The sequence below is a fragment of the Hypanus sabinus genome, chromosome 25 (genome assembly GCF_030144855.1).
Source record: "Hypanus sabinus isolate sHypSab1 chromosome 25, sHypSab1.hap1, whole genome shotgun sequence".
In the NCBI taxonomy this organism is placed as follows: Eukaryota; Metazoa; Chordata; class Chondrichthyes; order Myliobatiformes; family Dasyatidae; genus Hypanus; species Hypanus sabinus.
In genome coordinates, this window is record NC_082730.1 from 41728849 (window position 1) to 41800937 (window position 72089).

Genomic DNA, 72089 nt, shown 5'->3' on the forward strand with positions numbered 1-72089 from the left:
CTATTGAAATTTATCGAAAGTGTGGCAATTTCTGAACCTTTGCTTCCCACCTGATTTAATCCAAACCTTTTGCTATTCTGCAGTTGCAATGTATGAAGTTTCAATGATAAAGCAACATTAATTTCTCTTGCTTTTAGCACCTTATAATTTATACTGCAAACAAAGCCAAACAGTGCAATTTAAGAGTAGTTCTGAAATAATAAGTTCAGTAACTTTATTGATTAATGTGTAAATTTTTGTTTCCTTTTTCCTTTCTGCTGAACCAGTGAAAGCAACAACTGTGGCCAGTAGTGCTGTGAGTAAAGCTTCTGTACATTTTCTGCCTCCTATAAAGAATATTAAGTTATACTTTCTGATGCATGAGATGTGGGTTTGTAATTTCTGGAAATTCTGATCAGTGACTGGGATTTTTTTTATGTGTAAATGCTTCACTGCTGCATTTCTGTGATAAAACTGGTTTGTATAAACAACCATAAAGGATATTTCTCACCAGCCATTGCTGATCTTATTAGCTGTTAGCTTATGGAACTGAGCTGCCTACAGGAATGGAGCAGACTATAATCATGTATATTTATCATATTAGACGATTAGATCATTTCAAGTTCCAAAGCAAATAAAGTTTGCATCCAATAAATGATTCATACATATCTGTCCTATATTCTTTTCATTTTGTACCTTGTAAGATATGTCGTTTGCTTAGCTATTAATGTGCCTGCCATTTCATTTTCTACGAGCAGTCAGATTTCAATCGCATAAAAACATCAAGTCATAAAGCTTAAGGTACATTGCCACATTCTTTCACTTTGCTGTGTTGCATGTTTGATGTGCTAAAACATGAAGGAGCCCAGACATGGGAGACCCGGATAACACTTCTGGCATTCTGTTCACAAACACGCTGTCCAAGGGCCACGGGGGCAGAAGCGAGCCTGAAAAGTGCTTGTGAGGCTTCCTTCAGTTTTGTTTAAAGGAGGTGTGCCCTAGCAGATCCTGGCCTGATGTTGGGAACCAACCTCTGTCATTCCCATTTAGGTAACACTGCTAATCAGTTACTCCTTTGCTTCTCCTCACCGGCCAAATGTTGAATCCTTGCCCAATCTTTCCCCCGTTAACCAATATGCTGTTTGCTGCCCCGTTATGCAGTTTTACCAACCTCCTCATGACTCCCATCCCTGCCACCACTTACCCTGGTATTTAACCTTTGCCCAGACCCATTTTCTTAGGTGTGAACTGACCTGAACTTTTGGCCAGTCTACCAACCCTTCCTTCCAGCCTATGTTCTGACTCCTCCATCAGCTTCTCTTCATTCCCCACACACCTCTCCTTGTGCTTCAGGCCCCATCCTGCCTCTGTCTTTCTGAGTTCACTGCCTCATCAAATATTTGATCCAACCATGCTCACAATCCCAGATTAAGAGCAGCTCTATTAATCCCTGGTATCCTACTCTTTGGCTATTTCTAAAACCTTATCTTCCAACCTCAGATCCCCTACCTTGACCAGCTCCATACTTTCCCAATTTCCCATGTGAACCACGGACCAGGAGTGTTCTGAATTGTCCAACAGTGACCTCTCACAAAAGTTATTAGTTCACTAACAATTTAATACGACCAGATAGAAGTCACTAACCATGCTGGTAAGTTTTTAAAAAATTTGTATGGAGAACATAGATTATATCCACAGATTAAGAAATCTACTGGGAATCACAGACATGGTAATAGAATTTTTGTCAGTATATCACCTGCAGAATCACCTACAAGAGCATTCATCTTATAAAGTACAACACTTGTGTGTAGCGATAACAATGGAAATGAAATTCGGATGCTCAAAGGTATGACATTGAAACGACAAGAGGGCACTACAAAAATAGCTTCAACTGAATGTGCTGTGTTTCAAAACCAACTAAAACAAGTCAAAACTTTCTGGAAATGTCATCACAAGATGCTAACAAGAGCATTACATATAATAAGTATATCACTCATGACATAATTGCATATTCAAATTTATATATATAGCTTCAGGATTTCTCATCCTGAGCAAATGCAGTGATCTGTTTTCTGTGAATCTCTCTTCCATTTGATTAATAAGTGCTTGCTGCACATTCATCAAATACCTCTTATTCTCTAAAAAATCAAATTCTGCTCTTTTCTCCCTTTACATCATTGACTTTTTGATGAACAGATTTTTTTAAACCATATAACCATATAACAATTATAGCACGGACACAGGCCATCTTGGCCATTCTAGTCCATGCCAAACGCTTACTCTCACCTAGTCCCACTGACCTGCACTCAGCCCATAACCCTCCATTCCTTTCCTGTCCATCTACCTATCCAATTTTTTTTTTTAAATGACAATATCGAACCTACCTCTACAAATTCTACTGGAAGCTCATTCCACACAGCTACCACTCTGAGTAAAAAGTTCCCCTTTGTGTTACCCCTAAACTTATGCCCCCTAACTCTCAACTCATGTCCTCTTGTTTGAATCTGCCCTACTCTCAATAGAAAAAAGCCTATCCACGTCAACTCTATCTATCCCCCTCATAATTTTAAATACCTCTATCAAGTCCCCCCCTCAATCTTTTACGCTCCAAAGAATAAAGACCTAAATTGTTCAACCTTTCTCTGTAACCTAGGTGCTGAAACCCAGGTAACATTCTAGTAAATCTTCTCTGTACTCTCTCTATTTTGTTGACATCTTTAATGTCGCTAATAAGCAAGTGATGCAAACAACCCTTGACTGCTTCATTGAACTGTTCCCACAACCTATGGACTCACTTTCAAGGACTCTTCATCTCACATTCCTGATACTAATTGCTTATTTACTATTATTATTATTTTCTTTATTTTTGTATTTGCACAGATTGTTGTCTTTGCACACTGATTGTCCGCCCTGTCGGTGTAGTCTTTTATTGATTCTATTATAGTTATTGGATTTATTGAGTATGCCTGCAAAATATGAATCTCAGGATTGTATACGGTGGCATATGTGTACTTTGATGATAGATTTCCTTGGAACTATCAACAAAACACAAAGGATGAAAGCCACTATATCTCTAACTAGAATGAAAAAGAAATACAGAAAAAAATGAAACCAGAAAAAAAGCAAGACTGATCAGAGATAGTTCAAAAATATTATTTTTATTTGCAAATTGTTGGTGTCTTTTTTTATCTGTTAAAATATGGAAGGTAACTTTCCCTGGGATGTTATTATTGAGAAGATTGTGTCACCACAGGCTCTCTGTTGTTTTATTAGTATGTGCCACTTACTGTTTTGACTGGGTATGCACATGGGACGCAAGTGAACTTTTACTCGATGGATTTAAACCATGCTATGCTATTACTTCAACTTATATTGAAGATGATTTCACAACTCGTAAAGCTACTTCATAACTGAAATGAAATTGCAGATTGGGAGCAGCACGGTTGCATTATTTGCTTGAACCCCTTTGTAACATCACAAAGTAACCTGACCTCGTGCTGCAGTTGCAAAATTCAATGCTCTAACTGCTGGATATGAGGGCATATGTCTAGTGACTGTAACTATGAAAACACCAAAAATAACAGGCACAAGGCTCCATTATCATGCAGCATATCCTGCCCAATTGGATACATGAGATGGGCAGGGGGATAAAGGAACGAATAAACAATGGAGGAGCCCCCATCATATGAAAAAACAAATTGGCATGGCCTATTGAGTTCCATGACCCAAACTAAGAGATGCTCTAATCTGAAGGAGAAACAGTAGAGGAACAGCCAGCAGCCAGCTTGCTGCTTTCGATCTTCCGTGTACTCCCACAACAGACTCGTTGATACCTTTCCAACGACTTTGATAGATTGACCACTGAATAGTTAAGACATGCAAGTTAGAAAACAATCCATGATTCAGTTTAGTCGAAGTTGTCTCAGTAAGACAAGGAACTCAATGATTTATTCCCAATGGTGATCCCGTGAAGCAATCCATACTTGGATGCAATGAGACCTAGGCTGACAGTTGGCAAGTAATATTCCCAACGTCAAAGTATCAGGCAATGACTGTTTTCAACAAGCTGGAGTCCAAACACTCATTTTAATATTCAAAAGAATTGTCATCTTGTACAATTTATCCTGGGCCATCCAGCTCAAAACAGATCAGAAGCTGAGTATTTGGCAGCGAGCGACTCAGCTCCTGATGCTCAAAGCCTTTCCACAGCAGAAGTCAGGAGTGTGATGAAGTATTCTTCACTGGACAAGTGCAATTTTAACAACATTGAGGAAGCTTAACAGTGCAGTTTATTTGATTGGAACCCTGTCCAGGACCTTAAGAATTCATTCCCTCCACTATTGGCATGCATTAACTGCAGATTGGGCTACCTGTCAGGTGCACTGCCATCACTCACCTTGACCATCCTGACGTTACCTCCCAAACCTAGTATTTCTCTCACCAAGGGCCTCAGCTACATGAGAACATTACCATCTGCAATATTTCCTCCAAGTTACATCCAATCCTGAATAAGATATGTATTGTCATTCTCTCATTATTCCAGAGTCTCAGTCCTTTTCCCAATAAACTGAGTATCTGCACTAGAAACGCCGCCATGGTTCAGAAAAGCCAGGGGAATTAGAGAAGGGTTATAAACTCAGGTCTTTTTCAGAATGCACACTTCCTGAAACATAAATTAGTAACAAACTCCTGAAGTATTTCACATAACAGATTATCATTTGGGAGCAAGAATAAATTGGTAAATGTGTCAGTTTTGAATAATTAAGCAATAATTATTACCAGCTCTATTTTTTCTTGTTTTATATTATGCACTTTGCTTTCTTTGTGAAGAACTTTGGGAGGCTGGAATTTAGTACGCTGGTAAATATTTGATGAATTGAAGCTTTGTCTGAATGGATTATGGTAAATTTCATTACACTTTCACAGCAGCTCCTTACAGGTTTCCGCAAAATGCCGGGCTGAAGAATTTTTAAAAACCAGGTTTCCTGTTGCACAGCAACTTTTGGATGTTAATGCAAGTGCTGCTTGGCATTCTTTTTCTGATTGAGAAATGAGGGAGATCATAAATGTTGATGTTTGATTAAAATGTTTTGTAAAATGCGAACATCATATAGGGCTTTATTACGGCATCTTAAGTGGCATAACAAGTAATTACTACACAGTAGCTGAAGCAATTGGACAATTGATTTCTGACCAGAAAGCTTTATGCTAAGGTCCTGCAGCTTGGTGATATTCAACTGTATTCTTAATTAGTTGGGGTTTAATCAGTGTGTACCTGGATCACTAGAGGGAGTATTTTATCATTATTTGTTCCACCATGAGGTTGAAGAGAATCAGATGCAATTCATCTATCTTCCTTGTATTGTTTATGCTCATGAGCAGTTGTTTACAATTCCGAGAATGGTTCACGGAGAAGTCCATAACATAAGAGACAGAAGTAGGACTGGGTTAAATGATCCAAAACAATCATGCCTGATCTGAAGTTCATTGTCCTATTTTGCATCCAGCTTGCATCTCTTAGTTTCCAAAACATTCTTTTGTCCCAGCCTTGATTATATTCAATGACTGAGCATCTGTAGTTTTCTGGGAATGAGAAGTCAAAGAACTTGAACACGCTGAAGTAAGAATTTGCTCCTTCTTCATATTCAGCCTTTTATTATGATGGTAACAAGTAACGCGGTAACACGGTAACAAGTCTCTAAGCATCTATCCTGCCAAGCTTATTCAGAATTTAATATGTTCTCAGATTGTTGTTCATTCTAGCAAACTCCAGTGGATGGAGATCAATCTTATGGGATGACCCTTCAATTCCAAGAAACATTCACTACTGTTGCATCCTTTCTAAAGGACAGAGAACACATCTACACTGAATATTGTATAAGACCTATACAGTTGTGAAATATTCTTACATGCAGTGCTTTGCAATAAAGACCAGTGCACCATTTACCTTGTTATAGCTTCCTAGAACTACATATTAACTTCATGTGTTATGTTCAGCAAAGCTCCCAGGCCACTCTACACGCCAACACTTTCTGTTTCTGACCTTTTCAAAATATCGGTTAAAAAAATTGTTCTGCATAGAAAGATGTGCATAAAAGTGGTCAACATGGGCTTTTCGTTAGTGATATTCCCACACACATTGTGTGGGAGATGTTCCACTAGTCAGAGTTGTGAATCGCAGGCCTATGGATTCAGCCCTCCATAGAAACATAGAAAACCTACAGCACAATACAGGCCCTTCAGCCCACAAAGCTGTGCCGAGCATGTCCTTACCTTAGAAATTACCTAGGGTTACCCATAGCCCTCTCAGCTCCGTGTACTTGTCCAGGAGTCTCTTAAAAGACCCAATCGTATCCACCTCCACCACCGTCGCTGGCAGCCCATTCCATGCACTCACCACTCTGCATAGAAAACTTACCCCTGACATCTCCTCTGTACCTACTTCCAAGCACCTTAAAATTATGCCCTCTCGTGCTAGCTGCTTCAGCCCTGGGGAAAAAAAAACCTCTGACTATCCACACGATCAATCCCTCTCATCATCTTATACACCTCTCATTCTCTGTCACTCCAAGGTTGAGTTCACTCAACCTATTTTCATAATGCAAGCTCCCCAGTCTAGGCAACGTCCTTGTAAATCTCCTCTGCACACTAATTCCTTGTGTGATACTGAAAAGCACCAACACAGGGAAGTTTTTCCCTTTGCCTGCATCGCAGACTGTGTTATCAAAAAAGGTAAAAGTGCTTTCAGGTTGGAGTGTGGTCTGATCAGGCCTAGAGAGTGACTTCCATGGACTGAAGTGGGGTATGTCAGGAGTTTGGGAGCTTGGTAGCTTTGTATGTATTGGGTCTTGGTAGATCACTTGTCAGGGATGTGAGCTGCACAGCAGATTGATAGTGGAAAACAGATGGTCAGGATTTCAATTATGAGAGAAATGGAAAACAGAGGGACAAGTCATCCATCCTGCTCCTGACTGTCTATTTTCTAGCTCCTTATATCCACAACACGAACACTGCCAATATTCCAAGAGAGTTGTGTAGTGTTGGCACCTAATCAGCACTGCATTGACAATGAAGTAGCTATTCATTGTGAGTATTAATGGCACCTGTCTTAAGGCACTTCTCTGAAGCAAAGACAGCAACAGAAGCAGAAGACAATAATAAAGGTGGACAGGTTAAACCTCAGAACAGGGCTAATAAGAAGAGACATCTTTTCAGAAAATGTATGACCTGTTGTTACGATACTAATATTAATGCCTTCAGGTGAGAGTTGCCATGAGAAATAGAAGATATAATGAGAATTTTCTCGAACATGCTCAAAGGCATTACATAGAATTGCTTTTGTCCTCTTAAGGACCAAAACGGTCTTTCCAATTTACATTTCCCTAGAGGGAGGTAATGGTGAAGATTGAATCTGGGCCTAGAGACCCAAATTACTGTGAAAAGGGTCCTGAAGGTCATCAATCATCTCCGCATCTTCTGTCAGCCTGCTGACTTCACTGTTCTGTTGACTTATTAGCATATTATTTCTGTGGCTATATACAAATAAAGCATATTATCTGTACTATTGGCATTATTATAGTTGGTTCTGTGTCCTTGGTTTTATCCTATTTTTTCTTGACTGCATTTGGCCCTCCCCACCCACCCACTATCGCCCCATCACCTTGCCTCTTCTGAAATAACTGGCATCTAGAATCTAAAATTGATCGATGTTTATTAATCAAAGCTGTCAAGATATACAGAGAAAATCATTTACAGTAGATTCTAATCACAAACGAGAAAATCTGCAGATGCTGGAAATCCAAGCAACAAACATAAAATGCTGGAGGAACTCAGCAGGCCAGGCAGCATCTATGGAGATGAGTACAGTCGACCTTCTGGGCCAAGACCCTTCAGGACTTGAGAAAATAAGATGAGGAGTAGAGTTAAATATTGAGGGTAGGGGAAGGAGAAACACAACATAATAGGTGAAACCAGGAGGGGGAGAGGTGAAGTAAAATGCTGGGAAGTTGATTGGTGAAAGAGATACAGGGCTGGAGAAGGGGAATCTAATAGAAGAGAACAGAAGGCCATGGAAGAAATAAAAGAGGAAGGAGCACCAGAAGAAGGCAATGGGCAGGCAGTGAGATAAGGTGAGTGAGGGTCAAGGGGAAGGGGAATGGTGAAGTCAGATAGCCATTATTTCAAGAAATTGATGTTCACTCCTCAGCAGGTTGGAGACTACCCAAACAGAATATGAAGTGTTGTAAAGAATATAAAGTGTTGTTACTCCAACCTGAGTGTGGCCTCATCGCAACAGCAGAAGAGGCCATGGATGGACATATCGGAATGGGAAGTGGAACTAAATTGGGTGGCCACTGGGAGGACCCACTTAACAGTAGACTCTGGTTAATTGGGACAACATCAGGACCAGTACATTTTGCCCCAATTAGCCAAAGTTCATGAAAGTAATTATAAAGCTAAAAAAAAATGCAAACTACTGTTTAACTGAGTGAGAAATTATTAATTTAAATGAAATGCAGAACAAATTAGAACACTACCAATATAGGTACTACCACAGTTCTACAAAACTGTGTATTAGTTCCTAATAGTCATGGGAACGACAGCACCAGCAAATCATGGCTGTGAATGAAACTTCTAGTATACCTCTTTCAAATTACTCTCACTGCAGTATCCAGCATGTAATTTCCCTCTAAGCATTGTACTTTTAAATCAGCTGAAAGATCCACAGATTACACAATCGTCTGAAGGTCTCGGCAAACCAGCCAGGTACGGCACATTTAAGCAGACAAAGGTTCATGTCATGGTTGGAAGCGCGGTTGTGGGGTGGGGGAGTCATGATGGCATTCCAGCTCTGGGCTGAAAAATGGAAGGATCAACCCCACTCAGCGTCTTTCTAGCAAATGTCCCTGGAGAACAAAATAGAGGACCTGAGGGCAAGATTGCTGTACTGGAGGGAAATGAGGCAAGGTTCCCACACCCCCATCTTAACTGCATTTTACAGGAGCACCATAGAAAGCAAGCTGACAAGCTGCATCTTCATCTGGTATAGGAACAGTCGAACATCAGACCAGATGTCCCTACAAAGGACTGCGAGAACAGCTGAGAGGATCATAGGAGTCTCCTGACCATCCATCAAGGACGTTTACCAGAAGCGCTGCAGACGCGGGGCCCTTAGTATTATTAAGGATCCCACCCATCCATCCTGAATCCTCTTTGACTTTCTACCTTCAGGCAGACTACGATGCACGAAAACAAAAACGATCAGGGTAAGAAACAGTTTCTTCACCCAGGCCATTAGGCTTCTGAACTCCCAGCCACATTGTATTTGAAGTGTCACTGGTTAGTCTGATCTGTACCTTCCAATATTTAAAATTAATGCACTTCAGTTTGTCATTTATGTATGAGTCACCTGTAGATTTTATCCTTAAGTTATCATGTGTTATGTTTACAACTGTGCTTTACAGCCTGGTTAGAAGAAATGTTGTGTTGTTTCTATATACATTAAGTACATTGCATACATGTTTGTTGCTAAATGACAATAAACTTCAGTTGACTTGACTTACGTTCCATGTCTGAATGAGACTTAGCTTTCTCCCGGCATGCCAGATAGAGCGATCAGACCAGAAGGCTTCATGATTTACCATATGGACCAAACTGCTGATTCAGAAAAAAGCAGAAGCTGGAGGTGTATGGTTCATGATAAACTCTCATTGGTACTCCATGCAAGAAGCAGCCCATCCTTACATATTTTAAATCATAGTCAGGGACTTCAATCAGACTTGATTGATAAAATCATTGGCGAAATTCCATCAGCATATAGCCTGTGGTACCAAAGGACCCAACACAATAGACCACTGTTATACTAAGATAAGGATTACCTACCATGCCTTGTCCAGACCGCACTCCAGTAGATCAGATTACGTGGCCATCCTTCTCCTACCTCCGCACAGGCAGAGGCTGAAGAGCGAAGCTCCAGACATTAGAACAACAAAGAGGTGGTCACGGGAGGCAGAGGTGCAGCTACTGAATTGCTTCAAGTCGGTGGACTGGACTGTGTTCAAGGATTTATTTGTGGATCTGAATGAATTCACCATGGTTGTTATGGACTTCACTAAAACAGCTATGGATGAGTGTGTCCCCAGAAAATCATTCAGAGTCTTCCTCAACCAGAAGCTCTTGATGATCAACTATCTACCGAGGACCAGATCAGAGGCATTCAAATCTGATGATCAAGCAAGTTACAGAAGGTCCAGGTACAATGTCTCACAAGCAAAATGGCAATTCTGGACTAAATCTGAATCAACGACAGATGCTCAACAGTTGTGGCAGGGCTTAAGTACTATCACCTCTTATAAAGTGAAATCAAGTGACATACTTCCAGATGAGCTCAATACCTTCTGTGTTTGCTTTGACCATCAAAACATGTAAGAACCATCATGAACTCCCAAAAACCCTGATGATCCTATAATTTAAATCTCTGCAGCCTTCAGGAGAGTGAACCATGAAAAGCATCCTGCCCAGATGAGATTCCCAGAAAAGTATTAAAGACCTGTGCTGATCATCTGGCTGGTGTATTCACTGAGATCTTTAACCTCTTGCTTCGGCAGTCTGAGATACCCATCATCTTCAAGCAGTCTTCAATTATACCATTGCTTATGAAGATTGTGGTAACCTGCCTCAATCACCGTCGTCCCAACGTACTTACATCCACGGTGATGAAGTGTTCTGAAAGGTTGGTGATGAAACATTGTAACTTCTGCATGAGATCGTTAAGAGCACCAACTTTCTTGGTTTTCACCTGATGGAGAATCTCAGCTGGTCCCTCAACATCAGCTCCATAGCCAAGAAAGCCCAACAACATCTCTCCTTTCTGCAAAGGCTGAGAAAAGTCCATCTCCCATCCCCCCCCCCATTCCTCACCACATTCTACAGAGGATGTATCGAGAACTTCTGAGCAGCTGTATCACCGCAAGACCCTGCAGCGGATAGTGAGGTCAGCTAAGAAGATCATCAGGGTCTCTCTTCCCACCATTACACATATTTACACCACACGCTGCACCCGCAAAGCTAACAGCATTGCGAAGCACCCCACGCACCCCTCATACAAACTCTTTTCCCTCCTACCATCTGGCAAAAGGTACCAAAGCATTCAGGTTCTCACGATCAGACTGTGAAACAGTTTCTTCCCCCAAGCCATCAGACTCCTCAATGCCCAGAGTCTAGACTGACATTCAAATCATTTATTATTATATTGAAATTTGTCCTCTACTGTGCCTATTGTCTAATTTATTATTTATTTATTTATTTATTAGTTAATTATTGTACTGTCCTGCACTGTTTTGTGCACTTTATGTAGTCCTATGTAGGTCTGTAGTCCAGTGTAATTTTTGTGTTGTTTTACGTAGTCTAGTATCTCACATAGTCTAATGTAGTTTTGTGTTGTTTCATGTAGCACCATGGTCCTTGAGGAACGTTGGTTCATTTTTCTGTGTACTGTACCAGCAGTTTATGGTCAAAATGACAATAATAAACAACTCGACTCGATTCGAGAAGTGACTTGGATTGGCTCCAATTTGCCTAGTAGAGCAACAGTTACACAGCAGATGTCATCTCATTGGCTCTTCACTCACCCTTGGAGCATCTTCATCAGGATGCTCTTAATCGACTACAGCTCAGCATTTAATACCATCATCCCCTCAACACTAATCAATAAGTTCCAAGACCTTGGCGCCAAAACCTCCTTGTGCAATTCATTTTCCTCACCAGTCAGATCGGATTGGTAACACCATCTCCTCCACAGTCTCCACCACAGGGCTGTGTGTTTAGTCCCCTGCTCTACTCACTTTACATCTACGATTGTGAGGTTAAGCACAACTCCAATGCCATATTTAAATCTGCTGAAATCACCACTGTCGTAGACCAAATCAAAGTTGGTGAAGAATCAGCATATAGGAGCAGGACTGAAAATTTGGCTGAGTGGTGCCATAACAACAACCTCTTACTCAATGTCAGGAAGACCAAGGAGCTCATTATTGACTTCAGGAGGAGAAAACCTGAGGTCCATAATCCAGTTCTCATCAAAGGATCAGAGGTGGAGAGGAACTTCAAACTCCTTGGTGTTATTATTCCGGACAACCTGTCCTGGGCCCAACAAGTAAGTGCAATTATGAAGGAAGCACCACACGCCTCTACTTGCTTAGGAATTTGCATAGATTCGACATATCATCTGAAATTTTGGCGAACTTCTATAGACGTGTGGTGGAGAGTATATTGACTGGCTGCACCAGAACCTGGTTTGGAAACACCCAATGCCCTTGAATGGAAAATCCAATAAAAAACAATGGATATGGACCAGTCAATCTCGGTTAAAGCTCTCCCCAACACTGAACACATCTACGTGGAGCATTATCTCAAGGAAGCAGCATCCATCATCAGGAACCTCCACCACCCAGGATATGCTCTCTTCTCGCTGATGCCATCAGGAAGAAGGTATGGCAACCTCAGGACTCACACCATCAGGTTCAAGAACAGTTATTATCCCTCAACTATCAGGCTCTTGAATCAAAGGGGATAACTACACTCAGCTTCACTTGCCCCATCATTGAAATGTTCCCACTATCTATGGACTCACGTTCAATGACACTACATCTCATGTTCTCAATATTTATTACTTATTTATTACTATTATTATTATTTCTTTTAATATTTACACAGTTTGATGTCTTTTACACACTGGTTGAACGCTCAAGTTGGTGCAGTCTTTCATTGATCCTGTTGTGGTTATTATTCTATAGATTCATTGATTACGCTCACAAGAAAATGAATTTCGGTGTTGAATGTGATAACATATTGTATAGTACTTTGATAAAAATTTCCTTTGAACTTTTAACTTTGGATAGAGGAATTCAGAATTAGAATGAGAATCAGAATCAGGTTTATTATCACCGGCATGTGATGTGAAATTTGTTAACTTAGCAGCAGCAGTTCAAAGCAATACATAATATAGAAGAAGAGGAAATAATAATAATAATAATAGTAATAAATAAGTAGATCAATTACAGTATACACATATTGACTAGATTAAACATCAGCTGCATTCTTTTAATTGACTATAAATGAACAAAATCAGTGCAGACAGCTGGTGCAGAATACAAATATGGGCTGCCTTCATGCAATGCTCTTGTGATTGCTTCCTCCAAATCTTCACTTTCATTATAACTTCCAAGATGATTGTTGATATCTTCAAATTCTTTGTAGTTGCTAACTTGTTGAACTGGTGAAGTCATTTAATTTTCACTCCCAGCTGTTTCTGGCATCTCCAAGCCTGAACGCTTGAAACCACAGTGAGCAGTTTTGAATTGTCTTCCTGCTCATTTCTCACTAACTTCCAGTGACAAAAATCATTGCTTTTTGAACACAAGCACACGCAACTGACGCTACTTAAAAAGTGTTCACTCTAAGCATGAAGTAGTGTCTAACGGCTACACAAGTACACACATCGCCTGCACCAATTAGTTGGCATAGAGTCCCAAATAAATGAAGGGAATCCCGGCTATTTTCTCAACTAGATTTTGTTCTTTAAGAGTTGTGGCAAATAAACAGCTGCCCTAATTAATCAATGACCTAATTAACTGGAATCCACTGAATATGGAATAAGCTTATATAAGACATGTTATCTCATTTGCTAGTGGAAGGAGCCAGAGAGATTTAAAGGTGCACCCATGTTATTTGTTGCATATATCTGTTGATTAGAGTTTACTTGTCATTAAGTAAAAACATTTAACAACTCCAATTTTATTCCTTTTGATTAACTTCATATCACAAATATAAATAAAGGCAGGCAGGACCAAAAGAGTGTATGGAAACTTTGTTTTCCATACAGTACATGAGGTAAGCAAATAAGGAAATAACAATGTTTGTATACAACCATTTTTTATTGTTTTCAATTTTAGTTAAAAATATGATAAAAGAACCACAATTAGCACTAAAATCTAAGGTCCTTGGAAGCACTGATAGCAGTGGGGTGATTAGTAAGGAGCAGAGCAATGTATTTCTCATTGACTAACATACTGACTGGATTCCACCGAATGGTCAATGGATGGAGACAGAGTGCAAGGCTCCATGGCATAATGAAGAATTGCCGTAACACTGTTCATGGCAGACAGTTTCTCTATTTTGCCACCACTTTCCCACCTGAATCGCAGGCAAATACTGGGAGTTATTGGTATTACCAGTGTCCCTCTATTAATGAGGATTGTTGATGAAAGCAACAAATCGTGGCGGAGTTCCAGTATCCAGCACCACAGAAAGTTTCACTGGGTGAAAATTTCTCTGAACCTGCGACGTCACTTAAAAGAGCCCCATCACTGGAATCCTCACCCAGAGTTTCGGTCACGTGTCTATGTTAGTATCACCAAGGAAATCTTCTCAAGCTCTGGGAGGTCTCTCTCAGCATGCAAGGCCTGTAATATCCATGGGCCAATATACACAGTCAAAAATGGTGAAATTGTCCATTTAGTCATGGGCTGATTCCACTGGATACTACTCTACATATCTAGGATTCTACATCTGCTAATGCAGAGCTTCCAGAGGAAAACCAGCAGAATTTGTGCAATTTCTGGTAATCTTTCCTTTAAGACTGATTTTATTTTCCTTAAGTGGATTTGCAATTGAGGTGTTATGGCTTGAACTTATAATAGGCTTCTATAAAGGTGTGGGAGACTAAAATTAATGGATATTAGTTATCATTACTTTACCAAGTATCATATTTTGCAGAAAAAGATGGCATGTACCTCAGCTATCGAGCATTTCAAAAATATATTTATTTGCATTACTTGCCTGTCTTAAACTGCCTAGAATAGAATCTATTTTCCATTAACATTATCTTTCAATTTTCCACATTATCTCGACAATGAATAATTGCAGGTGTCAGACTGACACATAGATCAGTCATACAAAGAATTAATTGTGTTCTATTACAATTTCTGACATCTTAAGCACCAGTGCCCAAATACCTTCTTGCATCCTACCAAATTTTCCCATGAAACATTACTTTAACATTCTGGGATTAGGTTTATAACAGCCACTGAATATAAATAGAAGAAAAATAAAAGAGATGCTGGAAGTCAATTCAGAATATAAATTTAAATTTTGTTGTCTTAATTAAAATGAAGTCAACAATTACTAAAAGATTGATTTTAAAATAATTGCTTTTCAGCACAATGAGGATGCTTGTTTTCAGCATTTAATGGTTTGTTCAAAACTGTACCCTTTGTTGCATATGCAGTCTCTGTTCCTGATACAGTAAACATATTAATTATTTTTCTTGAAACCAAGCTGAGCATTCACCCCATGTTCATTCTAGTATTGGCCTGCTACTTTCAACCATTGCCCATCTAGGCTCATTTGCCGCAGCTCATCTTACCACGTGGTTTAACTGATTGGATATTGGATCGGTTTTGAAAAGGCAGCTGTTAAGGCTGAGTCCTCTTTGAATGACACTCAAGCGAGTCTTACCCCTTTGGCTATGAACTGCTTTGAAACATAAGGAACGTGCCATTCCTCACAATGCAGACAGTCACAATGCTCATATCTGCAAGTGAATATCTTGTAGATTTTGTCAACTGCTGGCAGATGCTGTATTTGACTTCCATGTATTTGTCCAGGAATTTTTGTGACTTTTGACATCATACTCCGTTGCATTGGACAATTGTATTTTTCATGGAATTTTATTGCATTTCCAGCTGGTACAGCATCACACCTAATAGAACCTATGCATCACAGCTGCAGTATTTGGGTTCGCTCATAGAACCATAGAAGATTACAGCACAGAAACAGGCCTTTTGGTCCTTCTTGGCTGTACTGAGCCATTTTTCATGTGTGTGGATTTGGCATGTTCACCTTGTGACCACTAGGTTTCCTCTATGTTCTCCAGTTTCCTCTGATATCCCAACAAAGAGCATGCTGTAGGTCAACTAACTCTGTAAATTCTGCCTCATGTGTATGATGAGTGGTAGGGCTGTGGGGAGCTGATCATTAGGAGAATAAAATGAGCTCATTGTTAAAAAGGTGGTAGGTAGTCCACATGAATTTGATGTGTTTTAGGGGCTGTTTCTGCGCTGTGTTGTATGTGTTTTTGATTCTATCATACTAAATATTCAAATATTGGGCCAACTATTCAAATGCTCTCTTACCTTCACTTTGATTTTTACATAATTTGATCTTATCTAAAGCTGATGTATTTGTCCTAAATTCCACTGTGTCCCATTCACCCCATCACTCCCATGGGTTCTTGCTCAAGTTATTCACCTCTCCATTATGCTCTCCTTTTAAGGTACTGCTTCAAAGCAATATTAGTACTGTAACCCTGTCCTACTGTCTCCTTGAATTGTTCAACTTGATAATATTCCAATAAAATTCCTTGGAAAGTCTTACTGTGCAAGAGAAAAAAATTTAAATTCAGACGGGCATTGTTGCATTCATTATTTTATTTCTGAATTTTATCTTAACTTGAATATCTTTCCTTTTCATTAAGCCACAAACCAGTTATGCGAAAATGACATTTGTTTCCCTTGTGTGATTGGCAATTCTGCATTCTAGTGTGTATACCTACTTTTAATTCCATTTTATTTCTTCTTGTATTAGGAATTCAACACCAACTCCTCTATGCATGATTGAGCAACGAGTTAAACTGCAATGTTACTTTTCCCATTAGTTCTAACTGTTTTGCCCTATTTTAAGCAACCAATATAGTTGGATGCTCCTCACAATATAATAGATGCTCCCACTCAGAATATGGTGCAAAGGCTTAATCCTGTAAGATGCTCATCGTCCTGTTTCTTATATTTTCAGGTTGCGATCAAAATATGGTCCTTACCGATATACAAAATACTGATAGAAAAGAAAACTAGAAATTAATGTGGAGAACAAAACTGCAAAGAGACTAATTATTTCAAGGAAGAGATATTTCCACACTCACAGGGATATAATAACATTTTGAATGGGATTAAGCGCAAAAGGTGATTCATCTCATTGGGATTATACATTTTTAATCTGGTTATATCACATATATACTGTATATATGTCAAAATAACTCTCATCAGCTTTTACCAATGCTTCTGTGCAGTTGGGATTCACAGAAATGACACTTCATAATCTTCTCAGTTGGAATTTCTGCTGATATTTGGACAACTCAGAGATTTCTATTTTTGTATTCGGATTTCCACATGTTCGCTTTCTGTTGATAAGAACTTTGTAGTTGTAGCATGATGAATGACGCCTGGACCAAGATCATGACATTTTTTAAGTCAGTTTATATTTCAAAGACAGCATGATTTGGTGTTCTGTTATCCAATCATTCTCACGTGGGCAGATGTGGAGGATCAGTTTCATTTTAACAATGTGACATTTCCATTTCCTGCAGATCTGCAACTTCTGGAGTCTTATGCCAATTAGTTTGCATTTTAAGTATAGCTTTAGTGATTTCATTTCCTTCACTGGGGACAAGTTTCTACCTAATACATATATTTCTGTTAAAATGTCCACAAGCAGCAGAGCATAGGTTTCATTTTACACAAAAGGATTTGCTTCATAGCAGAGAGTACGATTTTCTAATACACATCACAGTACAATCTCTTTCAGCTATTTGTTAGCTGAATGCTGATCAGAGTAATGTGCTAGTGCAGTGTTGTTAAGAACCAAAACACCATAGATGACAGAAACCTGTCACTAAACAAAATGCTGTAGGAAAAACAGCTAAATTAACACTTTAGGCCAATGACCTGTCATAAGTTCAGATGCAGAAATTGCACAGCTCTGAAGAAATGTTTCTTTCACTATAGATGCTGCTAAACCTGCTGAGCATTCCCGGTATTTTCTGTTTGAAATCACTGTTCATTAAATGGGTACAGCTCAAAAGGGAGCTCTTTGCTCCAGGTGTCCATTGTAACCAGCACAACTCACTCGTTCCACCACCTGTCCCCTTTTCTGCAGCCCTGCAACTTCTCCTTATAATTTATTTATACAGTTCCGTCAAAAAAAAGCCATAGTGGAGCCATTCTCCACCATATTTGTGAGCAGCACATTCCAGATTCAGACCACATGCTTCTTACAAATGTTTCTCTACATGTCATTCTTCATGTCAGATAGGGTCTACAGTGGGAGCTTTGAACTTCTGTCACTCTAATTCGCTAACTTAAAATGACTAGAACACATCCAACAACATAAAAGATTCTGCTTAATTTCAGTGGACAGAACCAAAGTTTCCAAGTCACGAACAATGCAAGAGTTGAGTGATGATTTCCAGATTAGCATATTGCAACAAGCAGTCCTCCTAAAGATGCTAAACACCCTTAACCTCGATGTTTTTGCCATCAGTACCTACACTAATGCAGTTAGCTACAGGCCAGATAAACTTCTATTTTCTACCACCTAATGGTAGTAAAGCCAGAGGAGAAAGAACAGTTCATCACTCACGCCAACTCACTGTATATCTTCTCAGTGTGGGTATATTCTGTAAAAGGCACGGACTCCGAGGTACTGTATCATTCTTACTGAAGGAATAATAAAAATAAATCATGAAAACTTGCACCCTCCAAAATAAATTTAGTTTCTTTGGTGTAATATTTTGTGGATAATCAGATCAATGGCATAACATGGCAAATCAAAGTTAAGGAACTTCTAACAGGGTATTGATGTGTATTGATCTACAGACAGTCAGTGCAATGCTGATGTTTCTCATAAAAGAATAACAAAAAGGTCTAGCCGTCAACTGAGAATTAAAGAAGCATGATTAATGCCAGCTGATTATTAAGCATGATAGCTTGGTTTGTGTTTAGAAGGATGGAATGACAAAGTTTAAGTTTACACTCGATTAAAGTAAAAATCAGCAATCATTATCAGTTACTGCGACAAGCTCTGCACTTCTGAAACCAGGAGGAGACTTGCTATCTTTTTTAGAGGCAGAAGCGTCATGAAAAGTGCTTTTGAATATAGAATTAAATAACTCTGATCAGTGACAGCTGCATAATCTCCTGCTGAGTTGTTTGGAAACACCAGAAATGGATGCTAGAAACTAATGTTAAAATAATTCAACCAACACACACAAAGTGCTGGAGGAACTCAACAAGCCAGGCAGCTTCTGTGCAAAAGAGTGAGCAGTCAATGTTTTGGGCTGAGATCAGGACTGCTGAAGGCTTAGGTATTTAGAGATAGTAATCACTCAGATATAAGGCATTCAGTGGGCATTAAGGTAGTTGAGAGATTTTGGGTTGGCACTGGGAACTTGTACTAAGAGGAAGTTCAGACAAGATCTTGATGCATGGTAGAGCAGATATGAATGGCTTGATGAAGTTCTCCTGCTCCTATTCCTGTTGTTCTTACACAGTGGAAGAAGGCAATGATTGCACTGACAATGAGGGACTTGCTGGTAGGAAAGCTCCTTCTAAACCTCTTGAAAAACTATCATCCCCAGTCCATTCCCAATTCTCCACAGGGAATCTTTACGGTATTTCAGCACTAGTCTATTGAGAGCCCAGGTGGCACCAGATAATTCTTGACCTGGACAAACTGCTCTGCAGGACAGTCTGCATTACAGATAATAATTCAGTAAATGTTTTCTTGACCTGATACCTGCTCCAGCTTGAAATCAATGATCTGTAGTCTTTGACAAGCAGCCACTCATTTAAAAACAATAGTGACCTTGGCATAGTGCACACTTTCCCTAGATCTCTCCAGCTGTAAGCAGAGGTTAAAATACTAATGAACATCATTAGTGGTCAGTAGGCATTGCATCCATTATGGCTGAAGTTAATACATATGACGACATAATAATCAGACTGCCATTCACTGAATGAGGGGATACACAAATATAGGCCCTTTGGCCCATCTAGTCCATGCCAACCTGCTCTTCTGCCTAGTTCCAACTACTAGCACCCAGACCATAGCCCTCCATACCTCTCTCATCCATTAGCCTTTATAAACTTCTCTTAAATATTACAACCGATCAGGTATCTACCCTTTCACTGGCAGCTTATCCCACACTCACACCATCCTCTGCGTGAAGGAGCTTCCCCTGAAGTGTTTCACCCTTCACCTTAAGCCTATGAACTCTAGTTCTAGTCTCACCCAAACTGAGGGGTAAAAGCTTATATGCATTCACCCTATCTATATCCCTCAACATTTTGTATTCACCTCTATAAAGATCTCCCCTCATTCATTACAGAGAAGCAATTGAGGATCCTAGTCATCCACTGCATCGATTGTATTGTTGAAGAAACACAACTAATAACACCCCTGTGCTGTCAATTACAAGACATGTCACTCAGGGACTTGGGCTACATATGTATTTTTTGTCTGACTGTATGTTTCTTATATGTGCCTTGTGCTGTATGTGGCTGTTGGTACTACGGTTTGTACTTTGGCCCCAGAGGAATGCTGTTTCTTTTGCTATATTCATGAGTAATCATGTATGGTTGAATGATAATTAAGTTTGAACTTGAACATGAAGTGATGAAGTATCAGAGGTAGCATCAGTCAACGTGAAACAAATCTATCAGATCTAATTAGTGGCAGAGTTTTGTTTCTGCATAGGCCAGGGCTCTCCAGCCTGCTCTTTCACACAAACCTCTGCCTTTCAAGCCTGTCCATAATCTATCAGATGTAGGGAGTGATTTGGCACACTGGAATAGACGTGTCATCTCAGCATGCATCCTTCCTCAAGCTTCTCCACATTTCATTAGTGTCCCTTTCTCAGGTACTTCCCATGGTAAATGATATAAATTAATAACAGCAAATCGATCAGGGATATGAATTGCAAGGGCAGTCAATGTAATGGGGAAGAGATGCAATCAACACCAGTACAGTGTTGTACTACTAAAAAAAAATCACATTCCTTTTACAGTGAAACATTTTAGAATGGAATATTTCACTCAGTGCATCAGGACAGAGCTTCTGTATTTTCAATACATTCACATAAACCGCAAGTTAACGGCAACCTTTCTTGCAGAAGCATGGTAGAGTACATTGACGGCAACACCTGCTAAACTATTAAGTCCATCATTGGCTTGAAATCCAAATGTTTTTTCAGCTTTGCTGATGTCATAGAAATGCTTTATATCTCGACAATGAAAACTCAGAATATATAATCACAGAATTCAGTAAATATTTCAGGAAAAAGAAAGCTTAATGACATTCCTGCTAAAACAGCTTTTCTTATTGGGACATATATGCCCCTGCAATACATTACATTGCCCCCCACCACGGTGTGGCTACAGCCTGGCAGCAGGGAGGCTGCTCCCCTCACCTGCAGCTCCTCAGATGCTCTTGATGGCCCAGGAGAAGCTTTTATCCTGGATGGGACCAGCTTCAGGCTACTGTCCCTGACCTGTTGAAGGAGCCATTGGAGAAGGTTAGTGGTAGGGTCTGAGTCAGCAAGGAAGATGGGTTAGTGTCTTCCTGCTGAACTTTGACACCAAATGACCTCTCAGAGGGCTAAGTAGACAATGGTGTCATTAAACTGCTCTGTAGAGGCTTTATCAACCCACTCTGATGTGGCAGAGTCTAGCCTTCCAGTTGAATCAGTGTGGGACCACGAGAGATAGACAGATCCTTGTGACTTCCAAAGAACCAGTGGGTACTCTATGATAAAGTTGTCTTGCAAATAAAAGAAATGAACATGATATATACTGTGGAGGTGATAGCCTTCTAGCTTCATGCAACCTTGTGCATGAACATGGAGGTAGATTCCACCATCTGTTGGCTCATTTTCATTTCTTACACTTGACCAGGGATTCCTGACAATGCTCTGATTAATTCATTGTGCATCACTACAAAGCAAGTAGCTCAGTCATCGTCCTGATCCAAGTCTGCTGACACAGTGTGGATGCGTGGACTCACATCTCACCTCCAATCCCACAAAGAGCCCAGACACTGGACTTCCTATAACTGGTGTCAGACCACAGCCTACTCACGCCTTTGAATGTTGACCATGGTTCTGTTCTGTGGTGTGGGACACAATGATGTACCGTGACCATCATCATCATCTTCATCATTATCTCCCTCCTCCTCTTCACTCTCCAGTATCACCACTGCTCTAAATGATGGTGCTTGATGGGGAACATGAGGGACTTCTGTCAGCCCTCGATGAGGAATCAGAATTGTTTGCTATAGAGAGCTATAGGAACCTACCTTTATAGCTAACCTACCTTTTTTAGCGATGCTGTAACAGAGGCGTAAATGACGGGAGCAACACATGATGATTTAGAAGACTTGTCTTGTCAGTTTAGTGGCTGTTTGATCAGCTAAACCCATTGAGTTTAGTGTGATAAGTGTGTGGTTATTTATGCATGTATAAATGTTTACACTGTACATTTGTCTTTTAGTAAATGAGAGCATAGAAGAGTTATTTAAACCTATAGAAAATCCAACATGACATATTTTGTAAGATAATGGAACCACATTTAGCCTTATCCCATTATCAAGAGAATCTCGACTCTGGCCAGAATGAGCCATTGTTACTCATAGTCTTCTAACCTTCTAATTCCAGTGGACCTGGTAGGTCTCCTGTTCCCTACTCCTCTCCCCACCGAATTTTACACAGAACTAGTTCCCCACATGCAGAACATTAACAACCAAACACTGCTCAGGAAAATGGGAGCATTAATTATGGTCTATAAAATTTATCTAAGGACTGAGAAAGAGTAGAGTGCCCATTGGAAAATGTCATGGTTAAAAAAGTTGCCTATTTATTTGTTTGTTACCCTGTGTTAAAAGCAGCTGTTAGGCTGTCAAATATATGTCACAAAGGAATGTGCTGAAAATGCTTTGAGCAGCTCTTAGTATTTGCATACATTTTCCGAACATAATTCACTATTCATGTATCCATGCATTTATGAATTATTCAGGCAAGACTTTAGCACCATTTAAGTGGTACTGCTGGGCAATCTTTTATTGTCATGCTATTTTTTTTCAACATTCCGGAATTCACTTGGAAACATTATAAAAGTCAGCCATTGTTATAGCACAGAAAAAATAATTTACATCATTTATGGCCCAAAGAAAGAGCTATCTAATTAGCCACATTTCCCTGCTCTTCTCCTTTAGCCCTGAAACCAGAAGAGTCCACTACATTTATCGTATAGAGCCATTTCCTGCAAGTCTAGAAGACCTTTCACTGATACTGAAAGCATTAGCTTTTTAATTTACAGACTTTACCATCTGAATAGATGGGCTTAAGGATCTCAGCATTTGCTGCAAGAAATGTAGGTATTTTTGTATTATATTTCTTTCTATTTTAATCACAGACCTTACAATGAAAAATATAACAGTATATTTCCACACCATTATTCTTGCTTATCTTAAAATGATCAACATGCAGGTAGACTGGGAGAATCAGAATGGTACTGGACCCCAAGAAAGGGAGTTTGTGGAGTGCCTCCGAGATGGATTCTTAGAACAACTTGTACTGGAGCCTACCAGGAAGAAGGCAATTCTAGATTTAGTGTTGTTCAATGAACCGGATTTGATCAGGGACCTCGAGGTAAAGGAACCATTAGGAGGTAGTGACCATAATATGATATGTTTTAACCTACAATTTGAGAAGGAGAAAGGAAAATCGGATGTGTCAGTATTATAGTTGAACAAAAGGAACTATGGAGCTATGAGGGAGGAGCTGGCCAAAGTTCAATGGAACAATACCCTAGCAGGGAAGACAGTGGAACAACAATGGCAGGTATTTCTGGGAATAATGCAGAAGGTGCAGGATCAGTTCATTCCAAAGAGGAAGAAAGATCCTAAGGGGAGTAAGAGGCAGCCGTGGCTGACGAAGGAAGTAAAGGGCAGTATAAAAATAAAAGAGAAGACGTATAACATAGCAATGATGAGCGGGAAACCGGAGGACTGGGAAGCTTTTAAAGAGCAACAGAAGATAACAAACAAGGCAATAAGCCAAGAAAAAATGAGGTACTTAGGTAAACTAGCCAAGAATATAAAGGAGGATAGTAAAAGCTTCTTGGTATGTGAATAGCAAAAAAATAGTTAAGACCAAAATTGGGCCATTGAAGACAGAAACAGGTGAATTTATTATGGGGAACAAGGAAATGGCAAATGAGTTGAACAGGTACTTTGGATCTGTCTTCACTAGGGAAGACACAAGCAATCTCCCAGATGTAATAGTGGCCAAAGGAACTAGGGTAAAGGATGAACTGAAAGAAATTTATATTAGGCAAGAAACAGTGTTGCATAGACTGTTGAGTCTGAAGGCTGATAAGTTCCCAGGACCTGATGGTCTGCATCCCAAGGTACTTAAAGAGGTGGCTCTAGAAATCATGGACACATTGGTAATCATTTTCCAATGTTCTATAGATTCAGGAACAGTTTCTGCTGATTGGAGGGTGGCTAATGTTGTCCCACTTTTCAAGAAAGGAGGGAGAAATTGATGGAAAAAGTTGGTCAAGATTATGTTCTGATAGTATGATAAATACAATAAATGTTTGATTTAGATTAATACAATGTAATTTTTTACATCAATTATATATAACACCACAGAAAATAAATAGATTAAATTCAAATATGTCTGACCAATGTTTTCAATGTAATCAAGAAATTGGTACTGTTTTACATTCTACTTGGTCTTGTTTTAAAATTCAACCATTTTGGATAAATTTAAGACTTTTTCTGGAACAAATTACTGGAGTACAACTCCCACATAGTCCAATGTTATTTTTATTAGGAGATATTGAAGGGACAATACCGAAACTTAAATTGAATAAGTATCAGAAAAAATTTATAAAAATTGCATTGGCAGTAGCTAAAAAAGTTATCACAGTTACTTGGAAATCTGACTTATATTTAACTATGGATCATTGGAATAATGAAATATATAGTTGTATTCCACTTGAAAAAATTACATATAATCTAAGAAATGAATATGATATATTTTTGAAAATTTGGCTCCCATACATACATATAGGTCCTTTGAAGATAAAATTATAAAGTAATAGGGGAAATTAAAAATAAATATTAAAATTATTTTGAACTCTATGGAGCATGTGGGGATCCTCTTTCTTTAGATAAGGGTTAAGGGGAGGGGGGAGGATCAATATTATTTTTCTTTTCTTTTCATTACATTTATTCTTTGTAATTTTCTAAAAAATTAATAAATAAATAGATAGAAAGAAAGGAGGGAGAGAGAAAACAGGGAATTATAGACCGGTTAGCCTGACATCAGTGTTGGGAAATATGCTGGAGTCAATTATAAAAGAGGAAATTACAACACATTTGGATAGCAGTAGAAGGATCAGTCTGAGTCAGCATGGATTTATGAAGGGAAAATCATGCTTGACTAATCTTCTGGAGTTTTTTGAGGATGTAACTATGAAAATGGACAAGGGAGAGCCAGTGGATGTAGTGTACCTGGACTTCCAGAAAGCTTATGATAAAGTCCCACAGAGGAGATTAGTTGGCAAAATTAGGGCACATGGTATTGGGGGCAGAGTGCTGAGATGGATTGAAAATTGGCTGGCTGACAGGAAACAAAGAGTAGTGATTAACAGGTCCCTTTAAGAATGGCAGGCTGTGACCAGTGGAGTACCGCAAGGTTCGGTGCTGGGACCGTAGCTGTTTACAATATACATTAATAATTTAGATGAAGGGATTAAAAGTAACATTAGCAAATTTGCTGATGACACAAAGCTGGGTGGCACTGTGAAATGTCAGGAAGATGTTAAGAGAATTCAGGGTGACTTGGTCAGGTTGGGTGAGTGGGCAAATGTATGGCAGATGCAGTTCAATCTGGATAAATGTGAGGTTATCCACTTTGGTGGCAAGAACAGGAAGGCAGATTACTATCTAAATGGAGTCAAGTTAGGAAAAGGGGAAGTACAACGAGATCTAGGTGTTCTTGTATATCAGTCAATGAAAGCAAGCATGCAGGTACAGCTGGCAGTGAAGAAAGCTAATGGCATGCTGGCTTTTATAACTAGAGGAATTGAGTATAGGAGTAAAGAGGTCCTTCTGCAGCTGTACAGGGCCCTGGTGAGACCACACCTGGAGTATTGTGTGCAGTTTTGGTCTCCAAATTTGAGGAAGGACATTCTTGCTATTGAGGGAGTGCAGCGTAGGTTCACAAGGTTAATACCCAGAATGGCGGGACTGTCATATGTTGAAAGATTGGAGCAACTGGGCTTGTATACACTGGAATTTAGAGGGATGAGAAGGGATCTGATTGAAACATATAAGATTATTAAGGGATTGGACACACTGGAGGCAGGAAGCATGTTCCCGCTGATGGGTGAGTCCAGAACTAGAGGCCACAGTTTAAGAATAAGGGGTAGGCCATTTAGAATAAAGATGTGGAAAAACTTTTTCACCCAGAGAGTGGTGGATATGTGGAATGCTCTGCCCCAGAAGGCAGTGGAAGCCAAGTCTCTGGATGCATTCAAGAGAGAGTTAAATAGAGCTCTTATAGATAGCGGGGTCAAGGGATATGGGGAGAGGGCAGGAATGGGGTACTGATTATGTATGATCAGCCATGATCACAGTGAATGGCGGTGCTGGCTAGGAGGGCTGAATGGCCTACTCCTGCACCTACTGACTATTGTCTATTGATGACTTGATCGTGGGAGGTTTAAAAATCACTGGCTGTTCTTTTGCAGTCAGTTCAGGCTTTCAGATTATTTGCTGTGATATTAAAGCAAATTATTGGCAAAAACATTAAAGGACCTAGAGTAAAACCTCTCCCATTCTGATTAAGGATGAAAAAAATGCCATTGCTTCAATACCAACTTGTCCTTCTTTTCTCATCATCTGGCCTGCGCTCTGAGCTGAAATTGCTCATTTGGCTGTAACTGATAACGCCAGAAAGTGAAACAGAACCAATATAGATGAAAATTATTAATGATAAAAACAAAAGAGAAGAAATTGTTAACTGAAGTAGCACAGATTGAACAGAGAGAGTCAGCAAGGGAATGAAAGAAAAAACACTGATCATATATGAAGGCTTTATCATAAATTGATTTTCATAGCACAAGAGCAAAACAAACAGGCAAGTCATAAAATCAAGAACAATTTCTTCCACAGTCAATGAGTGTATTTTTGATAATTGACTGCAATATTAAAAGCATAAAATATATAGTAATTATGTGGATAACAGCATTTATCAAAAATTGTTACATTTTCTTCTCAAAACCAGTTTTCACTTTAGAAAAAGCCTTTGGAGTATGTGTGTGTGTGTGTGTGTGGGTGTGTGTGTGTGTGTGTGTGTGTGTGGGTGGGTGTGGGTGTGTGTGTGTGTGTGTGATTTTTTGTTATAATTTACCGACAGACTGGTGATCACTGCTGATTTTAAATGTTCACTTCACACTTCACAGTTTATGTCTCTTGCACTCATACTAACCCAAAAGTAGTAGAAAGAAGAATGCGGTAGAGCATATTATTAATTTATTCACAAGCACCTCGGCATTGTGCTGAAGCCCAGCTCAGAAACAATGATACATTAGAAACATGTACGTTGAAAAATATTCATGTAGGAGGATTGCTCGGTTAAAGATTTTTTTGTTTAAAATCTGTTCAGTACATCAAAAGCCAATTTGATTTGATGGATCACGGCTGCCAATGAATATTTGGCGCATGCTGGTAAATGCAATAACACTCAAGGTCTATGGTGTTCTGTAGAGCTGGTCATGGTGCCATTAGAATGGAACGTTGGTTATGGATTGGTTCTGCAAGGTTGGAGTTGCACTTCCCTGTAAAGGCTTATAGGGCTTCTGATCTCTTGTGGTGTGGGATTGATGTGCAATTGATAGCATATGGGAGGTTGTTCAGAAATAGGAAATGTGAGTAGTTAGGCACTATTGTTGGTCATAAGAAGAAACTGTGCTCAGGGAGCAAACTAAATTGTCAGGAGTATGATCGTTGGTTGGAGGTGTCATTGGTCACATGGGCATTTTTAATTGGTTCAGCTTGACAGATCAGTGGGTGAGTCGGAATCAGTTTAATTATCACTCTCTTGTATAACATTATATTTGTTGTATTCTGGCAATAGTGCAGTGCAAAGGCATAAAATTACCACCAATTACAAAATAATAAAGAGTACACCAAAGGGGAGTAATGGGGTAGTGTGCAGGGCATCATGGACCAATCAGAAACCTGATGGCAGAGGTGAAGAAGATACTCCTGAACCGAGTGACAGTCTCCAGGCTCCTGATGGCAGTAACAAGAGGAGAGCGTGTTCCAGATCTTGGTGTCCTTAATGAGGGATGCCTCCTCTTGAAGAAAGCCTCGATGGAACAGTGCTGGCTAAGTCTATAACTGTCTGCAGCATCTTACGATCCTGTGCCGGGCCGTGAAGTAATCAGTCAGAATGCCCTCCACCACACATCTCTGGGAAGTTACGACAGTCTTCGGTGACATACCAAATCTGCTCAAACTCCTCATGAGGCAGAGCCACTGGCCTGCCTTCTCGGTGAGGAATTGATATTCCTTTTGGACAGTGCGGTGAAAGACATGAATGACAGTCGTGTGTGCACGAGCGATAAACGTTATGTTTGCAGTGTCAACCTGGGACCTGTTTACTCCTTAAACCCACACAGAAGCAGGCCTCACAGGCACCATAAAAGCTTTCTTTTCCACGACTGGCTTGCTTACATACGTACCACGGCAAATTCCAAAAAGGTATGTGTTGGACACCATTTGACAGAACTGCAAATGCTCAGAGTCTTGGGTGCATCCGAGAATTATGCTCTGCAATTAAAACTATACTGTAGAAACTACATGGCTTCTGACTGTCAATTATGTAAGATGCACAAAAACATGGCATTATGTGATCTAATGTCTACCCATGTTTTTGTTACAATTATATATCTAAACCTAATATTTGTACTCTTCAGTTTTCCTTTTATAATTTAAGAGCAGATGAAATACTGCGATAAAAGTTATCATCAGTCATTTATATGGACTATGTACTGAAGACATGAGCAGCAAATTATAGTGAATTGGAATTCCATGCACATCCTTCCCTATGCTTTTATGCTCTGCAAATGCAGCCAAGAATATATTTTCATCCTTTGGGATATTTTGTTTATTTCACAACTGGCCCTGGTTTAGATGAAAGTTCTCAGGTTAACTTTCAAATCTGTCACTGAGAATAGTTCAGAAAAGCAGGCATAAAATATGTCTACTGTGCATCACCATTATGGAGGTCCTCGTGATACCAGTGGATGAGATTCTAGCCGGATTGATCAACATTTCAAATTGCTACTTTCTAAATGAGCTTTTCCAATCGAGATCTATCTCTGAAAATCGGAAGGTTATGTTGCTAGATCTTCATCAGGCAAAGATCCGAAATTACTGAGTGGCAAGCCTTTCAGAAATGAAATAAGACTTTATTATTTCTATTTTAGCTTCCTCTTTCCTCTCTTTTTTTTTGTTTGTGGACTGTACTGTTCCTGTGGTCAGTCACATTGTCAGCCGACACTAATTACAATAACATCTCCAGGAATGGAGTTAGAAAAATACGAACATAGCAAAGAAAAAGTTAATCAACTTGAATAAATAAATTGATAGGACAAAATGTAATTGCGGATTTTCCCTATTATGAAGTAATAGTTTAGATGATCCACTAACCAAATAAAACTTCAGAGAAGTAGTTTAAACACTGAAAATCCCAAAATGGCTCTAAGGTCAGCAAGGGCCATTGGGAAGGCAAAGTGAGGGTAGTCACAGAAAGTTCACAGGCACCTTTGACACCAGGGACAAACGGCACACATGGGCAGGGTATACAAACTGATTCCAAGTCCACCCAGTGCGTGAATAACAGTGACCTCCTGGTAGGCTGAACACCTTCTCTGCGTGGTTTGACACAATGAATGAAAGCCCCATTCCCCCTGAGGAACAAGCACCCTGGCTGGCCCCAGTCAAGTTGAGGAGGAACTGAGCCAGGGTAAACCCATGCAAAGCTGCAGAACTGGACTTTATACCAAGCCAGGTGCTGAGCTATTTTGTAGTCCAGATAACAGAGGTCTAAATGGACATCTTTAATATCTCTTTGCAACAGCCCACTGTCCCTACAGGCTGCAAAGCACCATCATCATTTTGGTGCCTAAGAGAGCAATGGTAGACGATCTAAACGATTACTGCCCAGTTGCTCTAACTTTAACAGTCAATCAGTGCTTAGAGCAGCTGGTAATAGATTGCATAAAATCCCACCTTTCAACTACAATAGACCTTTACCAGTCCACCTACCGCTCAATCCAGTCCATTGATAACACCATAGCTTCGACCCTCTGCTCTGTTCTGCCACACCTTGGAGAACAAGGCCTCATATGCCAGCATGTTGTTCATTGATTTCAGCTAGACATTTAACACAATTGTCTCTCAGAGGCTGGTGGGTAAACTTGTCTCGTTAGAACCCAGCGTCCCTCTCTCTGTAACTGGATCTTGGACTTCATGATGGGAAGACCCCGGTCAGTCCAAGTTGGCAGAAGTGGCTCAAGCTCCATCACTCTGAGCACTGGTGCCCCCCAAGGCCGTGTGCTCGTCCTGCTGCTGACTCACGACTGCACTGCCTGATCCAGCTCAAACCGTATCATCAAGTTCCCTGCTGATACAACAGCGGTGGGCCTCATTGGCAGCAATGATAAGTTGGCATACAGAGAGGAGGTGGTGAGACTTGCCAAATGCTGTGAGAACAACAACTTGAGTCTCGATGTGGACAAGACAAAATAGATCATTGTAGATTTCAGGAAGGCACAGGTCCACCACTCTCCATTGCACATCAGTGGCTCTGCTGTGGAGAGAGTGAAGAGCACAAAGTTCCTTGGTGAGCTCATAACAGATTAGTCAAGAGAGCACAGCAGCACCTACACTTTCTGAGAAGTCTGAAGTATGCAAGGCTCTCCGCCCCATCCTAATTACTTTCCACAGGGCCATCCTCCATTGAGTGTTTCTGTCTGGTTGCATCATTGTGAGGTATGGAAGCTGCAAGGAACTGGAACTGTTAGACCCTGCATTGGATAGTAGAAGTGGCTGAAAGGATCACTATGGTCTCCCTCCCCACTATTGCTGATGCTTACTAGGAGCGTTGTAGACGAAGGGACCAAAGCATTGTTGAGGATCCCTATCACCCATCCCACAATCTCTGATCCACCATCATCAGGAAGGAGGTACGGAAGCTGAAGTCCTAGGACTGCCAGACTGGGGACAACTTCTTCCCCAGGCAGTGAGACAAGTGAATACCCTGCCAGCACCATGGTCTCGTCACTGGGACAGCGAGCTGTTTACTGTTTATTCAAATGTTTATTGTGTGCTACACACGTCATATGCAGTTTGAATTATATTTTATTAACGTACTTGTGGTATTATTTCAGTTTCAGTAGAGTGTGTGATATATGTGTTCCGGGTGTACTGTGGTCTGGAGGAACATTGTTTCATTTGGTTGTATATAGTACAGACAGATGACAATAAACTTGAAATTGAACTTGAGTTTGGAATGTATGCAGCAGTCATGCAGGCCTTGGTTGTATGATATTAGGGCTGTTTAGTAATTATCTAGAACATACAAGATTAAAATTGGAATGTAAAGCTATACACTCAGCGGTCATTTTATTAGGTACACCTTGACACTTGCTCATTAATACATGAATCTAATTAGCCAATCATGTGGTAGCAACTCAGTGTTTAAAAGCATGCAGTCAAGGTCAAGGGATTCAGTTGTTGTTCAGACCAAACATCAGAATGGGGAAGGAATGTGATCTAAGTGACTTTCAGTGTGGAAGTGATTATTGGTGCCAGACAGAGTGGTTTGAGTACCTCAGAAGCTGCTGACCTCCTGGTATTTTCACACACAACAGTCTCTGGAGTTTACAGAGGAGGGTGCGGGAAACAAAAAACATCCAATGAGCAGCAGTTCTGTGGGGAAAATTGCCTTGTTAATGAGAGAAGTCAGAGGTGAATGACCAGACCGATTCAGGCTGACTGGAAGGTGAGAGAAGCTCAAGTAACGACAGTAATCCGCTGAGGAACAGCTCTGAATGCGCAGCATGCCAAAGCTTGAAGTGTATGGGCTACAGCAGCAGAAGACCTCATACTTACATTCAGAAGATACCTAAAGAAGTGGCCACTGAGTGTACAAAGGAAGGTACGGTGAGAAAAATGTAATTTGTATGAAATCGTCTGAGGTAACACAACCTGAGGAAATAGGGAAGCATTCTGATAAAGAAGTAATTCAGAAATCAAGAGAAATGTTGAAGGATGAGTAAGGAATACAGAGTAAGGACTTGATTATCCTTTGAAGAGAATTGCCAATAGCATAGTAAGAAGCTCATAAAATATTACTAAACATTGTAATGTAAAGTATATGGTTAATAAGCGAAAAAAATCAACTCCACATACTGCTTTATGCATGCAAAGTGGTCTTTATTGTGAGTGCAGACGATGGAGTGATTGGTTTGACTGCTATAATAAAGATAGGCAGATGGCAAGGTCAGTCTTGTCTAATGCTTCCAAGTAAATCTATGTGACTCATAAAAAATAATCTGTTAAGTAACGCTGCAGAACACTCAAAATGCTGAAGATGAGACTGGATAAAAAGATCCAAGGCCAGAAAACAAAACATATACTCATTGAAATGCTCGACGTTGAGTCACAATTTAGCTGTAGGCATGTCTCTCAAAGTGTATTTCTCTGCAGCTTGGTTCCAGAGGACTGGAAACTTGCAAAATGAGGCAAAGTTACAGGCCAGTTAGCCTGACTTCAATGGTTGACAAGATGCCGGAGTCCATTATTGAGGATAAGACTTCGGGGTATTTGGAGGCATGTGATACAATTGATCAAAGTCAAAATGATTTCCTTAAGAGCCAATCTTGCTTAGCATATCTGTTGGAATTCATCGAGGAATTTACAAGTAGCATAGACAGAGGAGAGTCAATGGATGTTGTTCACTTGGATGTTCAGAAGGCCTTTGGCAAGGTGGGACACATAATGCTTCTTATCAAGAGTCCATAGTATTAGAGGAAAGACACTAGCTTGGATAGGAGTCTGGCTGACTGGCAGGAGGCAAAGAGGGAATAAAGAGGGCTTTTTCTGGGTGGCTGCTGGTGACTAGTGCTGTCCTTCACAGACCGGTGTTTGGACGACTTCTCTTCACCTTACAAGGCAATGGTTTTGATGACGGAATTTAATTTTTCAGATTATGTGAAGATCATATGTGAAGACCTGCAGTTCATTTTCAGAACTGAGATATCAATATGAATTGAGGTGTTAAGTTGCCTGCACCACTCACAGAATGCTGGAGGAACTCAGCAGGCCTGGCAGCATCAATGGAAAAGAGTAAACAGTCGATGTTTCAGGCTGCAATGAAAGAGCCTGCTGAGTTCCTCCAGCATTTTGTGTGTGTTGCTTGGACTTCCAGTGTCTGCAGATTCTCCCTTGTTTGTTAACTTGCCTTGTGGTTTATATATTTCAACAGTTATTTTTAATTAAGTGTAGATGTGCAAAAGACATTAAGCCACTGTAAGTTTCTCAAGACCATAATGAAGAGCCACACTTAATGACTTAAGAACAGCTTCGTGCTTTCCACCATCAGATTTCTGAACAGTCCATGAACCCTTGGTACCACCGCATCATTCCTTTTTTTTCACTATTTAGTCATGTTTGTAATTTACGATCATTTTTATGTCTTTGCATCATACTGCTGCAACTAAGCAACACATTTCATATCATAGAAGACAGTGAAATAATCCTGATTCAGAAATCCTGGCTACATTTTTTCACCAGTACATTACATTCCATCATCAAATGAAAATGAAGCGGTATATTTTACTGATATTTAAATTGATTATTTTATTCTTATTAGACTTAGTGTTAATGTTGTACAAACCTTGTCCCATTCTCTGGTTTATATAAACAATTCATCTTGACATGGATATGTTTAATTTTACTCATCAGGTTGAACTTGATTCACATCACCATCTTGCTTTCTGTACAAACAGTACAATATCTCTTCAAAGCTCATGAAACCCCATAGTTTTAGTTAGCATTTCAATAAGAAAAAGAAACATATTTGAATTATTACTGTGTCAATATTTCATTACGATGTGACCCTAAAATTAAAAAAAAATGAATGGATGAGGGGGTACGGAGGAGTATGGACTGTGTGCAGGTTGATGGGATTAGGCAAAATTAAAGGTTCAACAGAGATGAAGGCCAAAGGGCCAAAGGGCCTGTTTCTGTGCTGTGGTTCTCCGTGACTTGAAACTATGAGGAGACTTAAACACAAGTTTGGAATCCTCTGTCCATTTCACTGGTGGGCTGATGTTAAGCCTTATAATTGGAGCCTCCAGAAAGATCCCACAGCAAGCAAAAGAAGTCTGAGTTGATAAGCTCTTACTTTCTGCTTCCTCCTTTCTCTGATCTTGAGATTTTATGACTAATATTTTTTAACAGAAGCTAGTTTACAACTAGGCTTGCAAATGGGAATGTGAATAGACTTTTACCAGTGCATTTACTCCTACAGCTATAGTTATTATAAAACCAGAAGCCATCAGTTGTGAATGCATTGTGTCTGTAAGCTGTCTGAGCAATGGTGGGAAAGAACTGTTTTAGACACCATATAGGCCATCACACAAAGTATTAGAGGAACTCAATGGGTCAGGCAGCTTCTATGGAGAGAAATGGACATTCAACATTTTGTGCTGAAACCCTTCATCTGGAACGATTCTTCAGCATTTTGTGATTTGGCATAGATTCCAGCACCTACAGTATCCTGTGTTACCATGTAGGCCATAATAAGTAGGTATGTGTCAGCAGGATAACCTTCAACATGGTTTGAATACATCCAAAATAAAATTAAATTCTTGTCCTCTCATGGCTATCATGTACTTCTTTTTAATTTTATGAAAAAGCCCAGCTGATAACAATAACACTTAGCTCATATATCATTAATGACTGATTACTATTTATATAATTCCAGTAATATAAAATAAATATACCCTCTGAAATTTATAATTATCAAAAACAATAACTTTTCCCTAATGATAGTGAAAGCTCCATTTTCATTGGCTGAAAGTGATAAATGACCCACAATTATTACTTGTTCTACTTTTTAATTTGTGGCTTTACCATTGAAGTTGTTAGTTTTGTTTCAGTGCAGAATCACAAGTCATTACTCTCCGAGATCTTCTCAAGTCATACACAAAGATTTTTATCTCATGGATATAAGAAGCTTTCATACAGGTTGCTGAGAATGAAGGTTATAGATAAAGAGGTAGGTGACCTCGGTGATCTGCCATTCTCTGATAGTTTGGTGATGCTGAAGATGCAGAACATGGCTGTGAAAATTTCATCTTTTGGGATATCTACTGAAGAGCAGCGAGAGAACAAGCAGTGTAAGAAAATATTTAACCATGTGAGGAGATACGGTTTTGGAACAATTCAATGTTGCTCTAAGCTGTACATTCCCAGTTTTATTTTGCGCTTTGACTGTAGATGACCTTACTTACCAGCAGAGCGGAGTTTCAGTGTTTATTTCTTTTCATTTGCTGCATGGCTGCAGTATATAGTCTGCATATTCAATGGTGATAGAATTAGGAATCTGATTGAAATATCTCCATGAAGCCAAGATTTTAAATGCCACATTATTAAATGATTTGGCCTGACTTCAGTCAGAGGACAGATCAAATACTTTTCCCCTTTGATTGAGAACTTTTAAGAGGATTTTAAATCAAAGGCAAATTTTGAATTATGAAATGCTGAGATGCTAGATCGAGAATTTTTGAACATTCTCATTAGGAATTCATGAAAAGAGAAATGAAGGAACCCAGAAGAGAATGGATATCTTTCTCCCTCACACTCTGTTGCTGGAAATTAGTTGGCAATTCAAGGTAACAACAGGGGTAGTTTAATACATTAAAGAGAGATTCACAGGGAGCATTCGTATTGTGGCTTTCCAAATTACAACGCATAGAACTATTTGTCACATGATATAATCCATGACTAACTATGTTCGGTGAGAGTGAGGAGATTCTTCAGTTAGTTACATGATAAACAGGGACATCTCTTTTTCCCTTATTAGGGAGAGAGAGAGCCTGTGGTCTGTTGAATACTGGGTGAATAAGTCATCTTTGGGGTACTGCAAGTCTGTGACTTTATTGATGCGGTGGGGGGTGCCGATGCTTTTTTTTGCTGGTAGGGAAGGGGGATTTGTTGCTTTGCTGCTGCTTACACATGGGAGTGGGGAGCCGGGAGGGCTTTGAGGGTCTAACATTTAACTGTCATTCATTCTTTGGGGCACTCCTCTGTGTTCGTGGATGTTGTGAAGAAAAAGAATTTCAGGATGTATATTGTGTACATTTCTCTGACATTAAATGTATCTTTGAGACCTTTGAAAGATCTACAAGTCTTGTATTTCTGCTCAAGATCCCTGATCCTCCCATTCATCTTTAGCCACTATATACTATCTCTCACTCTTTAGACACAGCCATTCTCTCCTGGATACAAGGAATAAATTATCATTTCACTATATCACAAAATTTCCCTTTGTTCCACCCAGTCCAGCTTGTTTTCTCTTTTCCTTAGTTTCAATGAATTGTGTTTGATCTATATAACCATATAACCATATAACAATCATAGCACGGAAACAGGCCATCTTGGCCCTCCTAGTCCGTGCTGAACCCTTAATCTCACCTAGTCCCACCTACCCGCACTCAGCCCCTAACCCTCCACTCCTTTCCTGTCCATATACCTATCCAATTTTACCTTAAATGACACAACTGAACTGGCCTCTACTACTTCTACAGGAAGCTCATTCCACACAGCTATCACTCTTTGAGTAAAGAAATACCCCCTCGTGTTTCCCTTAAACTTCTGCCCCCTAACTCTCAAATCATGTCCTCTAGTTTGAATCTCCCCTACTCTCAATGGAAACAGCCTGTTCACGTCAACTCTATCTATCCCTCTCAAAATTTTAAATACCTCGATCAAATCCCCCCTCAACCTTCTACGCTCCAATGAATAGAGACCTAACTTGTTCAACCTTTCTCTGTAACTTAATTGCTGAAACCCAGGTAACATCCTAGTAAATTGTCTCTGCTCTCTCTCTAATTTATTGATATCTTTCCTATAATTCGGTGACCAGAACTGCACACAATATTCCAAATTTGGCCTTACCAATGCCTTGTACAACTTTAGCATTACATCCCAACTTCTGTACTCAATGCTTTGATTTATAAAGGCCAGCGTTCCAAAAGCCCTCTTCACCACCCTATCTACATGAGACTCCACTTTCAGGGAACTATGCACAGTTATTCCTAGATCTCTCTGTTCCTCTGCATTCCCCAATGCCCTACCATTTACTCTGTATGTTCTATTTGGATTATTCCTGCCAAAATGTAGAACCTCACACTTCTCAGCATTAAACTCCATCTGCCAATGTTCAGCCCATTCTTCTAACCAGCATAAATCTCCCTGCAAGCTTTGAAAATCCACCTGATTATCCACAACACCTCCTACCTTAGTATCATCGGCATACTTACTAATCCAATTTACCACCCCATCATCCAGATCATTTATGTATATTACAAACAACATTGGGCCCAAAACAGATCCCTGAGGCACCCCGCTAGTCACCGGCCTCCATCCTGATAAACAATTATCCACCACTACTCTCTGGCATCTCCCATCTAGCCACTGTTGAATCCATTTTATTACTCCAGCATTAATACCTAACGACTGAACCTTCTTAACTAACCTTCCATGTGGAACTTTGTCAAAGGCTTTGCTGAAGTCCATATAGACTACATCCACTGCCTTACCCTCGTCAACATTCCTCGTAACTTCTTCAAAAAATTCAATTCAATAATTGAACCAATAATGAACCAATAATTGTCTCAAAGGTCAAAGTAAATTTATTATCAAACTATGTATATGTCACCATCGACTACCTTGAGATTCATTTTCTTGCAGGCATTCACAGTAGAACCAAGAAATACAATAGAAAAACTACTCACTGACAAACCACCAAAGTGTAAATACAATAAATAGAATATTGAGAACAAGAGTTATAGGTTCCTTCGAAGTGCATCGATAGGTTATGATATCAGTTCAGGGTTGAGATTATCCATGCTGGTGCAGGACTCTGAACCTGAACCTGGTGTAATGGGACAGAAAGATCCTTTACCTTCTCCCCGATGGCAGTGGTAAGAAGAGAGAATGTCTTGCATGATAGATGCTATTTCTTTTGCACGAGCGCTCCTTGTAGATGTGCTCAGTGGTGCCAAAGGCTTTGCTTGTGATGGAGTGGGCCGCGTCCACCACTTTTTATGGATTTTTCCATTCTTGGGCCTGTTTCTGCACTATAGTGTTCTATGACTTTATGATTTTAAACTATGAGGAGATTTAAACACAAGTTTGGAATCATCTGGGCTCTTCTCTGTCCACTTCACTGGTGGGCTAATGTGAGGCCTTATGATTGGAGACTCCAGAAAGATGCCACAGCAAGCAATGGAGGTCAGGGTACTCTTCACTGCCTATCTAAGGAAGTTTGTCAAAGTTTTAGAATCCATGCTGAATCTGTGTACACTTCTAAAAAAGTAGAGGCGCTGTCATGCCTTCTTTGCAATAGCACTTATGTGCTGGTCCCAGGACCTGTCCTCGCATATAAGGAATTGAAAGTTACTGCCACTATCCCTTATTGAGGATTGGCTCATGGACCTCTGGTTTCTTCCTCCTGTAGTCAATGATCAACACTTTGTTCTTGAGTGAGAGGTCCCATTCGACCGGACTCCATAGCAGGTCACTGCCGAAACAATTCACAAAGTATAACCTCTACAAGTGGTACAGCCTTAGAAAGAAATCATTGTTCATAACCAATATTATTGTTGAAAGTTCAAACTAAATTTATTATTGAAGTACAAATATGTTACCATATACAACCCTGAGATTAATCTTGCGGGCATAATCAATAAATCCATAACAGAATTAATGGAAGGCCTCATCAACTTTGGCATTCAAACAGTGTGCAAAAGACAACATACTGCAAATACCAAAAGAAAGAAGTAATAATAATAAATAAGTAAGCAGTAAAAATTGAGAACATGAGATGAAAAGTCTTTGAAACTGAGTCCATACACTGTGGGAACATTTCAATGATGTGGCAAATGAAGTTGAGTGAAGTTGTCCACTTTAGTTGAAGAGTAATAACTGTTCCTGAAGCTGGTGGTGTGAGTTCTGAGGTTCCTGTACCTTCTTCCTGAAGGCAGCAGCAAGAAGAGAGCATGACTTGGGTGGTGTGAGTCCCTGATGACGGATGCAGCTTTCCTATGACAATGCTTTGTGTAGATATGGTCAATGGTGGGGAGAATTTTACTTTTGATGGACTGGGCTATATCCACTATTTCCAGAAGGATTTTCCTTTCAAGGATATTGGTGCTTCCATACCAGGCTGTGACGCAGCCTGTCAATATACTCTCCACCGCACATCTATAGAAGTTTGCCAAAATTTTAGATATTATTCTGAATCTTAGTAAACTGCTAAGGAAGTAGAGGCCTTACTGTGCTTTTCTCATAATTGCACTTACATGCTGGGCCCAAGAGAGATCCTCTGAAATAATAACACCGAGGAGTTTAAAGGAATTTAAGATTACAAATGGATCATGAAAATAAATTCAGAAACTCATGTTCTAAGCAGGGAACACTTCCAAGTGGTGCCTGGAGCTGAACTACTGTATTTCAAACGACATAAAATACAGTAAATGTATACATTTTATATAGATTGATAACTATATGATGTATCCATTTGTGTTGACTCTAATATTACTGCATGTAGTTGCACGCCATGTGACTTGACTCAGAGTACAGAGCCCTCACAAATTAGGTTAGTCATGTTGCAAAATCACATATACAATCAGCAAATTGTTGCTGGCTGTGGCTGGCTGTTTCAAAGGCTCTCAACCATTGAACTGAAATAAGTTCCAGATCTGTGCACATTTGCTGTGAATCCAAGAATCACTGACAGATTCAGACTGTCAATTCACCAGACTCTCCAGAGGCTCCAATAGGAGGGCTCGTCTTACTGGGATTATTTAAAGTAAAGCTCAGGACATTGTCTCTCAGATACTGAAACTGTCAGATTTGGTACAGGGTCTTAAACTACACTGATTTCATTGAGGATTCTTGGCCTGCACATTTAAAGGCCTGGGGAAGTATACTGAAAGCATTTTGCTTTAGTGTAAATGATATTACATACTTTAGTTACTTTTCTAAATATTGTTTATCCTTTTCGCTGTTGATTTTAGTTTAATCATTTGCAATGTCACTGATTGCCAGTGACATTTAACCAAGGTTAAAATCCATAATAACTAACATAGCAAGGCCCTTTGGTCTGTAACTTCTGATGGGGGCGTCTGTAGGGCCTCTGTACTGTACCATTTGAAACATAACCTTTAACTGTTCCTTGCTCCCTGATTGAAAGGTGCTGGAGGCCTTTGAGGTTGAGCCATTGAGGTAAGTACAGAAATTCATAGACCACATGAGGCAATACTAGGTGAAGAATGAAATCCCAGCAATTGTTAAAATGTAAAGTCGAGGAACATAATCTGCCATAACCACATAAAGGTGAGAGAATCATTCCAAGATATCTTGGCTAACTTTTGCGGATTAAGGATTAAGGATGTCAGACAGCAGATGTACGTAAAACAAAGGAAATGCGCTTTATAAGAAGCCATTTTAAATTGAGTAATGCGCTGAAACCAATATTCTGCAGAATAGATTAGGGAGCTGGCAGAATTAAAATAAATGAGAATTTCGAACAAATACAAAAGCAAAATTATAATTAAATTCAAATGTTTATATTAAAATGAATTTTTCAGGAAATCAGCACACTTTATTCAGCTTGATACAAAGATCCATTTAAAATGTAGAACTACTTAGATTGCAGTTCCAGCATTCAGAAACTGCTGGAATGATACGCTGTTTGTGGATTTTTCTTTAAGTCTCAGAATGTAGAGAGTTCAAATTCCACTCGAGTTATAAGTGGATATCCATGGAATTTCAGGGATTTGATTTATAAAATACAAAGAAGGCATGGAAAAGTCTTAAATCAACAAGGTTTCAATAAAATTAGAGATTAAGGTAAGTGAGTGCCTTGACATACTGCATTTGTCCTGTTACTCTTCGTGACTTTAAACCTGGTGTAGCCTATAAGGTTTGTTTAGCTGATAGCAATCTTGCTTGATAATGCAATCCAGACACTCTCAGAGTTCAGGATTTAATTTAAAAGTTCTGGAGAATGACTGAAGAAATTCTGCATCAATGGAACCAAAGTAGCTATATTTCATTAGGAGTTTGAGGAGGTTTAGTATGACACTCACAGTTTCTACGGATGTACCGTGGACAGCACTCTAACTGAATGCATCACCAGTATTGGGGGTGAGGCACAGCTCAGGATTGATATCAACTGCAGTAAGTTGTGAGCTCGGTCAGCTCCATCATGGAGACCAGCCTCACCGGCATCCAGGACATCTTCAAGGAGCGATGCCTCAGAAAGGCAGCGTCCATCATCATTCAGGACATGCCCTCCTCTTATTGCTACCATCAGGAAGGAGGTACAGGAGCATGAAGGCACACACTCAATGATTCAGTAACAGCTTCTTTCCCTATCTATCTATATGGATAGATATATACACAGTATATATACATACACTTCTTACTGTAATTCACAGTTTTTATTATTATGTATTGCAATGAACTGCTGCTGCATAACAACAAATTTCATGGCATATACTGGTGACATTAAACCTGATTCTGATTCTAAACTGTTGTCCTTATAATGGAAGATAAAAATTCCACCTACTTGTACTTGTCGTTGCTGTAAGCGTTACCCATCCCTCTTTCTACAGGTCCAAAAGAAGCAGGAAATTTACAGTGCCTGACCAGAACATCTTTCTCAAACAATACCCTCCAAAATCATTGAACCAGTTTTCATTTCAGTGTTATAATACTTGAGATGATCTGCATAATATAAAGTAATTAATTGTATTCAAATATATATGGGACATAAAAACTGCAAACCCTTCTTGTGATTTGAAATCAAAATTATACTATCTGTTAGAGATTCACTTTAAGCAAACATGTTGTGTTATTGGCATGAAACCTGTATTTATTAAAGTACAATTTCTGCAGAAGGCAGATGCTTCATTTGCCACTCAGTTATATCGACTGTGATTGTAATTAAAAAGGAAGTCTATTGTCATTTAAGACCATTGTACCTTGTTGCTTTGTTATACCACTGGCTGGCTTTCACCATTCTGATCAAAACTTGGCCCTGAAATATCTGTATATTGTCTTGGATCAGGTAATGGATTATTCAAACCTTGTAAATTTGATTTCACCAGATGTATTTTCAACACAGCAGAGAATAATCCATCTAATGCTGCTTGCAAAAGGGTTCTCTGTAGACCAAAAACTAGTTTTATCTGCAAGTACATTGAGCTGTCAATTAAACATACAATATACCATTCATCTGATTCATTTTTCTTTTAAATAGCATAGTCATGCTGTTGTTTTGGTTTTCTCATTGTGTGCCACATTGAGTATCAGCTGACAGCAGTGGGTAGATTGGTTATTATAGTCTTATTGATTTTTCCCACTGACAGGTTGTTGTTGTCAAATTGCTTCCAAGGTGAAGGGATTGATAAGTGACAGGGATCTTCTTCCCAGTAATATATCAGTTAAGATGTTCACCATCCCAAGTTTTACAGTTTTAGATTTTGTAGTTCAAAACACTAGTGGTTTGGAATTGCTTCAGTTCTACATGTAAACTTCTATCTTTGCATGCCTCCATCAACAATATTTTTGCTTGTTCCACATGTTGAAATAATCGGCCTTTCATTTTTGTACACATTTCTTCCTTGTTTTTGTGTGGAGTATTTAGGATTATGGCCAGGTCATTTACAATATTGATATATATGGTCAATGTTATATGATCTAATCGAGGAACTCACATCTAGAGATACAGCTATCCTGTGACCACTGAAACAGGAAATATCGTGAGGAAAGTAAAACTGAATTAAATATTGATTAGTAAGGGTAATGACAAATCACCCTGCTCATAGCTTGGTGAACATTCCTCTACCGATGCCACTTAAACATTATCCCAACTCATTTAGCTGGTCCTGTGGTTGGGGTTTAATGCTCACATTGCAGGAAGAGCAGCACTGGCATTAAGCACTTCAGAAGTGAATCAAGTTCATAGGCAACTTTGAGAAACAAACAAAAAGCATTGGCATAAAGAATTCAAGAAGATAATTAATCAGACTTGATAGGGAAAAGAGGAATACTGCAGTGGGATTAGACTGTACTTGTCTTCCTGTTTAAGATGGCTCTACTGAAGAAGTGCAACAGCTTACTGGTAGTTTGAAAGCAAAGGAATTTGATATAAAAACATTATTAATAACTCTTTTTTTGAAGTCGGTAGTGATGCACCATCAATAACTCACACTGAGACGTAAGGCGAGATATCGGCTTTTATTGACTGGAAGAAGGAACCAGGAGTGAGTGTCTATCATACAATGTCTTGGAGACTGAGGCCGAGCGTCAGGCCGCAGATCTCCTTTATACAGGGGCCTATGGGAGGAGCCACAGGAGCAGTCAGCAGGGGCGTGTCCCGACAGGCACATAGTTCACCACAGGTAGACTGTCACCACAAACAATGAAGAGGTGAGTGAAGGCAAAGTGAGTCTACGAGATGTGCCCTGCTGATGCGCTGCAAAATCAACAGACCTGGAGCCAGAGCCTTGTTGGTTGGTGTGAACAATTCGGAGGGGAGAAGACAGAAAAGAGGAGCTCCAATGCCCATCCAACTAAACCGGGTGCGAGGTGGATCATTCTAAATGCTGAGTCGATTTAGAGAGGTTGAGAATGACTTCTTCGGCAGCAAAATCCAGTTCCAAAGGGAATCACTGGGTGGTGTGTTCTAGGCCCGGAGTGATTCACCACAGCAAGGCCCGGGTCCTAACGTGAGGTACCTCTAGTGCTGGCCCAGATAGGCTGGAAGACAGTGTGTCAAGGGAGGTCGGATAGCTCTGGCTGCTGAGCCAATTTGAAGAGGTCGAGAATGGCTCCTTCAGCAATGAAATATAGGCCTGAAACAAATCGCTGTGGCAGAGCCAGGTCCTAGTGCAAAGGGAGGCTCCTCTCTCCACGAAGCTAAAGCTGTGAGACTGCTGTGCTTTGTGTCTACAAACTTTAAGCCGATTAGCCCCACTAAATATGATGAACTGATACCAAGAATTTGGGCCTACTCCAGGCTGCACCGGGGATTTGGATCCAAGGTCTCAATTTGGTTTGGAATGTTTTTGTTATAGCTTGCTTCTATTGTTTGCATGATTTGCTTTGTGCTTTCTTGTCTTTCTCTGTGGGCACAGGGGGTCCTGCCAAAGGGTTTCGGCCTGAAACATCAACTTTTTCCCATAGAATCTGCCCGGCCTGCTTATTTCTTTTTAATTTGGTTCCTTCATGTTCCTTGCTTTGTGACTTCCTGTAAGCAAACAAATCTCAAGGTTGTATAATTTATACATTCTTTGATAATGAATGCACTTTGAATCTTGAATCTTCGTCTAGGTTCAGAACATGAGTTATAAATTGTTGATGGTTCAGATTGAAACCCAGCAAGCAGAGAGTTTCAACCTGATTACATTCAGTCCTGATGCAAGGTTTCAACACATGATGTCAACATTTCCTTTTCACCCTGGTGCTGCTTAAGCCACTGAGTTCTCTAGCAGATTGCGCCAGATTCCAGCATCTGCAAACATTATGGTTAATAAAATCGATTAGATACAGGCAAAGCTGCATAGGATTAATAAAATAAAACTATTGACAGAGAACTGGCTCAAAGAATGGGAGAAACAAATTCTAAAATTAGAAATGATGCAACCTATTAACCATATTTTGGTGACAGCTTGCAATCAGGGAGATATTCACTGGAGCTTCCTTGTTAAAATTCAGCCACAGAGCTGTGGGTCTGGATTAGGTAAGATATTGGAATTACTTCCTTAAAGAACATTAATGTGTCAAATAGATTTTTACAAGGATCTGGCCATTTCATAGTCATCAGCATTTTATTCTGGATTTACTTAATGAAGTGAATTTAATTCCCCAGCTGCATGGTGTCTTATCACCAGATCATTAGTCCAGACTTCCTCAGTACCTATCTGAGATGCTTTCAGGATGTAATAAAGCAATGTAAAAATACAAGTTCTTTCTTTTCATTTTAACTGTAAACCTAATTTAGTTAATTACCTAGAAAAGTAACAACATGTTAAAATTCAATTTATAACAAAATCAACAAAATACTAATGGCTTTTTGTGGGTTCAGTTAAGTGGTGAAAACGTGACATTGTACTAGAAATATTGTGTTCAAACACTGAGTCTATTTCATGTTCCCATAAACGGTTTACCCCTTGGATGGACTAAACGATTCAGGGGTTTGGGTAGTTTACAGTAATATGATGTTACTGGCATTTCCTCTGCATGGTTTTACTGGTCTTTTATATGAAAAATATTCATGTTATTGAGAATATGGGCTCAATTAGCATGCAGGAAAACACATGTGCATTGCAGGTTAAGTGAAAATAATTGTAATATAGATTACTTAGTTAATGGTATTAACTAATAAGATGTTATACTATTTTCAGTTATGTTCCCAGCAAATGCACAGCAATTGTGCCAGCAACCAGGTTAATCAAAGATGCCGGACTTCAGAACAATGGCAAGTTTGAGGTTGTCAGATCAATAACCTAAAATAAGCTCCTGGTTCATGTTTCCTGGAGTTCATTGTCGGTATTAATAGGAAACAGAAACAAAAATATAACTATCTCAGCCTCCGTGACTAGGTGATTAAAAATAGACACATAGTCCTGGATTGTTCTTAGTCAACTTGGGATATTTTTAAAGGAAAATTAATGTTGCACAGCTTTCGTCTGAAAGTTCAGACAAGCTTTTTTTTTCTCAGCACTTACCTATGTAATCAAATGCTGACAAAAATGATTGATAGAGAATGGCACGTGATGGTTGGCATGCATCTGTTGAGCCAAAGGATGTGTTTCTGTAACCCCACAGGACCAGAGGAAAGCTGATGTAAGGTAGAATGTGGTTCAGTAATAACTACCCCAGACTCCACAAGGTAAATGAGACTAACTCTCTAACACTGATACCACTGTGCAACAGCTGTTCCTCTTCCACTCAATATCTCAGTATCTTCATCAACTCCTGCCTGAGAAGTGACTTGGATCCGCTCCAATTTGCCTCCTGTTACAACGGGTCAAGAGCAGATGCCATTTTGTTGGCTCTTCACTCAACTGTGGAACATCTGGGCAGCAAAGATGCATAAATCAGGATGCTCCTTATCAACTGCAGCTCAGCAATCAATACCATCATCCCATCAAAACTGATCATTAAGTTGATTAGACCTTGGCCTCAATACCTCCTGTTGCAATTGGATCCTTGATTTCCTCACTTGCAGGTCGGTTTGGATTGGCAACAGTATCTCTTGCACAATTTCCATCAACACAGGTGCACCACAGGATTGTCTGTACATTCTACTCACACTACACCTATGACTGAATGTCTAAACACAGCTCCAATAACGTATTTAAGTTTGCTGACAACACCACTGCCATTAACTGAATCAAAGGTGGTGATGAATCTGACTGAGTGGTGCCACGACAACACTGGGGGATCAGAAGATGGGGATTTTCAGCAACTTTAAGCTCCCCAGTGTTATCACTTCAGGAGATCTTTTCTGGGTTGAGCGCGTAGGTGTAATTATGCAGAAAGCACGGCAGTGCTTCTTCGTCCTTAGAAGTTTGTGAAGATTTGGCGTGACATCTGAAACTTTAATAAACTTTGCTAGATACGTGGTGGAAAGTATATTGACTGGCTGCCTCATGGCCTGGTATGGAAACTCCAATACCCTTGCACAGCCCTCCCCTCCATTGAGCACATCAACACTGAGTTCTGTCATAGGAAAGCACATCCATCAAGGACCCCACCACCCAGGCCATGCTCTCTTCTTGCTGCTGCCTTTAGGAAGTAGGTACAGGAGCCTCAGGACCCACACTACCAAATTCAAGAACAGTAATTACTACTCAACCATCAGGATCTTGAACCACCGGGGATAACTTCACTCAGCTCTACTCACCCCATCTCTCAACCTATGGACTCACTTTCGAGGACTCTTCATCTCATGTTCTCGCAATTTATAGCTTATTTATTATCATAATTATTTCTTTTTTCTTTTGTATTTACACAGTTTCTGTCTTTTGGGTAATGATTTTTTGTCCATTTTGTTAGGTGTGGTCTTTCATTGATTCTATTATGTCTCTTGGATTTACTGTGTATGCCTGCAAGAACACAAAACTTAGCTGACATATACATATGTACTTTGATAATAAACTTACTTTGAACTGTGATATTAAAAAACATTTTGAGTTGACTAATTGTGCTAAGACTATAACCATATAACCATATAACAATCACAGCACGGAAACAGGCCATCTTGGCCCTCCTAGTCCGTGCCGAACCCTTAATCTCACCTAGTCCCACCTACCCGCACTCAGCCCATAACCCTCCACTCCTTTCCTGTCCATATACCTATCCAATTTTACCTTAAATGACACAACTGAACTGGCCTCTACTACTTCTACAGGAAGCTCATTCCACACAGCTATCACTCTTTGAGTAAAGAAATACCCCCTCGTGTTTCCCTTAAACTTCTGCCCCCTAACTCTCAAATCATGTCCTCTAGTTTGAATCTCCCCTACTCTCAATGGAAACAGCCTGTTCACGTCAACTCTATCTATCCCTCTCAAAATTTTAAATACCTCGATCAAATCCCCCCTCAACCTTCTACGCTCCAATGAATAGAGACCTAACTTGTTCAACCTTTCTCTGTAACTTAATTGCTGAAACCCAGGTAATATACTGACATATATTTTGGCAATTTTTAAAACTGTAATTATATTGATAACTAAACCAGGTTCAACTTACAAATAAATGAAATATTCAAAGAAACTGGTAAATAACAGCCATTTGGTGTAATATGAATGTCTAATCAATGAAGGGACTGTGACAGAGAGTTAGGATTCTTGGGCTGCAAATGGGATCATTGGTTACAGCCGAGGCAGAATCCTGTTGCCATCTGCTTACTAAAGTAGAAACTTCCGAGCGTGAGGCCAGCAGAACAACATCATCGAGAGAGTATGTATGACAGTATGTCAAGCTTACGTATCGAGAGGAGGGTTATTTACAGAACCATTTCACAGCCTGTTGTCTGGGAGAAGGGAGGTGGACAGATACATATGACAGGGTTCACATTTCTGAGGAACCTGCATATCATGGTACTGAAGAAATTCAGATGACCATTTCTTTAAACCTGAGACCTTTGAAACTGAGGGATTAATCATGCAAATTAGAAATGTTTAATGGTGGCTCTTCTCTTACCAAGGGCAATTCTTGCATGAAATATGATGTTCCAGACATACAAATGGGACTTCCTCCAAAATAAATCGATTGCAATTTTACCATAATCATGAATACACAAATACAGTGCATTATGTTAGGTTATTGCCTGTCTTCTCTGAAATAGCTTAAGAAAAAATACTTAACTGTATCTAACATTGGTTTTAAACTTCATCTTAAACTTATTCAACACTTTGGTGTAAATATTCAAAAGGTGGTGTTTTGTTTGCCTGATTGTTACCTATATTCCGAGCTAGAGGGATAAATGAGAGTGGATAGTTTGCTTAACTCTAAAGCATTTGTCAACTTCAACACCAATTTCAGGAATCATCAGCAATTCTATTGACTGAAGGAGAACGTGTCTTTGGTTCTAATGCAACTTTTAATATTGTGCTAAAATATTGAAGTATGTCAAATTATTAAGAGTCATAATAATGTTATAAAATATTTTGAGACCTGAGGTTATTGAGAGTGGGGTAAATTTAAAAAGTGGACCCATAATAGAATTCTGTGAGAGGAGGAGTTCAGTACACAGGGGAAGAAAGTACTAGAGGAAGCAATAGTAATTAAGGAAGTATATAAATAATCAGTAATTATTTAACAATGAGGGATAAAATTAGTTTCAGCTTGATAAAGGATATCAATATTATAAATCACATCAAAATGTGGTAAACATAATGAATAACTAAATGATTAATAGGAATAATAGCATAGCTTTAGCTCCTGCTGAAAACCCAGGGATGCTGTTCAAGTCTGGTGACAGAACATCTCTTAGAGCAGCCAGGAGAACTCTATCTCGGGCATCAGGAGAGTAAAGGTCACCTATGCTCAAAACATTCAGGAACTCCTGTCCAATAGCAATCCTGGCGTAGGTGGGTGGGCGTCACTGGCATTACGGACTATGCAAGGAAATGGAGCATAAGCTGTACCAGTGACACCATGTTGCTCCGGACAACTTTTATCCACACTTTGATACATCACCGGGCACGAAAGCTAAACCTCTTCCAGCTGAGCAGCCACTGTCTGTAAAAGCAGCAGATGTGAAAGAAATCTGCAGAGAGTCACCCTCTGTAAGGCGACTGGCCCAGACAGTATCCCAGGCTGAATAGTCAGGGAGCAGGCACACTACCCCTGATGACACCATGGACATCAACATCCCTGAATTCTAATCTACACCTTCAGAACAAAATGACTACACCTGGTGGCACTGATTCTAAGTACCTTAAACAGCTGGTAACAGTACGTATTAAAAACTCCATTCCCGCCACAATGAACACTCACCAATTAGCTTGCCGCCAGAACCGCTCTGTGTCTGGATTTCTGGATTTCTCTTTGGCATTCAACACTACTGTTGCAGAGATCTTGGTGAACGAACTCTTACTCCTCGGTCTAAATGCACCACTGTGCATCTGGGTGTTGGACCTCCTAACCAACAGATAATCACAATGCACAACTGCTCCTACCTCCCTATCATCCTCAACACAGGTGCTGTGCACTCCGCTTGGGGCAAATAACCTCATCCTTCAAGGGGATGGTTATTGAATGCAGGAGAACCCATACCACTCACATCCCTCTTTACATCGACAGCACAGCAGTGGAAGCTGAGACCAGTATCAAACTCCTGAAAGTGCACATCTCATACAACCTCTACTGCATCCACACAATCACGCCAACTCACCAAGACCTCTGTTTTTTGAGGAGGCTGAATTATACTCACATCATTCTATAGATGCACAGTGGACAACATCCTAACAAGCTGCATTACCACATGGTTCTGAAACGGCACCGTGGCAGTCAGACAGGCTCTATGATGCGTATTCAACACTGCCTAACACAGCACCGGCACCAGCCTACCTGCCATCAAGGACAGACAAAGGGGTCGTGAAAAGGGCCAACAACATCATGAAGGATTCCACCCACCCTGCTCACGGACTGTTTGAGCTACTCCCATCAAGGAGGAGGCTCCATTTTATCCACTTCAGGACCACCAGACACAAAAATAATTACTTTCCCTGAGCAATAAGGCTAATCAACACCTCCACCCACCAACCCTCCCTTCCCCAACTCCATACACCACTACTTTATATTTCCTGTCAGTCATCTTATGTACAGACATTCCTGTGAATAGCATCACTTTTGGAACATAAAATTAATCTATGTATATAAGCTATCGTATGTATTCAGTTCATATTTATTGTGTTATTATTATTATTATTATTGTGTTCTTTCTCTTATTAAGTTTCTTTTGTGCTACATCAGACCCAGAGTAACAAATGCTTCATTCTCATTTACACTTGAGTACTGGAAATGATATGAAACAATATTGAATACATTAAACAATCTTGAAATTTATGCTTAATCAAAAGTCCAGGTATAGACTGTGTCTGAATTTTGTTGGTTTACTTCTTCCCCAAATAAACTTGATAAATGTACCAACAAATGCAAAATTGGACCCATTTGACTAAACTGCTGCGAATTACAATATTACATCAGGCATTAAATGAAGTATCATCAAAAGCAGCTAAAAAAAAAGTTGAAATTTGATTAAAGCAAATGAAGATCAGTTTTTCACAGATTTTTATTCATTATGTCCATAGTGAGTTAGCTGGTTTCAAAATAACATCAGATGATATATAATGTTCCCACTATTGCAAGGCAGAATGGAGCTAATTGGTAATTCAAATTTGGTTGCCTTTAATAATGCATCTGGTTGGCCTTGCCTTTATGCATATAATTTATATTTACAGAATCTGTCACCACATTTTCTGTAGAAGTTACTTATTTTAATGGGAGAAAATGATGCAGTTTCTACTTTCGTTCTTAAATGGACCCTGATATCTCAACAAATTGACTTTACTTTGATGTACAATAGGTAGTTTGGTAGTTTTTTTTTTGTGCCAGTCACATTTCCAACTCATTGGATAAAGCAAATCAGAAAATAAACTATTAGCTGAAAATGACTTCCAAAGAATATGCTGGAGCACAATGTCATATTTTTCATGAATAAGAATCAGAAATAGAATTAGGTTTAATATCACCAGCATATGTCATGAAATTTGTTAACTTAGCAGCAGCAGTTCAATGTAATACATGATAAACAAAGTAAAATTGAACTAATTAATCACATTAAGTACATATATGTATATTAAATGGTTACATTTAAAACTAGTAGTGCAAAAACAGAAATAATGAAAAAGTAAGGTTGTGTTCATGGGATCGATGTCAATTTAAAAATCGAAGGGCAGAGGGGAAAAAGCTGTTTCTGAATCACTGAGTGTGTGCCTTCAGGCTTCAGGACCTCCTTTCCTTTTTAATTCATTGATGTAAATGGATTAAAAAATACAACTAACTAGCTACTGACCTGCACATCTTTTAGCATGTGGGGGATCAGACGGCACTCCTATAATTACAGAGCAAATATACAAATATTAACATGCAACCTGAAACATTAATGCCATTTCTCTTCCCATAGAGTATCTCCAGCATCACCTGATCTGTTTCATTTCCCCGGTATCTGCAGTTTCTGTTTGTATTTTTAAGTGTACAGGAGTGGGAGTTAAAGAGCCAGCATATTTATCAATGTCAGCAGGACCCTCCCTACTGTATAATGATACAATATTTGCTTAAAAAGGGATGATTTGCTTACAGTGAAAAATGTCAATCATATTTCTCAGTGGACCCCCATTTCTAAAAAATAATAAGAAGAGATACAATGATGTTGTACTTCCTTTTTCATTATCAGACTAAATTGCTTCACTAATTGCTTTTGAGGCTTGACTATTATTCTCTGTTTGTTACCGGTAATTGCAATCAGTTTTTACATGTTTTTATCACATTTAAGTGCCACACAGAAATTCAGTCAAATGACATCTGGGGAGAAGTTTGATCCACAATAATCAAATTTACAAGAGGCACCAAAAATGGGTCCGACACTGTTGGTGAAATATTACAATTGTTACCTACATAGCAGTGTTTCCACTTCAGAATTTTTTTTGGGAGAAATGTGGTTATCAAATCAGCAGTACTTTTAGTGAAAGAAGTATGGTCTTCATTCAATATCTACAACAATGCAAGAAATTAGTGGCCGATGAGAGTCTGGAGTTTATGTTGTCTGCAGGATCCTCATTTACTTGGAGAACATGCTGAGATTGTACATGCATTAAAATGAAGAGAAACGGTGGGAATGTGCCCATGCATTGCCAATATATACTTAAAGCCAAACATCTCACTGGTATTGTGTTTCCCTAGAATGAAAATAAAAATATTGAAGTAAGGTTTCAACACAGCGAGGCAAATTAGGGATTATATTAAGATCATATTCCTATGGAAACTATCATGTAACACTCAATCGCTTTACAGATTGGGACAGTGGTTTAAAGAATCATGTATGTTAACCTTCAGAGATCATACAGTATACCTTTAGAGATTTGGACACTTGCTGAATTTGGAAGGTGCTTTATGGCTCAAAGGTGATCATTTTCTGATTCCTACATCATTACATTGGAGTTGATTTGCTCAATAGATGAGATACTAATTCAAAATTTTAATGGGCATTGCAAACTAGCCAGATAAGTCTGCAGTACAGTGAAGCAGATGCTAGGAGCAAGAAATTAGAAATTGTATCTGTGAAGGAGGAAATGTGAAAAATACCAACGTAAAATATGAGAGGAATTTCAGCTTGAAAATTATCGAAAGAGGAGCATCAGTCTACACTAGCAGAAGGGGAGAAGGGGTTGGAGGTAGAGTGGTGGTGAAGGATGGGAAGGCAGGCATAGTGCTAAAGAAGGAACAGCAGAGAAGAAGAGATTAATTGGAAGAATGAGGAAATCTGGAGACTAACCAGGAGATCTGGGCAACCTAAAATGGGGGGGGAGTACTAAAGCGATAGCATTCACAGTGTGGACAAATGTAAGAATGAACTGAACAGCTGAAGAGTTGAGCTGATGAGAAAATTTCTGCCTCAGATCAGGCAATTGCTGAAGTGAATTGGCTGAGTGAACTGTTAGGTAAGTGTACTTCACTTCTAACCAGGGAATAAACTCTATAGTGATAATGAAGCTAACATTTAATTTTAACAAGTTACAAGATAAAACATTGAAAATCAATTAGCAGCTCTTATTATTATTTTTCGGTGAATATCAACAGAAAACTTATGGATTTAGTGTCAGATATTGCCTTAAACTGAAATGCTGAGATAGTCCATAGTGCAAACAAATGAATTGCTACATTTGGGAAAATTTGAAAATAGGAGTAGATTAAGAGCAATCTCTGTGAACTCACATTGTAGGGCAACCGACAAAATTAAGGCTTTAGTGATTTAATACCATCTGGCCTTGCCTCAGGTGATTATTGCTGAAACATTTACATGCGCCTTCATACTTCTAGATTTGATAATTCACTTCCATCTAGCCTCCATTCCTCTGTCTAGGTTCTAACTCACAAGAACACAAATGCAGCAACATTTGATGGTCCGCATTGACCTCAGTTAATTAGCACAACTGTTTTCATTTTCCAAACACCTTCTCAGCTTCCCACCGTTTCCTCTTTGCTGTAATCTCCTCCAACTCTGCAGTTCACTGAAACATTAGCGTTTCCCCTATTCTGGCCTCATGCTAACCTTGATTTCAATCTCTCTGAACAGACAGCTGTCAGGAATCTAACCTCTGGAAATTTCCTCTGCCATCTCTTTCAGCGTGCTTCTTAAAATGTATGCCCTTGGTTAAGCTTTAAGTCTTTGGTCCTATCATCTCCATTTGTTTCACTTAAATTTTGTTTCATACAAATTAGCAAAGCATCTTTGAGTGTCTTGCCTCAGTAAAAATGATATTTAAGGCTGCTGTTCTTGCTATGGAGAACAGCAAACCAATCCAAACAAATGTAATTGTGTCTTCTATCATACAGGAACTTCAGCTGTGCAATAGAAAAATAATCTTCGCCTTATTATTTGTTATGGCTTCTTCACAATACACTCAGTGGCTACCTGCTTGTTAATAGAAACACAGAAAACCTACAGCACAATACAGGCCCTTCGGCTCACAAAGTTGTGCTGAACATGTCCTAACCTAAGAAATAACTATGCTTATCCATAACTCTCTATTTTTCTAAGTTCCATGTACCTCTCCAAAAGAATCTTAAAAGACCCTATCGTATCCATAATGCAATGCAAGTATCCAGTCAGCCAATCTTGTGGCAGCAACTCAATGCATTAGGTCAAGAGGTTCAGTTGCTATTCAGATCAAACATCAGAATATGGAAGAAATGTGGTCTAAGTGACTTTGATGATGGAATAGTTGCTGGTGCCAGATGGGATGGTGTGAGAATCTCAGAAACTGCTGATCTTCTGGGATTTTCATGCACACCAGTCTAGAACTTACAGAAAATGGTGTGAGCACACAAGTCTAAACTTGATGTTTGATGTGGATGGGCTACCATAGCAGAAGGCTTGAACATACACTGAGTGTATGTGTTAAAAGTGGTCATTCCTTAAATTGTAGTAAAGCACATTTTCTCCAGGTAATCTGAATGTGTCCTCACATCAGATAACAACTGTTTGATGTTCAGCATGAATGAAAGTCAGACACTCAGAGATGTTAAGATAGTGAGATTTTCCTTGGACTCACTCTTGTAAACATACTTGTAAGGAATGTGTTTACTATATTATGAGACATAGTATGCAAGGGGAATTTCCTCTGTGATTGCTAAACTTAGAGTTGGGCTGTCACTAGTTTTTTTTAGGACTGACATGAGGAGAATAATAACATGACAAGTTTGTATGAGAGGACAAACTTCTCTTTGGTTTTTTTCTCATTGCTGGTGGAAGTGCTACCTGCTCTTACATAGGTAAAATGTAGATTGGACTTACTCATGATTAACTATTTGATCAGATGCCAGTAGATTACCAACATCTATGAGGCAAAAATCAAGGAATCAATAAGAGATAAGAAACAGAAAAAAAGCTAATGTTACAGCCACTTAGAATCAGAATCAGGTTCAATATCATTGACAATGTCATGAAATTTGTTATTTTGCAGCAGCAGTACATTGCAATCCATTATACATATATGAAGCCAGAGTAATCCTGGTGGTGATAGGAGCGCTCGGGGCTGTGACACCCGGACTGGGAGAGTGGGCTCCAACAAATCCCAGGAACAACATCTGAGATCTCGGTCCTAGAGCGCACTACTAGGAACTGCAAGGACACTGCGCCAAACCCTCAAGCTCCCAGGCTTCTGGTAGAGGACCCGAGAGTGAGGGAAAAGTACACATACACACCACCCATAAGGGGTGAGAAAAAAATATATATATCTACACACACAAGAAAATTATTGCAACAAAAGAGGGAAAAATACTGAGGAAATGTTTATGGATTCATTGTCCATACAGAAGTCTGATAGTCTGATGGCAGAGGGGAAGAAGCTGTTCCTGAAATGTTGAGTGTGTGACTGCAGGGTCCTGTATCTCCTCCTTAATGGTGGCAATGAGAAAAGGACATCTCCTGGGTGATGGGGATAATGGATTCCACCGGTATGAGAGGTCGCCTTTTAAAGGTATCCTGGATGCTGGGGAGGCTGGTGCACATGACGGTTTACAACCTTCTGTTGCTGCTTCTGACCCTGCGCGGAGGCCCCTCCATATCATACGGTGGTGCAACCAGTTAGAATGCTCTCCAACGTACATCTGTAGAAATTTGCTGCTATCTTTGGGACATACCAATTCTCCTCAAATTCATAATGAAAGCTAGCCATTGTCATGCCTTCTTTGTAATTGCATCAATATGTTGAGCCCAGGGTAGGTGCTGAGAGATGTTGACACCCAGAAACTTGAAACTGCTCACCCTTTCCACTTCTGACCCCTCAGTGAGGACTGGTGTGTGTTCCCTCGATTTCCCCTTCCTGAAGTTCACAATCAATTCCTTGGTCTTATTGACTTAGAGTGTTGTTGCAACTCCACTCAATCACTGATCGATCTTGTTGCTTTATGCCTCCTCTTCACCATCTGAAATTCTGCCAAAAATCATTGTGTCATCAGCATATTTATAAAGAACATTTGAGCTGTGATTAGCCACACCATGGTTGATGTAGACAGAGTAGAGCAGTGGGCTTATTTCCAATCCACACCGACTGTGGTCTCCTAGTGAAAAATACAAGGACCCAATTGCATACTTTACAGACTTCTGACGACAAAGAGTCCTCACGCTCTTAAACACTGCACTGCAGTGAGAGATAAACGTTGATCAGTTTCTTCACACATGGTCCTAAATTAATTTGCGGCACAGGAAAAATATATTCTATGCTTTAAGAACCAACTGATTTCACCATGAATCACTACCTGTCTTCTGTAATGACAGGAAGAGTTGGGGAGGTTTGCTGTGAGCTGAAGGCCAATGTCAGTGCACCTAGAGAGCCCAACAATGAAGTAGTGAGTGTGGAAGAGTGGAGCAGGATCCACTTCACATCCAGTCCTCAACCTTTCATCAGAGACAGCAAGTGACGGAATGCCAATCCCACCCACTCCATTTGGATAACTCAGGCACTTAGCTTTATTACTGTTTTCTTTACAGCTTTATTATCATTTTGATGCATCTCAAATGACATCTATTCTTATAGTTTTTTCAGGCATTTTTTTTGGATTATCTATATTGCAATAGTTTGTTCATAATTGTGTCTGCAGTTGTCAGGGTGCTGCATATACACCAGTTAAGGCCCAATTAACTCTAAGGTCTCACTGTGCCTCATCTCCTCCTCGGTGATTATGAGCCAAAGATTAAAAAGCAAATTCAAGAGTTGGGTTTCATCACACGTATTTTGGCTCCTTATGCCTACACCTATTCCTCCCTAACTTTCATCATTTTTTGTCTCTATAGATTAACTTTGCTTGATTTTAGAGCCTTAGCTTATAACCTGTTCCTATTTATGTATTAACCAAACAAGTAGCGGGCACTATGTCATACCAAATGCAGTAGTACGGTGTTATGTTTGATTATAAGGGAATGAAACTGTTCCAAGCATAGACACTGGGTGTGCAGAACATTGGCTTTGTCGACTGTAACTGAGCTTTATTCGAATTGAGTAGAGCTGACAGGTTGTTACTTTTTTCGATCTGCAGAAAACAAATGGTATTATGAAGAGTCACTTGAAAGCTCCTTCAATGACTCTGTTAGTGAATATAACTACCAGCTGGTCAGCAGACTTCAGGGTCAACATTGTCAAAATGGACTGTCCTCACTCAGGTAGGGATAGTGGCCAGCCTCGAGGACATTGGGCACTGGAGGGGCTAATATATTCTGGATGTTTTCTGTGGAGGGCTATGAGGTGAAAATAGAAGACAGTTGTTGTGTATTCCTGGGTTGAACAGCATGCCCATAGCCACAGTCTATGCTGACAATAAAGAAGAGGTTAAGGTTGCTGATATCTAAGGTACAGTGATGTACATTTTGTGAGGAACAGAGAATACTGAAAATGAATGCAGTATGGTGTGATTTTACCACTGTTCAATGCAACATCTGTGTACATGGTAGTTGGGGATGAATAAATTGCAGAGCTTGGGAGATGTCAATAGAGTAAAGCTTCCTTGGACCCACACCTGTCAACATATTTGTAAGGAATTTGTTCACAATTTTGTTACATGTAGCACGCAAGGGAAATCATCCCCAGTGGTTAGTGAACTCAGAGTTGGGCTGTCAATAGTACTTTTAGGACTGACGTGAGGAGTATAAATAACATGACAAGTTTGTAAGAGAGCTCAGAAATCACCTTGGTTTTCCTGAATGCTGGTGGAAGAATTATTTTCCCTTTCAGAGGGAAAGTGCAGCTGTGACTTAGTCATGATCAACCATTTGATCAGATGCCAGCAGGTTATCCACATCTATGAAACAATATTAAGGAATCAATCAAAAGCTTTCAATAGAAGATGGAAAAGGGATAAAGGCTGATGGTGCAGCCAAGCATAGCTTACAAACCTTAGATTACAAACAGTCCTCATGTGTTTGAACACCACAATACAGTGTGAAGTAAATGCTGATCATTTTTTAAGACATGGTTTTAAATTCTTATGCAGCACAGTAAAAATATATCTTACATTCTAAGCGCCAAATTATTTCACCGTAAATTGAGCTATCTGCTTTTCTTAAATTCAGGCTACGTCCCCCTAACAAAGCGATACTGGAACAAAATTAAGAGATTCAGAGATGAAGAGATAGTTTGAGTTTGTGTGCCGAATGCCATCGGTTACACTGCTCAGAGAGATCTCACAGGAACAGCAGATGGAAAAAGTATAGAGAATCTGATCAAAACCTGACCTGTGATAGCACCATCAAACAGGCAGCAAATTGCCAGCAGTGAGACTCTCTCATGCAAACTTAATGTGCCACCTGAGGCACAATGTGGACTGAATGATGGATGCTGTTAATTCTCTTCTTTTACTTTAATGTTAACACATTTATGAAGTTCCTAAAACATTGCACTCTGTTGCCAGATATTATTACTGCACGTTACACACTTTTGTTGAAAAGAAAATCATTCAAGTAACTTATAGTAGCTAGCTAAAGAATTTTAGAAACTGTGTCTTTTCAGCCTAGTCCTGTATTACTCAAAAGGAGGAAATATCCTTGTGACATGGACTGTGGGATTGGGTCTAATTGTGCTGGCTATATCTTACAGTTCCAGAAGTTCAGCCATTTGTGGATAATTTGTGTGAATTGCTATAAGAACAAGACTAGCTGAGCGGCAGGTTTCATTGCATCTGTCAGTCTAGTTTATCACTACACTCTAGGGATAGAGCCTGAGCATGCTAGGGTTACACTGCCTCAGTGGTTCTACAAAAGGACATAGGATACACAAGTAAGAATAGACCACTTGGCCCCTTGTGGTTCTCTGCCACTCAATCAGGTCATATCTGACCTTTTATCTCAATACCACTTTCTTGCACTAATCCCGTATCTCTTGCTTTCCTTAATATCTAGCAATCTACTAATCTTTGTTCTGGATCTTTATCTCATTCGGACAGAGTCTGCATTTATAAAAAACACAAAATTCTGGCAGAACTCAGCAGGCCAAACAGCATCTCTGGGAGGAGGTAGTGACGACGTTTCGGGCCGAAACCCTTCATCAGGAGTCTGCATTTATATGTGGATTCTGGGCCTGGTGATTTGGAGGATTTTTTTAACTTAATATTTTAATTTAGTAGTTTTAATTATTTCTTATTTTTATTCTATTAATCGTAATTTAACATTTTAAGTATTAGTTTTGTTTTAAAATATTTAATCCAATTTTCAGTTTTCAATTTAGAAACAATTAAAATATCTGCCAGGTTTAAAAGGAGGAGAGACTTTTCTCTGACCCGAGTTGCTGTCAAAGCCTATCAATGGTGAAACTTCAGTATTTTACCAGCTGAGGGCTTGCTGTGTCTCACCGCCCAACTCCTAAGAGCAGACAGCTAGCTTGTTCAGATCTCAGGGTGCATCCAGGCAGTAGGCCACATCTAGCTTAATTCAGCCTATTATTTTCTCCCCAATGCAATTCTAAAATTATGGCAGGAAATTCATTCAGCTGAAATTACCCAATAATGTATTTCATTTGGAGTTGAATAACACCAATGTGCTCTGCATTTCATCCAATACACAGAACATTTATGGAAACTTGTCTCAGTCAGTTGTCTTAGGGATTTCCTTTGTCATGTTCTTTAAATGCCTGCAAGAAGCCCTGACATACAACTGGATAATTTTCAGCAAGACCTGTATGGAAATATATTTTGTGATTTCTAAATTGAGAGAGAAAAAATACCTTTTAAAAGCATCAGATATCTAATCATGAGGAACAGGTAGACACATTGGGTAGAATCATTGCATATACACATTGGGAAACTACAAATAAATTTTCAAATGTCCTTTTGACTGTGTTTTAATAGAAAGAGAGGCTACCCATAAAGTAAATCCAATAACTCATCTCCTTCTACCTTAGGCCACAAACTTATCAATCACCCCTCATATAAGGAAAGAATGGGTGTAATCACTAGAATTTCAAAGAGTAGGAGGGGTTTGATGAAAATCATGCAATTTCATGAGTAGTCTTCATGGAGCAGATGTTTCTCCCTTGGAAGAATCTGGAACTTTGTGCCATTCTTAGAAGGGAGTAGAGGCAAATATTTTTTTCTCTTTTTAAGGATCCTTGGAGATTTCTTCAAGGGCAATAGAAGCAGAGTTTTTGAGGAATAGATTTTAAGGAAAAGAACTGAATTCATCTAGGTCTCATGGCAAGCTGCGGTATGCAGTACTCCCGTCCTCATTCACCAATAAAAAAACAGATAGCTCTTGGGAAAGTACAAAAAGATTTAATGAGCAGAACTAATATATAAGGTAAATGTAAAAATTGAACAAGCTGGTTATTTCTTCCCATAGTTGGCTCAGTGGAGCTCCTCATCATTCTTCATGGGTTGAACAGGAAAAATAAAGGGAGAACACTCTAATTGCAGGAGAATTAATTAAAAAAACAGACATACGTGATAGAACCTGTACCCAATGCAGCAAAATGGGGAGAGGTTTAGTCAGTTAGGATACAGGGCTCAGATGCAGCAAATGCTAAGCTTAGATGGTTTCAAAAAGAAAATAAATATGTTACAGAGAAAAGAAGAGAAAGATATGAAAATAGAATGAGATAAAGTCAATGGAATGGGAGATCTGTGTGCAACATAAATAATAGCAAATCTTATTTTGACCAAATGTCCTGTGGATGTATTCTGCATAATTTTTTACAGGTATTTGAAAAATTGAGATTCAAAAAACAAAACTGTTCAGGTGAAATGCAAATTTATTCTAGGCTGGTGGATTATGTGCTATACTTGTTAAAACTGGCAAAATGTATCAGAATCTTGTTTTTCTCCTGAAAATGCTATTCAATCTGTGCAGATACAGTGTTGATTCCAGTCCGGAAGGCTATTTTCTTAAAATGCCTTATGGAGGTTACAGTGAAATGATTTCTGTCATTCACCTTCTCTGCTCTAGTGAGTCCATTTAACTAGTTCAACGCAATAGTTATTAACATTTCAATTAATTCTTTTTAGGACTTCCATTAATCACATATTCTTTAGAAGGGAAACTAATCTCCAGCGGTGGAGACGTGCAATTAATTACATGATTCAAACAATACTGCATTTAGACAGAGGATTCCTTCATGGTTGACTCTCGTTCCTGTGGTCAGAGTGCAATGTATAGAGCTGAGTGTCTAGAATTATTTTGGATTCAGCTTTAATGATGCCATTGCAAATCGCCATGAGTTCTCATGCTGGATCCAACCCCACAACTCTATCTACCTAATCACCAGGATCACTGATCCATGCCATTTTAACACTTAATGAACACTAAAACAAGGCAGCCTGAGATTGTGTTGTTGAAGTAATAGAAATAAAACATTGTTTGAAATGATTTGTTAATTTGCCACATTATGACCTTTGCCAAGTCCTAGAGTCCTCTAATCCTCGTACTTCAGAAAATTAACCATTTTGTTGCACCTCCTTACTTGGTTTCTTGGTTGTTCTGCATTTTTCTCTCTTTCTCATCAACTTTCTCAACCGATTTGACTTTTCAAAGCATTGTGTTTTCATTTTTCAGCAGTGCTTGGTCAAATGTGTCACTATTTCCTACATAAGGGTGCAATATGAATCGATCATACAGATCTTTTAGGCGAATGAAACTGACGTTAAATCTTATTTTTATGGAAGTTCCATGAGATTCTACACAAACAGATTTTACCATGTTTCTTTGCACCTACTTTTACATCTCACGTGAACCAAATTGTTTCTGTAAATTTATCTCTGGACTGCAACTTGATGCTCATCACCATAACATCAGGAAAATATTATTAATACTTGGATTAAAGCTTCCATTGGTTGATGAGGGAGATTGAGACAGCAAGGCTGCCTGCCTTTTGATTGCTGAGGATCGCTCCATTACGCTACCGGAGAAGAGAGAACCTACCACTGTGCTTCAAGAACATTGCCCAGGTTTTTTGTGTTTTCGATGTAGACTTTTTTTTCAGTCTTATAGTTGTTTATGTATTCTGTGTTTTTCACATGATCTTTCTCTTTTTTTTGTGTGGGGGGTGCGATTTGGGGAAAGATGAGCCTGTTCTGTATTGTTTGTTTTTTGTGTGGGAGAAGGGATTTGGGGCGGGGGAGTTTAAACATAGAAACGTAGAAAGCCTACAATACAATACAGGCCCTTCCGCCCACAAAGCTGTGCCAAACATGTTCTTACCTTAGAACTACCTAGGCTTACCCATAGCCCTCTATTTTTCTAAGCTCTTTTATAAGCTCTATTCAGTTGATGTGCCTGTTCTATTTAGTTTGATTTTTTGTATGGGGAGGGGAATTTGATGGCTGATAATCCTGCTTCCTTTCATTTCTTTCTTGATTTCATGGTTACCTAGAGAAGGAGAATTTCAGAGTTGTATACCTTGAAACTTTGAACCCTTGAATCAGAATCAGGTTTATTCTCATTGACATATGTCATGAAATTTGTTCAAGCAACACACACAAAATGCTGGTGGAACGCAGCAGGCCAGGCAGCATCTACAGGGAGAAGCACTGTCGACATTTCAGGCCGAGACCCTTTGTGAAGCTTAACTGAAAGAAAAGATAGTAAGAGATTTGAAAGTAGAAGGGGGAGCGGGAAATCCAAAATGATAGGAGGAGACAGGAGGGGGAGGGGTGAAGCTAAGAGCTGGAAAGGTGATTGGCGAAAGTGATACAGAGCTGCAGAAGGTAAAGGATCATGGGATGGGAGGCCTCAGGAGAAAGAAACGGGGAGGGGAGCACCAGAGGGAGATGGAGAACAAGGAACGAGTGATTGTGAGAGGGGCAGAGAGTGAAAAAAAAGGGAAGAGGAAAAAAGGGGGAATAAACAAATAAATAAGAGATGGGGTAAGAAGGGGTGGAGGGGCATTAACAGAAGTTAGAGAAATCAATGTTCATGCCATCAGGTTGGAGGCTACCCAGACAGAATATAAGGTGTTGTTCCTCCAACCTGAGTGTGGCTTCATCTTGACAGTAGAGGAGACCATGGATAGACATATCAGAATGGGAATGGGACGTGGAATTAAAATGTGTGGCCACTGGGAGATCCTGCTTTCTCTGGCGGATAGAGCGTTGCTTTGTGTCAGCAGTACAGTGCAAGACACGGATATACACTAAATTGCAAATTAAAAACACATGGTAATGTAGCAATTAGTGTAATGCCATTACAGTGCCAGTGACCAGTTTAAACTCTGCCGCTCACCATTTGTATGTAATGGCCATGACCACATGGGTTTCCTCTATTTGATCCCAATTTCCTCCCATTCCAAAGACGCACCGGTTAGTAGGTTAATTGGCCACTTGGGTGTAACTTGGAGAGTGGGCTCGTTGAGCTGTGAGGGGCTGTTACTGTGCTGTATCCCTAATTAAATACAATGAATAAATAACAGTGCAAAATAGGAAAATGAGGTAATGTTAATGGATCATTCAGAAATCCTATGGCAGAGGGGAAGTACCTCCTTCCCGATGGCAGTAACGGAGAAGAGGACATGTCCCGGATGCTGAAGGTCCTTTTTTTTTGTAATTTTTTTTTATTGAAGTTCATCATCAAACAAACATTTCCATAAGATGTATTTCAGACATTGTTCATATATATCATATAATCATATACATCACAAATCTCCACATGGTATTTATCTAAGGTATAGGTATACACTTATAGAAAAGAGTGGAAAGAAAAACCAAGCAAAAGGAAAGAACTATGTACAAGTAGGGAGTGATCTTTTTGTTTACAACATATTCATTGATTTGTGAGAATAAAATCAGGCCTATGAGGCATTATGTAGTTAAACCATTTTTCCCAGTATAAATCAAATTGTTCCAGCTTATGATTAACAGATGCTGTTATCTTCTCCATTTTGTAAATATCCATTGTAATTTCCATCCATGCATTTAAAGTTGGGCTCTCCTGTGATAACCATTTCCTAGTAAGAGTCTTTTTACCAGGGTCCTTAATGGTGCATGCTGCCTTAATGAGGCACGGCCTTTTGAAGATGCCCTCATTAGTGGGGAAAGTTGTGCCCATGATGGAGCTGGCCAAGTCTGCGACCCTTTGCAGCCTCTTTCAATCCTGCACATTTGAACCTTCATACCAGGCAGTGATGCACCCAGTCAGAATGCTCTCCATCATACATCATTAGAAATTTGCTACAGCCTTTGGAGCCTAAATCTTGCTACTGCTTATGCTAAAATGGCTGTATGGTATAAATGACGAAGAATGTATCAATCTGGATAAATTTGTTTTTGATTCAGCACCCATCTCAGAATTCACTTTAAGTCATTTCAGTTGGGGTTGTTCCTTATATTTCTGCCCTTCCGTACACTGAAATAGAAGATCCAGCTGTAGATAACTCTGTCAGAAATTTCAGGGAACATATAATGTAGTGGGCAACATAGAAATTTGGCATGTAACAGGAAATGTAACATTATTTCCATAATTTCAAGTTTTTTTAATTCAAAATATACTTTATACAAAAATAAAATTATGTACAATAAACCATTCAATGACTCTCAGTCCTTTACAAATGTTCCCATTACAGTCTTTACATTCTCACACTTTTGCCACCCATGTGGCACTCTGTTATTCCATATTTACATAGACTTGTTCAGGGGTATACAACCCACCCTCCCCCACCACTCAATTCCTGCGGGAGAAGAACCCTAGACTGTGGTCTTTCCCCACCAGGCCCTTGCAGTAGCTGCACCAAGTTTGAGTGCGTCCCTCAGCACGTACTCCTGCAGCTGAGAATGTGCCAGTCGGCAGCATCCCCCCACGGACATCTCCGTGTGCTGGTGAAAAGGGAGCACACCATGTCGAAGACTGAGGGTGGGGAGAGGTGCCCCAATCGCCTGTGGCAAAGGGGTGGGTCACCGACTCCTGCTCCTCCTGTTTCAAGCTATCACATTTATGCCAGCACTTAAAGCCACCTGATTCACCTTTCATAAGAGGAAAAGCACTATGTTTCCGGAGCCCTTTACCTTTAATTCATGGGGAAAAGATAAGTGAGAAGAACAGTCAAGACCACTTGTTTTTGAAATATTGAGCCGTATGTTCAAAAACATGGAAAGCTACTTTGACATTGACCACAGCAAGTTTCACTTATCTTTGGTACCCTGCTTAGCAAATCCCACCAAACCCCTTGACAAGTGCAGCCATGCAGCTTGGCAGCCAACGAGAGTGCAGAGTGCCATTAACACTTAGCCAATGGACATGCAATACATAATGACCCATTATGGACTTGATTCAATTAGCACGTGTTCCAGGGAATGCATGCTGAATGTAAGGTGAGGTACCAGTAGAATCTAGTCTGAATGAAAATGATCCTAAATTAAAGGATCATTTTGATGGAGTGGATTATCTGAGTTAATATGCTCAAACTACCCTTGAGATGCAGAACTTGAAGCCACACTTAAGAGATCAAAGTTTCTTATGGAAAATCAATCAGGTAATCTATTGCCCTGAAGCATTTTCCTGTCTTGGAGATCAATTAAATACAAGGGGCAGGGTCTTGTTAGTATCCCCATTTTGCAGATGAAAAGTATGACTGGCAGATTAAAAATATCACATGGACTTCCATATTATCACTTACTACAATAAACATAATTGAATGCTGCAGATGTGAAAGGGGCATGAAAAATGATATAGCTAGATACTTTATCGATCCCAAAGGAAATTAGTGTCACAGTAACATTACAAGTACACAGATATACAAATACTAGAGGAGAGTTAAGAAAGAATAAAAAAAATAAGTTATCTCTAACAGGAGGAAGTCATCACTTCCCTGGCTTTAGGTTGACTCATTTCGGAGCCTAATGTCCGAGAGTAAGAATGACCTCTTTGGAACAGCGTATATGTCTTAGTCTATTACTAGAAGTGCTCCTCTGTTCAGCCAAGGTGGCATGCAGAGGCTGAGAAACATCGTCCAGAATTGTCAGGATTTTCCATAGGGTCCTTTGTTCTACCACATTCTCTAGTGGGTCCATTTTGACTCCTATAACAGAGCCAGCCTTTCTAATCAGTTTATTGAGCCTGTTGGCATCACCCATGTTGATGCCATTGCCCCAACAAACCACTGTATAGATGATTATACTGGTAACAACAGACTAGTAGAACATTGATGCATCATCAATAACTCTCTCTGAGATGTGAAGTTGAGATATCGGCTTTTATTGACTGGAAGAAAGAACAAGCAGTAGTTGACCACCATACTACATCCTGGAGACTGAGGGCCGGGCTCAGGCCTCAATCGCCTTTATACAGGGGTCTGTGGGAGGAGCCACAGGAGCAGTCAGCAGGGGGCGTGTCCGGACAGGTATATGTATTTCACCACATTCACCCCCCCCCCACCCCGTTTCAAAAAAGAGTCCCCATGGGGTGAAGTTTCTTACAAGTATATTTACAGGTTAAGTCTATTAGGTGGTCGAGTCTGTCGCTGCGATCTACGTAGCACCAGCGGTGATTGCACAGGTGCCAGTGGTGATTGCACCGGAGACGGTGGTTGTGCTGGTTCCGGCCTAACTGGAGGTGTCAGCCCACTAGGCGGCAGTGATCTCTCATGCGTGTGCGAGGCGCCCGGTATATGCGTGTACGAGACGCCCGGTATAGGAGTGTCGTGAGGAGCCTGTGTAGGGCTCAGTGTGCGCAGTGTCACCTAGGGTACAGGGTTCATAGTTACCGTGGAGTGTTCGGGGTAGTGGTCTGCTGCTCCTGCGGGCGCCAGGTCGTGGACGGAGACCGTGTCCTCCCGCCCATCAGGTAAGACCACATAAGCATACTGGGGGTTCGCATGTAGAAGGTGAACCCTCTCGACCAGCGGGGAGTATTTATTGCTCCTCACATGTTTCTGGAGCAGCACTGGCCCTGGGAATGTCAGCCAAGTCGGTAGGGTGGTCCCAGTGGCAGACTTCCTGGGAAAAGAGAATAGGCGCTCATGAGAGGTGGCATTGGTGGACGTACAGAACAGGGAGTGGATAGAGTGGAGTGCCTCAGGGAGGATCTCCTGCCATCGAGAGACCGGCAACCCTTTTGACTTAAGGGCCAAAAGTGTGGCCTTCCACACTGTAGCATTCTCCCTCTCCACCTGTCCATTTCCCCGGGGATCATAACTCGTGGTCCGACTAGTAGCAATGCCCCTAGCCAGCAGGTACTGGCGCAGCTCGTCACTCGTAAAGGAGGACCCTCTATCACTGTGGATATAGAAGGGATATCTGAACAGAGTGAAGAGCTGGCGCAGGGCTTTTATGATGGACATGGTAGTGGTGTCGGGGCAGGGGATGGCAAAGGGGAACCGCGAGTACTCGTCGATAATATTGAGAAAGTAGATATTGCGATCGGTGGAGGGAAGGTGGCCCTTAAAGTCAACACTCTGTCGCTCAAAGGGGCGGGTGGCCTTGATAAGTTGCATAGCTAAGCGACGTCTTGCGTAGATGGTGTTCACCGGCCGCAGGTACTGTCTTTTGAGGGCGTCCAGAGCCCCTTCGTAGGTCGGCAGGCCTCTGATAAGTGAGTAAACTTTCAGGGTGACCCTCAAGAGAATTTGGTGCATAACAGCGGGTTCAGTTGCACTAACCTCCTCCAAGTATGATTGGAAGCATGCAATTCAGAGTTCAAAAGCAAGAGCTGCTTCAGAGTCTTGGGGGTTCAAATCCAATCTTTCCAGACGTAAAATGCTTTCCATGTTTTAAAACTTCCAGTCAATAAAATTGATGCACCATCAATAACTCTCTCTGAGACGTGAAGTCGAGATATCGGGTTTTATTGACTGGAAGAAGGAACAAGCAGTGGTTGACCACCATACTACATCCTGGAGACTGAGAGGCCGGACTCAGACCTTGATCGCCTTTATACAGGGGTCTGTGGGAGGAGCCACAGGAGCAGTCAGCAGGGGGCGTATCCAGACAGGTATATGTAGTTCACCACAAACATGTGAAGGAGAAGCTTGCATACTCCAAAAGATCTCAGTGTCCTCAGGAAGCAGGGGTGACCCTGGCCCTTCTTGTACACAGCCTCTGTGTTGGTGCTCCACTCAAGTCTGTCATCCAGGTGCACTCCCAGGTACTTGTTGGTCCTCACCACATCCACGTCCTCACCATCAATAGTAACAGGGAGCAGTGCAGGCTTAGTCTTCCTAAAGTCCATCACCATCCCCTTTGTCCTACTGATGTTGAGTTGCAGATGATTCAGCTTGCACCGTTTGACCAACTGCCCCACCATGGCCCTGTATTCATTTTCCCATCCTCCTTTACACACCATACCTTACGTTACACAGTACTTGCTGCTTTTTTATTCCATTCACACTGTCATTCTGCAAGTAAGGCAAGTTATAAACACATTATTAACCATTATTCCACCCCCCCAAAATTATTACAAGCTTCTTCGGCTGAGCGATGTTCCAGCAATTATCGGCTTGAGAATTGTGGCACCGGATTGAGTGCTCAGTTAGATACGTTTGCTGTATTTGCTAAATTGAGCCGTATGTATGAATTGTCAGAGATGTCAGGCTTCAAATATAAATCGTGCTGCCATTCAAAAAGAAAGAAAAGAATCCCGCTTTTCTTACTGGTCATTAAAAGGCGATTTATTTTTGAGAAGTGGGGATGGTTTAATGATCACTTTCAGCTATCACTGAGAAATAATATGCTGTATGGAGGGTTGAGAATGTCTGCTGCTCTGTTATGGAGAACAGTGGCTTGAACTATTGAATATTTTTCACCACAGGGGAACCATTATTGTCTCTCCTGGCTGCAGCTTGTTTCAGGTGCAGTTAAGCCACTGCAGTCACTTATGTTCTGTGACTGTTTCTGTATTGCAGGCACAGAATTTTTTGTCCCTGATTAAGCTTTGTGGCATGTGGTTGGTTCCACATTTCTGTGAAATGTTTTGGCAGTTTTATTTTTTTCCATATATATTGACAGGACATTAATCTAGGAGACAAAGTGAAAATTATATTGGACAATGACTAAGTAGGAAATGATTGCAAGCATACCTTCCATTAACTGGAGCCTCAACCATTAGCATTCCCAAGCCATACAGACCAAATGCCACTTGTAGTGTTATGTGAAGCACATTGTCGGATGATACCTGTTTAAAACCTACTTATATCCTGCCCTTTATAATAGGCTTTCTGCTGAGTGCTTTTTCATTCACTGCTTAACTCTTTCAAGAACAGTATTATTCATCTCTGCCTTTATTTTAGGTTCTGTTATCTTTTGACTGAACAAGAGAGCATAGCAAAAGTAAAGAATAAGGAGAGGACATTCAGCTCTGCAAAGCTCGTTTATCCCGTGCTCTAAAATTTCCAAAAATGGTAAATAACAATAGTTAAAAATTACAGTGCTTTTGCATTTATTAATCTATTAATTTTGCTTAATATTCTATATTTTAAAACACCTCCTCTGGAAGGAATGGGCCAAAGCCGCCTCTTCACTTGCCTCACTGGTGTCCCGGAAGTGCAAATATGATCGTGCCTGAATAAATATTGACTCCTATGGCTCACTTTCAGAAGTTCCACGAAAACGTTTTAAATGCTCATAGTTGCAGTGACACCCCAGCTACCTTGGTTGCACTTCAAGATTGCCTGTTGTCATTCTTCAAATCACAAGTGTGAAGGAAAGCAAAATGATTGTAACTCCAGATCCAATGCAACATTAAAAAAACACTAAGCATAAAAAGCACAATAAAAAAACAAAATAAATGTAAATAGATAAGATTAGCTTATATACCTAGACTGATATATGTGCATAAAGAGGCACCAGGTACTGGAGTATCTGTATATAGGGTGACTGACAAGAAATAATAAAGTCATGATGGTGGGGAATGTGGTGGAGGTGTTTTATCAGTCTTGAAGAACGTAACTGTTTTTGGATCTGGTGCTGTGTAGCCTCTAGCCTGATGGGAGTGGGACAAGGAGTCCATAAGAAGGGTGAATGGTATCCTTTGTGATATTGCTGGTCTTCTGGCATCTTTCCGTATATATGTCCTTGATGGCATGTAGGCTGGTGCTGGCAATGCACTGGGCAGTTTTGACTACCCGTTGGAGAGCTCAGCTGTCCGCTGTAGTACAGTTTCTTACCCTGCAGTGATGCGGCATGTTAGGATGCTCTCTACTGTGCATCTGTAGAATAACGTGAGTATAGATGTGCACAGTCCAGCTCTCTTCAGGCTCCTCAGAAACTAGAGGTGTTAATGAGCTTTTCTGATTGTGAAGGGTGTGTTCTGCGACCATGAGAAGTTGTGTGGGAGATGTGCACACCCAGGATTTTGAAACTGCTCGCAGTTTCCGCTCCTGTGCCACCAACGTAAAGAAAGGTGTGATTGGAGCAAGTTCTCCTGAAGTTGATGACCATCTGCTTTGATGTTGAGGAGGAGGTTATTTGCCTAGCACCAAGCCTTGAGCTCTTCCTCCTCCTCTTTGTAGGCCATCACTTCATTGTTGTTGGTGAGCCCCACCATTATTGTGGCATCAGCAGATTTGACAATGTGAATGCTTGGGTATTAGGTTGTGTGGTCTTGCGTGAGCAGAGCGTATTTGTTCCTACTCAGTTTGCATTCTATTTTCCATTTTCTCCCTTCCCTGTTCCATCTGTTAAGTTATTTTCATATTAGTACTTATCATACACCGTCCTTTCTTCTCACGTTGTTGGCACAACCACAGGCATCTGTTTTCTTGCACTACAGGTTTCATTTTATTCCTTCACTGCCTTCACACTCAACGGTCACCTCCTGCTATTCTTGTCATTTATCCTCCCCTCCACAGCATTCTGGTCTGTGGTTCAATCACACCCACCCCATTGCCTTCATTTTCGCAACATACCTTTCTATGTGAGCATAGGTGCTGCACTTACTGCATTTACCTCCTTTTCCCATTAACCAGGACCACAATCACTCCTTCCAAGCAAAGTAATGATTCATCTTTACTTACTTTAATGATGAGGTTGTATTTGTTGTTTCTATTATGGGGATTGGGTGGCCATATTACTCAGTTCAATGAACATTATGACCATGAGGCCTTCTCAAATAAAACTCAATCCTATCCCAAGGAACAATATTGAATCCTGTCGTTAGGCATTCTTCCTCCTCTGGAATTCAGCAACTAATTAAGCAATTTCAATTAAAACCTCTTTCCCCATTCCTTCAGACAGCAGCTTTTAGTAATGCTTCCACTGTTCCAAAATTGCATCTTCTCTGGAGAAGTCATTTGTCCCATCCCCAATCCCTTTTACCCTGTTCCATTAACGCCCTTGCTCATTGAGGTACAGAATGTAAGAACAGGGATGCTATGCAAGAAAGGCCACAGCTGGAGTGTGGTGTGCAGTTCTGAACAACACTCTGTAGGAAAGAAGTTCGTGCAAAGCAAATTTTAGAGGATGCTGCCAGGATTGAAAAATTGAAGCCTGAGGAAATTTGGATAAGCTCGTGATACTTTTTTACCAAACAGAGAAGGCTGGAGGAACTTTAACTGAGGTGTTTAAAATTATGAGGTGCCCAGTCAAAGTTGAAAAGGAAGAGTTTACTCATCCTAACAGAGGGGACAAAACTCAGG